The sequence below is a fragment of the Thrips palmi genome, unplaced genomic scaffold, assembly GCF_012932325.1.
Source record: "Thrips palmi isolate BJ-2018 unplaced genomic scaffold, TpBJ-2018v1 HiC_scaffold_8, whole genome shotgun sequence".
Classification (NCBI taxonomy): domain Eukaryota; kingdom Metazoa; phylum Arthropoda; class Insecta; order Thysanoptera; family Thripidae; genus Thrips; species Thrips palmi.
The window spans coordinates 4,416,015-4,484,027 of record NW_023144635.1 but is presented as its reverse complement, the minus strand read 5'-3'; the positions used below and the strand labels follow the sequence as shown (position 1 = coordinate 4,484,027).

Sequence of the window (68,013 nt, the reverse complement as noted above, 5' to 3'; positions counted from 1 at the left end):
TGGGACTACCTTGTGCCGGAGCACATGCGTGCGGGATTGTGGGTGTGTCGGGCACCGCAAAACAGCAGCTTTAGATAGTAATTTCGAATTAATAACAGCGTTAAACCGTCCGATCGGTTCGCACCGCATCCCCCAGAGCGACGCGCCCACCCGCCTGCTGGTCACGCACACCGATTCGGGCCTCCATGGAGGCGGCTGGACGGCGGCCTTTTTAATCCCTGAAGGTCGGATTTTAATAGCGAGAGCATTTTTCTGCCCAGAGGCCTTTTTTTCCGGCGGAGAGCGTTGTCGGTCCTCGTCGACCGGGCACTTACTTGTACCAGTTGGTGACGGGGGAGGGCGAGCCGTCCAGGTCGCACGAGAGGGTCACCTCGCCGCCGACGCGGGAGACCTGGCTGGCGGGCCGGCGCCCGAAGGCCGGCGTCGTCCTGGCCGGGGAGGCGCTCCACGCCCGGAGCGACTGCGGCCGGGCTCCGCGGTGGCCTGCACGGTGGCGGACAGGAAGATCATTTTGTACGTTCATTCCTTGAGCTCGAGGCTTGCGCTGCGACAGCGGGTAGAGTCCTCACCGATGACCTCGAGGCGGGCGGTGGCCTCGACGCGGCCGTAGTCGTTCTCTACGACCACGCGGTACAGGCCGGCGTCCTCCAGGGTGGCCTGCCGCACCTCCAGGGTGCGCACGTCGTCGCGCTCCGTGATGGACATCCTGGCCGTGGGCGCGCAGGCCTGGCCGTCCTTGTCCCAGCGCGCCCAGGGCTGCGGGTGGCCCGCCACGGCACACTGGAAGCGCACCGTCTCGCCCAGCTCCGCCACGCGGTTGTGCGGCACGGCGTAGAAGCGTGGCGCCGAGGGCCGCGTGCGGCGGGGCCGGTCCAGGCCGGGGCATGTCGGCGCCACCTCGCGCAGACCGCCTCCTGGGGTGTGGGCATGCACCGGAAGTCAGGCGCACCCCCAAAAAATTACCACCAGTTCAAAAAAATCTCATTCAAAGAACGTTAATGAAAGCAGATGATCCATCGCGTTTCACAACTGCTGTGATAGCCGAGAGGTTAGAGACGTGGGATCGAGTTACCGCAGGCGGGCGTTCGAATACCAGCGTCACAAAAGTTTTTTCGACTTGCTGTCCTACGGGTGGTGGTTCGAGGCCATCCGAGCGGAGCCGTGTGCAACAGACCCACATGCCGGAGGTTCGACTCCTAACAAATATTTCCATTTAATTTTGCTGCCTCACCCAGTGCGGTTGAAACCCGTGAACGTGAGCCCGCTCCGTGCATGGGACGTGGTGGTCCAGGGAGTAGAGGCGTCGGTTCCCAATGCTAGGGTCGGCGGTTCGACTCCCCCAACTTCTTGCGAAATTTTGACCGGGTCGGTCGAGTCCTCTTGCGTCAAGAACCCACCTCACGCCAGCACCCTCATCATGGGCCGTGGTGGCCGAGAGCGTAAAGTTGTGTGATCCCGATGGCGGGGTCCGGGGATCGAATCCCATCATTTCATTACATTTTTCGACCGCCTTCCTCCCAGTGCAACTCAAACCCGTCGTCCAACACGCTGCCAGACGTACAAGCGTGATAGCGTAGTGGTCAGAGTCACATTCACCTGGCCACTCCGCTGTGGGTGTCTAAAAAGCAATCCGCTTCGGCGGCTTGGCCTCGGCACTGGAGCGATGGAGTATTTGATCCATCAATCCAGACCATCCGGTGTGTGGTTGCGGGTGGTGCCTCCTTGACTCGTCGGGGAGGCGATGATAAGTCCTTTGAAGCTGGCCTAAAACGCTGTATGTTCGGTACGGGAGCGCCGGACAGTGGGGGTACCATGGGGTACACAACCAACCCTACGAAAACAAGAAGCTCCCACCAAACCTCTTCTCTGTCTGAGTCTCTCTCTGTCTCTCTGTCGTCTCACTCTACGTCCCGCCCCTCAAAGAGCTTCGTACTGGGTGCTCTCACCCAGCTGCCTGAGCTTTGGGGTCCTACTGGGTCCCCCGGCGAACGCTTAGAGTCGCTGACGGGATTAACCCCAGGTACCTGATAGCACCGGTTCCCATCCCGAACACCGAAGTAAAGCAGGAGGCCTCCCCATTAAGACTGGGGAGGGGGTGTAGAGTTCAAATTTTTTTCTTTTCCCTTTCAAATTTCTCAGTCAATACTCGTTCGGTTTCCTTATACGGGGTAGTATGCGGGCTCATTCCAAAGATAGTAATTAAAATTGTGTATGAAACAAAATATATAGACCCGAACGAGGTGGCCGGTGTTGGTACTTTGGTGCCGTGCCGACTGCACCGCCCGCCGCCGAGCCAGAGCTGGCCCGAGTGCCCCGGGCCGGGCCGAATCGGGAGGCATTGTTGCGCGATATTCCGCGCCGTGGCAGGCGGGGAGGGATTGTCAATGTTGCGCGCAGGCCGTGGCAGGCCGTTCGAGCGGTTGCCTCCTCGGCGGGCTTAGGTTGGCAACCCTTTGACATTGCTGCCTAGTGGGAGAGCTGCAAGAAGCGACACGTACTCGGTATGTAGGGCGACGCACTCCGGGATGGCGTGGACCTGGGCGTGGACCTCGGCGTGGACCTCGGCGTGGAGCCGGCCGACCGCAGGTTGTTGGGTCGGTCCAGCTGCCCGGACACGAGGTTCTCCTTCTCCTCGGGGACTGCGCCGACAACAACAGCAGGCGGGTGAGCGGCTGGCATGAGCCTTAAGGGCCGCACGTAGAGGGACTCACCATCGACGACGAGGCAGGCGGCCGTCGTGGCCCTGCCCAGGCTGTTGAAGGCCACGCAGCTGTACTGGCCCTCGTCCTCGGCCACCACGCGCTGGATGCGCAGGCGCGCGCGCCCGCCCTCCAGCAGCTCCGCCTGGTAGTTGTCGTTGAGGCGCACCAACTGGGAGGCAGACGCCGGGGGTCAGCATGTCGTTGTTTTTGTTTTTGTTTTTCATGAGCAGTGGAGCCGCGCGGTGTCCGCCCTCCGGCCGGGATACGCCCTGGCCCCGCTCACCGCGACGCCGCGACGTCGGGACGCCCAAGGCGGCGCCTCACCTGGCGGCGGCGTGGCGGCGCGGCCTAACCATCTGCCCACCACCTCACTTCCATGTGCGCGGCCTGCCTTTGCCTGCGTCGCCTTCATTGTGGCCATAACACAGCATGGCCATAACAAGAGGATGCCTTGCCTATCGGGCCGGGCGTCGCGACGCCATGCAAAGTAGCAGGCGGAGCTGTCAGGCCACGTGGGCGGCACCGAGCCGCCGCGACCAGCGAGGCACTAAACACCTCGTTGGACTCGGCGCGTGATCGCGGCATGTCACGCCAATTCACAGTCAATCCATCAAAAGCCGGACGCTAATCTAGTTCCGTCTCACCTTGCCGTCTTTCTTCCAGTGGACGTCGGGCTCGGGCGAGGCGTCGACGCGGCACTCGAGCGTCACGGCGTCGCCGTCGCAGCAGCGGAGGTCCTGCAGGGGCTGCACCACGGAGGGGAGGGTCTCCTCCTTGCTGCGGAACAACAGGCGTCCTTATGCACCGCCATTGTGACGCGGAGAGGGGGGGGGGTGCAGCCACTTACCCGCGCTTCACTGTCCTCCGCTTGGAGTCGTCCCCCATGCCTTGACCTGGAACGGCGGAACCGGAGCACGAGTCAATAAAAACGGACAATAAAGTCAAATTCGATCGCTCATTCGACCCCGATCCACACACTGACGCTGTGAGGACCACGCGCAGCGATATTCGATCCTGGTGGACCTCTTGGCCGCCATGCCAGCCTGGGACAGCGCAACGATGCGAGGACCGCGGTCCGAACACACACTTCAAACACACAACTCGGCTCGTAGCGAGGACCGATCTTAGTCCACCTCTTGGTCCGCATGGCAGCCTGGTGGAAAATACAACGAAGCGAGGACCACACAGTCCGAACACACAACACAACGAAGCGAGGACCAAGTCCGAACACACAAACCGATCTTAGTCCACCTCTTGGTCCGCATGGCAGCCTGGTGGAAAATACAACGAAGCGAGGACCGCTGTCCGAACACACACCGCGACGGACCACACAGACCGCACCGATGTCATTTTGAACTTAGTCCACCTCTTGGTCCGCATGGCAGCCCGGTGGAAAACACACAGATCACACAGACGTAGCGAGGACCGCCGGCGGCGCGGTGGGAGGCCCGCGGCCGCACCTGCACGTCGGAAACACTCGCACGCAAAGCGCGCGGTGAGCTAGAGCCGCACATTCATTAGAACTCGCTGGGCCGGGCGCTGTCCAAATGTCTGTATGAATACTTGGCGCAATCAAACTCGCGTGTGGCTTGTCGCTTGTCTGCGAGCCGGGTCGACACGCTTCCAGTCGGACTGGGGTTTGAGAGTGGCGGACCGCGGACTAACTTGACCCGTGGCGATGCCGGGGCATGCCGGGGCCCAGGGGCAGGCGGCCAGGGCACCGCTGCTGATGCAACAAGTCCTCCCACAAACTTGTAATGGCCCTAACTTGGAGCGCATCAGCGACGACCGGCATGAAAAGGGGGAGGGCACCAGGCTTACGCACTCCCTGGATTCACCCTTTCGAGTTTTCATCCCTTGGCCTGCAAGTTTTCTTCATCCGCTCTTGGTGCTGCGCCCTGCTGGCCCTGCGAAGCGCTACTCGGTCCCCACTACGGTCCGTACTCACCCTTGGCGAAGACCTGCAGCGATATTATGGCTTTGGCGTCCCCATGCTCGTTCCTGGCCAGGATGGCGTAGGTGCCGGTGAAGTCCAGGCGCACCTGGGGGATCTCGAGGCGGTACTCCGGGCCGGACCCCACCCGCACGAACTGGGGCGAGTGGTGGTAGTAGTCAGGCTGGAATGGAACACAAACACTGCGTGAGGCTGCTTGTTTTTCGGATGGGTTTTAGCGAGTGGGTGCGGTGGCAGGGGGCGTGGCGAGGCGGTGGCAGTCGACTGGGTGTTGAGCACGCCGATTTGCGCTGCAATTGCTACCCGGCCGGACCTTCCTCCAGGCCCTCGTGCCGCGCCAGCCCTGCCTGGCCGCCCCGCCCCGCCCAGCCGCCCGGACCGCGCTGGCAGCCCGTCATGACCGTCCTTGCCATATACGTCGCAGCGTAATAACCTGCTGCCTGGGCCGGACTTGGGCCCCCGGCGCGCCCCTCTCTCAGTCCGCCAGGCCGCCCTCACCTGGCGGGGCTCCGGTCGGCGGGGCGGGGCGGGGCGGGGCGGGGCGGGGCGGGGCGGGGCGGGGCGGGGCGGGGCGGGCGGGGCGGGGCGGCCAGGCACACCCCTGCCCCGCGGCGCGCATTCGATGTCACTGGCCGTCAGCCCGCAGCGCGTCCCGAAGGACTCCCTCCCGACAGCCCCGGCGCCAGGGCACGCCAGGGCACGCCAGGCCAGAGGTGGAGGTAGAGGTCGTCTGGCGGCACTCCGCGGTACTCCACTCCACTCGCAGCGCAGGCCGGGCTAATCTCTTCATTGCTCGCAGCCAGTGGAGTGCCGGTACGGCGGTAATCCCTGCCGCATTGCCGGGCCGCGGCAGACTGATTCCGCGAGTCACCCCGTCTCTCTCGCACTCACGGGGCGTCCCGTGTGGGTGCGAGAGAGACGGACCGATGAAGATCTCTCTGGACAGGCACGCGCCTTGGATCAGCGCCGAGTAAACACCTGCTGCGTGCCGCCGATTGTCTCCTCTCTCTCTGCCTCCCTCGCACGCGCGGGGCGCCCCGTGTTCCGCCAAGGCGCGAGAGAGACAGAGCGACGAGGCCGCGCGCCGCGCCCTGGGTGTCCTCACGGTCCTCACGCCGCGCCGCGTGTCAGCCAGGACATCGCAACAACAATTGCCCGGCCACACGGGAAAGTAATGCGATTACCTCGCAAGGGGGGTCCGGTCCGCCCCGGTCCGCCGGAAGGTAATGCAGTTTGAATGGCAGTCACGCTGTGACGCTGTGACGGTCGGGATGTCGCCCGGGCCAAACAGAGCAGCCAACAGCCAGGCCAACGACCAGCCGCGTTCTTAAAAATCTAGGTTAGGGGACTTGGCCGTTCCTCCGGGTTAAGGTGGCGCGTAAAGCCCGAAAGTGCCTCCGGCGTAAAGCGAAATAGGGTCGCAAAATGGAGCGAATTAAACAGAGAGTCGATGAGGAAGCCCAAGTCACCCGGGCACTGTATAACGTCAAGCGCGACGCGTAAACCGGGGGCCTTCTCACAACTTGCGGTCTCTTCGGCAGCGATTTCGTCGCTCTGTCTCCCTCCCACTCGCGGGCGTGGCGGGCCGCTCCGCAGTGCTCCGCAGGGGTGCGAGAGAGACGCGGCGACAGTGGATGTCGCGCGGCGTTCCCACGCGCCGGCTGGTCTGGCGACGCCGCGACGCCGCGACGCCACGGCGTGTCCGCTTTGGGGTTGTTTACGTGAGGCTGTCGCTGCTGCCGCGCGTCCGCGCGCAGCCTGCCAGGCGTACCAACCCATGCGTCACAGCGCAGGCTGGCTCGGCCGCCTCAGGCCGCCTCAGGCCTGCCAACCAGAGCCCGGACCGTATGCGTCGCGGCTGGAGGTGGAGCATGCAGGGGGCCTCCATCACCTTCCCCGCAGTGCTGCCACCTGCGTGCGGCGCCATCAGGCTCCGCAGTGTCGGCAGCTGTGCGCGGCCTGGCCCGTTGGCCAGCCTGCGGCAGCAGCGACAGTCCAGCAGCGCGCCGAAATTTGGAGCCGCCAAATGCCGGCCGTGTTGGCGAGCGTGGCGCGGCCGCGCCGCCACCGTCGCGATTCCGAGCGAAGCAGGCGAAGCTGGCGAAGCACAGCAGCTGGTTTCTCTCCTTATAAAGCAGGTCTTGGTGCCGTCTGGTGGGGCCGGGCTGGCCGGGCGTGGAGCGGCACGCGGCACGGCGCGAGGCCGGCGGTGTGGCGCGGTGTGGCGCTGCCGAGTCGCGGCGGGCGGGCCCTGTGTGTGTGTGTGTGCGGGTCTGTGTGTGAGACGGCCGAGACGGCGCACTGGGCCCTTGCAGCAGCATGCAGCAGCAGCGGGTGCACGGCGGGCTCCACAGCGACTGCAGCCAGTGCCTCAATGCCATGCCGACTGCAGTCCCTGCCCTGCCGGCCCTGCCCGCCGTGCCTCCCTGCCCTGACGTTCCCGGAACACCGCCGGTCGCCGCGGCGTCGGGGAGTGGCGTGGCTGTGAGCGCGTCTGCTGGCCGGGCCAGTGGCCGGGTCCCCGACGTCCCCGACGAACGAGGGCAAAAAGACTGACGTCCTCAGCGTGGCCGGAATGTTTGGTTAATGAATGATGGACCGCCCTGCTGCAGGACCTGCTGGCGCTGCCCTTCGCAAAGCCTGGCACACTGGCATTGGGACTTGGGACTGGACGCAGCAGCAGCGGCCGGCGGACACAGACGCCGACTGGTGCTAGGCCAGCGGTTCCCAACCTTGGGGTCGCGACCCCAAATGGGGTCGCGAAAAAATTTCAAGGGGTCGCGGCGAGGTGGCTGGGGTCGCCTGGGGTCGCGGTGGTTTCCCGGCTGGCCCACACGCCGAGCACTGGCTGCTTAAATGCCGCAAAGTTGATCAAAACGGTCACAAATGTGTGTAAAAGATCGTGTTTTGGGTCGACTTTAAGCATCCAGTGCTTCTGATCCGAGGCGGTAAATCACCCTCCCTCAACGGGCAATTGGTCTTTGGACCTTCCTTTTGCATGCCTTTGTTACGGAGTGCAATTATCTGACTCAGTTTGGAAGCAGTACTGCCGCAAAGTTGGTCTAAACAGTCACAAATGTCTGTCAAAAATCGTGTTTTGGGCCGACTTTAAGCATCCACTGCGTCTGATCCGAGGCGGTAAATCATCATCCCTCAACGGGTAATTGGTCTTTAGACCTTCCTTTAGCATGCCTTTGTTACGGAGTGCGATTATCTGCCTTAGTTTGGGAGCAGTTTTGCCGCAAAGTTGATCAAAACGGTCACAAATGTATGAAAAATCGTGTTTTGATCAACTTTGTGGCAAAACTACTCCCAAACTAAGGCAGATAATCGCACTCCGTAACAAAGGCATGCTAAAGGAAGGTCTAAAGACCAATTGCCCGTTGACGGAGGACGATTTACCGCCTCGGATCAGACGCAGTAAATGCTTAAAGTCGGCCCAAAACACGATTTTTCAGACATTTGTGACCGTTTTGATCAACTTTGCGGCAATACTGCTCCCAAACTAAGGCAGATAATCGCACTCCGTAACAAAGGCATGCTAAAGGAGGGGTCGCGTGGGGTCGCGAAATTTTTCCTGGGGGTCGCGGAAAGTTTTGGCTACAAATTTGGGGTCGCGAACCGAAAAAGGTTGGGAACCGCTGTGCTAGGCTAGGCCCCTTCTCTCTCTCTCTCTCTCTCTCTCTCTCTCTCTCTCTCTCTCTCTCTCTCTCTCTCTCTCTCTCTGGCGCGGTCTCATAATTGGAGTGGGCGCTGCCGCTCCGCTCGCTGCCTCTGAGTGACAATGTCCGCGAGCGCCCCGACGTCGTGACCCCCGCGAGGCCGGCCATGCACGGCCATGCGGAGCCGCGTCGCTGCAGGCAAATATTTTGACGGGCGGCCTGCGAGTGGGTGGGTGGGTGGAGCCGATGCGCTCTGTCTCTCTCGCGCCCCCACTGGCATGGCGCGCGAGAGAGACGGAGGCCCTTCGGGATGGCCCCGCCATCCTGTCCGGCCGTCCGGCACCCACTCGGATCACGTCCCCGCTGTAAAACACGCGGCGCGCCATTAGCCGTTCATTAAACGGCCAGTAAATTGGCCGGCCGGCGATCGGACAGGCAGACAGGCAGACAGACAGACCGACAGACGTGCTTTCCATTCATTAAGTCCGCAGGGGGGCACAGCTAGTGATCCGCCATGTCTGCGAGCCGCGCGACCGAGGGCTGCCAAGGGCCTCGTCACTCTGTCTCTCTCGCACCCCCACGGGACGCCCCATGCGTGCGAGAGAGACAGAGATCAGTCTTCGGAATCAGCGGCCTGCTGGCAGAGTCATTGAAAGGCCCTGATTGCGGCGTTAAATCAAAGAAAGGGCCGCCGAGCCACAGCCACGCCCCGCCAGTGGGACAACAATGCGCGCGTTGCGACACGCCGGCATCATAGTCGCCGTCGTCGCCGTCCTGATGACGTGGCGGGGATCACACTGTGAGGGCTTTGTCTCTGACCGCGGGGAGTGGTGGAACTATTTGCCGCCGAGTCGTGGACAGTGTTTCGGGACACGCATGACGCTGCCGACCTTTATCGAGGCCGGTGTTACGTGATAAGTGCATGGCGGTCTAGGCAGACCTGGGCACATGCCTAGGCAGGCCTTGCGGGACACACCTGGCCTCACTGCTAATCCTCTTTCTCTCTCTCCCTCGCGGTGCGGCAATGCAAAACGGTGGAGTGGTTGTACAAAGCGGTCGATTCATCGATTCGTCGATTCACCGGTTCGTTCCGCCGCGTGCCTGCAGGGCGGCAGCCTCGGCGGTTATCAGCTCAGCGGGCGCGGAGTGCGCAGAGCGCCTGCAGAGGCCAGGGTAGGCAGTCCTGTTGCGCAGGGGTGCGTCGCAGTGCCTCGATTGCCTACCCGCCAGGCGCGCTGCCGCAGCACTTCGTTTCACGTTAGACTTGCCCGGCGGCCGAGCGACGTCGTCGCAGCGTCGCGCACAACTCGAAATTAGATTTTAATGACGCCAAGAATGCAAAAGAGTCTCTTGATTCCGTTAACGAGTTTCTTGCGCGCCGTTGCCGCGTCCCTGCGGGCCGTCGCCCTGTCTCTCTCGTACTCTCGGTGCGTTCCGCAAGGGTGCGACAGAGACAGAGCGGGGGGAGTTCGGACTCAGCCTGCAGCTCCACTCGTCGCCTCGTCGCGCAAAGGCGATCTTAATAAACGCGATACCGCCCACGCTAGGCGGCCGAAAAGCGTGCACTGCCTTTCGCACTGGCAGACAGGCAGGGGGCGGGCCCCGCGCAGCGCATATGCGTTGGAACCCGCACACACACACACGCACGCACACACACACACACACACACACACACACACACACCACACACACACACACACTCGCGTGTGCCACTAGGGTGCTTGTTGTCCGCCGTAATGTAATGGGGGTCACGGCCGAGTCTGGGGCAGCAGTGTGGTGGCGGTGGTGGCGGTCACCACAACAACAATTGCAAGTCGTGGCGCCAGCCCCTCCCCCCTCCCCTCCCCTCCGGACGGCCCGGCCCGGCCACTCCGGCCGGCCGCGGCACGGCCAGGGGCACGCCGCCATATGCCGCATGGAGAGTTGGCCAATAATGATTCAGTGACAATGGCGTCCTCCTGGCGCGGCTGACGGCGCCAGCGCAGCCAGCGGCGGCAGTGAGAGGCATCCGCCGCGGTGCTTAGGCGGCCGGCCTTACGCCCTAAAGGAAGAACGTCATGGGAGCATCGGCCTCGCAAAGTTGGTCGAAAAGTGACGAAATCTATCTGACTTGAACTGTTCTCGAATGGTCTTCAATAGGACGTCGCTCCTATGAAAACAGGTCGAAGGTGCGTCAGGACGACGGGATGCGGTCGCCTCGGTTGCCTCCGTCCACCACTCCGTGAAGTGCTCTCCGGGTCTCGACCGCCGCCCGGCGCCCCCCACGCGCGCAGCTCGAGTCTCTCCTTCCCGCTCTCTCTCGCACGCCAAATAATATTGGCACGAACGTGTGTGGCTCGGCGCTGTGTGTATCGTCCCGCGTGCGATACGGGGAGCGGCGGCCCGGTGCCGTACGTGCGCGGCGCTGCGTCCGTGTGTGTGGCAGAGAGAGAGCGAGAGAGACAGAGAGGGGTCGTTCGTTTTACGCGATCTCTTCGGCCCCCCCTCTCGCTTCTTCTTTTGTCCTTTTTCCACGGCCGCCCCCGGCCCGGCAGGCAGCCCGGCAGCCCGCAGCCCACCCCAGCCTGCCGCCCAGCCGCGCGAAACGGCATGGCTATGGCCATTGAACGCGACTTGGATGAATATTAACCGTGAGGCGGGAGCCTGTGCGTGTGTGCGTGTGTGTACGTGCGCTTTGTCACTGGCCTCGTGGGTGGGGGGGGGCGGTTCGGGGACGTCCCAAAGTCTGCGAATACGCCCCCGGCCGCCCCCACGGAGCGGAGCCCAACGACGACTTTTGTTGTTGAAACGGTTTTTGTTGTTTTCGTATTCGCATTGAGAGTAGCCAGTCAAGCGAAATCAAAACACGGCGATTTTGCAGCGGCGGGGGGGGGGATATGAGTGGAGTGGGCCAGTTAAAAGATTGAGTCAGTAAGTCTGGCCGCCGAGCTGAGTCACTCATTATTGTGCACATGGTGGGGGGGGTGGTAGGGCCTGGACGTCAACTCATTGTGAGCGTCACAGGGAATCAAAAATAAAACGACTATCTGCTGAGCATGTGTGTGGTGCGGGCGTGTTTGTCTGTTTAAACATTCGCGCCCTTGTTGGCGGCCGGGGGCCTGCGGGGCATGATGCGCTCCCATCGTCGAAACACGCTCAAGCTCACGCTCACACACTCACTCGCCGCCTCAGGCCCCTTGGCGGCGTCTGCAGCATGCACAGGCGCTAACTGCTAAACGGCTCTGATTGGCTGGCGATTTCGCGGATCGGCGCGCTGCAATGCGTCGCGCAGCGATCAATGGCGGAGGCGCGTGAGGAAGCCAAGCCGTACGTCAACCTGGAGCCTCTCTCTCAGAGTCGCGCTGCCGGCCCGCCGGATTTCGGATCTTCATTCTAGATAGGAGAGGCAATCTCAGGGCGGCCGGTCGGTGATCGGAAAGCGTGCCGCTTCCTCTCTGTCCGCCTCTCTGTCCGCCTCTCTGTCCGCCTCTCTGTCCGCCTCTCTGTCCGCCTCTCTGTCCGTCTCTCTGTCCGCCTCTCTGTCCACCGCGCTGTCGGCGCGGGCCCTCTTTCATTAGCCTCGCGGAGGGTGACAGGAAGCCCGTTGCGAGCGACGGGCTCCCAGTCGATACAATATTCATTTTCGCCTCGGGGTGGTAAATAAATTAAGTGGTGGCCTGGGTTACCGGTGATTGGTAAATCCGGGCGTCCGAAACCGCCCCTACGTCGCTGGAGTGCTCGGGAGTGCTACCTGTCGTGCGGGGCGCCGGGAGCAGCGGGCCGTGGAGCTTATCCATTATGGCGGCCGCGATGGGGGCGGGCGAGGGCGGAGCGGGGGCGGGCCCGGCGGGGTGTCGGGTGTCCGGAGGCCGGCTGGCCGCCCCACTAGGCCGTGCTCTAGGCCGTGCTCTAGGCCGCGCTCCGTGCTGCCGGTGGCGGCGCTTAGGCTCGGTTTCAGCGGCCGCCGCCAGCCGTTGGCGACGCCGTTGGCGACGCCGGCCAGGGCTCCGCGACGGCGACGCCGGCGACGGGCTAAGCCGCGGCAAGGCGACACTCGGCGCCGAACTTGCGTATCCAAGCAGCGGGGTATCCTGGAGTGGCACTATCACTGCAACACGCACACACGCACGCACACACGCACGCGGCCGACACCGCTGCACTCGGCGACCACCGTCCGCGACTCGCGCGACGGGAGTGCGGCGCGCACGCCTGGCGGTCACGCGGTCACGCGGCCACGCCCACGCACTTGGCGGCGACCCGGCCGGCGGTCCGGCGGTCCCCTCCGCGAGGATCCTCCGATGCGCTCCGCGGTGCGCGACGCGGTGCGCGACGCAGAGGGAGAGGACACGAGGCGTCCGCGCGTCCGGCCGAGAAACTGAAACTGAACCGAAGGAGTGATCCGCGCTGCGCCGCCTGCCCTGCCGCCTGCCCTGCCGCCCGCCTGCCTGCCTGCGGGTACCGCCGTCACCACGCCACGCCACGCCGCGCCACTAGCCGCCGCGACACGGCCGACACGGCTTGCACTGCCCCCACCCCCGGCATGGTGGGCCCCGGCCAGCCCCGGCCAGCCCCGGCGGCCTTCTCACCTTCACCGTCCCTGGCTGCCGGCCGGTGCGATAATCCACCTTAGTTTCGAAGCAGTATTGTCTCAAAGTTGATCAAACCAATCACAAATGTCTTTGAAAAATCGTGTTTTGGACCGACTTTAAGCAGCCACGGCGTCTGATCCGAGGCGGGTTTGCGTCCTCCCTCAACGGGCAATTGGTCTTTGGCCCTTCCTCTAGCATGCCTTTTTTACGGAGTGCGATTATCTCCCTTAGTTTGGGAGCAGTATTGCCGCAAAGTCAATCAAAACTGACTTTAAAGGCATTTTTGACCGTTTTGATCAACTTTGCGGCAATACTGTACCCAAACTAAGGCAGATAATCGCACTCCGTAACAAAGGCATGCTAAAGGAAGGTCCAAAGATCAATTGCCCGTTGAGGGAGGACGAGATACCACCTCGGATCAGACGCAGTGGCTGCTTAAAGTAGGCCCAAAACACGATTTTTTACAGACATTTGTGACCGTTTTGACCAACTTTGCGGCAATACTGTTCCCAAACTAAGGCAGATAATCGCACTCCGTAACAAAGGCATGCTAAAGGAAGGTCCAAAGACCAATTGCCCGTTGAGGGAGGACGACATACCGCCTCGGATCAGACGCAGTGCCTGCTTAAAGTCGGACCAAAGCACGATTTTTCAAAGACATGTGCTCCCAAACTAAGGCGTTGAACGTCTGTTTGATGTTTCGGCACCACCAGCCGCCTTTATGGACACTGTCCACTGGGCAGCTGTTGGTTGGTTCCGAACGGTGCCTCGCTCCTCTGTCTCTCTCCCTCCCTGGGGACGGCCCTGGAGTGCGAGAGAGACAGGGCGACGAGGGCAGCGCTCGGCGATTCGCAATCGACCCGAAGATCGGTCCGAGGTCGCGGCGGGCGGCACACTTTTTGGGCATTTGGCATTGGCTGGGGCTGTATAAACACTGACCCACAAATTCGAATAAAATGGCGCGCTGGCCTTTTCCCGTTCCGTTTGTGTGCTCCCCGCTGTTTGTCGCGACAGTGAAGCGGGAGAGGGGGGGGGGGGGGGGGCTTTTCATCCTTGCCCCAGAAATCGGAGCCGATTCGTCCAACCGGACGGACGACCGCGGCGCCCAGCCGCTATCTGCATCCGCCAACCGGACAGAAAATTAAGTTGGCACAGGTGTTTTTCATTTGCAACAGCAGCATGACGTTCTTGATCGATTGCTTTTACGAACGTCCACTTAACGTGACACACACTTTCTGACTAGAACGGAACGGATGAATGGACCTACAGCTGCTCCAGTTCAACATCCTCGCCTGCTGCAGACTGATTGTGAGAGTCGTTTTATCGCTCTGTCTCTCTCTGTCTCCGCGCTGAGGTGGGATGCGGCTACACTGAGATTCCAAACGCTATGAGTATAGCACGTATGGTGCAATGCGCTGTGATATTGCACCATACGTGCAATGCCACAGCCATATTGCACCTTTGGTGCAATGCTTCCCGAAAAGGCCCTATGCTAATGCATGGGAAATGGGAGGCATTGCACTTCATGTGCAATGCTTTTGCATTGCACCAATTGACGCTATACTCATAGCGTTTGGATTCTCAGTGTAGGATCGGTGTGGCCGTGTGGGTGACGAAGGATGTGTCCGTGGGTCCCGCGCGCTGTCCAAGCTGCCCAAGCTGGCCAAGCTAAACTACCCACGCCTCGGTCTACGACTCTCGAAATCAGTCTGCAGCGACGACTGCCGGACGACTTCCGAAGAGCCTCCTCCCACTCAGCGATCAATGGCACCGCGCTGAAGGGAGTCGGTGAGGCTGAGGAGACGTTTGGCGCGTTGGGCTGGAACCGCATTGCAGACTGAGGGTTCGATAAATCGAATCGAATGTATCGAATCGATTGCACATGTTTTGTGGCGATTCAATCGTTTGAACAAAAGTATGAAGTCGCTAATTAGGTCGGGGTCTCTCCAACCCACCCCCGCAATGCCAACATTGGGTTCGGCTGCTCGGGCTGTGGGTTCGTGCTGCTTTTCACTCGGCGGGGTTTTGCTGCGTGTGTGCGGCAGCGGCGAGCAGCAGCCTCGCCAGCCTGCCGTCTCGATTTGCAGAAACACACGCGGTGCTTCCAGACGAACGTGTTCTCAGCACGGAGCTTGTACCTGCCGTGAGGGACTTGGTGGCATACGTTGCGGCCTGCCTGTCCGTGTGCGTGCGTGTGCGTGCGGGGAGCACTTGATCACGTGTGAGAGCGAGCCGCGAGGTAACGACACGAAAACACACTGACTAACGCGCCATACGTGAACAAGGCGTTGCGTTACTTTTAGTGGCACAAAAAGAGACAGACCTCCACATATCAAACACGTCAGGCGCACCGGACCGTGTGCAGAGCGAAGCGGAGCCTGACTGCTGCCGCGCGGTGGACGCGAGGACGTCGCGAGGACGTCGCGAGGACGTCGCGAGGACGTCGCGAGGACGTCGCGAGGACGTCGCGAGGACGTCGCGAGGACGTCGCGAGGACGTCGCGAGGACGTCGTGCGCGGGTCAGTGACTGTCAGTGACGCGGCCCGGCCGCGTGGCTAGGGCACGGCCCTCAAATAAGTCGGTGCCCGACTCCTCTGCCCGTCTTGTCTCAAACGCGACAGCAGCTCCGCGGGCAGACGAGTGGTTTGCGAGGTTAGGTTAGGCTCCCGAGAGAATCAGTGAATGCACTCGTGTTTGGCGACCACTGCCCAGCGACAAGACAGCGCCAGCAGCCCGTCCGCGTGCCGTGCCGCGCCGCGCCACGCGCCGCCCCCATATTAGGATCAGATGACGGGGCCTTCGAGTGCAGCGTGCATGGCGGCGCATGGAGGCGCATGGCGGCCGCAGCTAATCACGGGAATATTTTCACGCCAACTTTATGGCGCTGGCTCTGCAGACTCCGCAGACTCGGCGCGTGGCTGGGGTGCGGTCGTCGGCACGGCGACAGACCGACACGGAACGAGGCAAATGTGCCGCGCCGCGCCCGGAATGGAAGTCGGCGACGTTTATGCTGCGCCAGTATTTCTGCCAGGCTGGTTGCGATAAAAATTGGCGGCATGATTAGCGCGGTGTGCCGCTAAGCCGCCACGCCGCCTCGCCGCTACACTGGTTGGCCCATCGCCGGCAGGTATTTTGGCAGGCCTTCAACGCTTGGCCATATTTGGGTGCACAGACAGCGCAGCTGCGCGCCCCGCCACCGCGGCGCTGTACCGCACCGCCGCGCCGCCGAAGTTCTCCGCTGAGTTATCGCTCCGCGGTGGTGACCTCCTCGCAGTTCATGAATCGTCGGCGCCCCTTCCCCCTCCACCGCCACCGCGGCCTGGCCGGCCTGGCGGACAGGTCCTCGTTGCACCGTGACGCCAGCGCGCCCTGCTGGCGGACACTGCTCTGGTGACCGGGGCAGGACGACAGGGCCTTGTCGTTCAGGAGTTGTGGCGCCCCAAAGTTGATCCAGTGCCTGTCTCCAGTGCCCTGCCTCCCGGACCCTGCTCCAGGACTGCGCCAGGGCGTCGCAAAAGGAAAGCGCTGCCTACCGCCGGGCGTCGCGACGCCACCTCTTTAAGGCGTGATAATGATGGCGCTCTTTTCGGAGGAGGAGGAAACGCCAACTCCCTCGCGGCTAACCATCGCACACGGCCCACTTGGTCTGCTCGCGGGATCGCCGCAATTTTTGTCTCCCAGTGTGGGCGTTGGCGAGCTCGGCGATTTCAGCGGTGACGTCCGCCGCGTCCGCCGCCGGCGGTGTGGGAGACTTGGACGCCGGCGAGGCCGCGACACATGCACGCCGTCCTGCCGCCGTCCGCGGCGCGGCGACCCGGAGCGGCCTGACAAGGGTTTCCGGCCCGTTGAGCAAACGGCCGCCGCCCCGCCCCGCCCCGTCCGTCGGACGTATAAGGCCATTTGTTTATTGTAATGCGCCTCTCCGTATTGACGCTGCCGCCACCGTGAGCAGGGTGTAAGGTGAGGACGCCCCAGAGAGCGATGATCTCGGACGCAGCTCATCACTCTGCCTCTCTCGCACGCATGGGGCGTGCCGTCTGGGTGCGAGAGAGACAGAGCGAAGAATCGTGAGTCCGCCTGGGCCCGTAATGAAAACAGAGATGAGCGATGATCGGTGCGAAGGCAAGCAAAGCACTCGGCTGTCAGTTCGGAGACGAGGACGACGGCGACGGCCTCAGCCCCGGGGGACGCAGCCCGCGGTGCGCGTGAAGCAAGGCCCGGATCGTCCAGTACCAGACAGCACACCCAAAAACGCGCGCCTCGCCTCTACCTCAACTTCCCTGGCGGCCTGGCGGGTTGCGCGACTACGTGCCTCCAGTCGCATGCCTCGCCTCACGCGGTTGAACGACGCGGTGCCTTACCTTGAGCCAGTCGCGCAGCCAGGACACCTCCGGCTTGGGGTCGCCGACGACCTCGCACACGATGACCACGTTGTCGCCCTCCTCCACGTCGAAGGAGCGCGGCTTGCGGATGAAGGCGGGCTCCTTGGAGTACCTGAGGAAGCACAACAGTAGAACTGTCACGGCGAAGTCAAGAGTATCGAGTCGGCCGCCGAACCGACGTGTTATTTCCCCTCGACGGACGCGGAAAAAAGGGGAAAGGAATTATCGATGCGGGGCAGGCTCGGCGTGTAACAATGTAGCTGATGGCGCCAGGCTTCGCCTCGTCAGGCCTCGCGCTGCCCGCGCTTCGCGGACTTGGCCCAATAACACGTCGCCAGCGTGCCCTCCACTTCGCGCTTCGCGCTTCGCGCCGTCCGCGCCGTCCGCGCCACCTGCCCGCCCATACAAAGTGCCTCATCTCGGCGGCGCTCTCCGGAGGCGGCCGTTCCCACCAAGGCGGAGATAGAAATCTGCCCCCTGCTGCAGACTGATTCCGAGAGTCACTCTGTCTCTTTCGCACTCGTGGGCGCACCCTACAGGTGCGAGAGAGACAGAGCGACGAAAACGACTCCCGGAATCAGACTGGCTGGATGTCGCCGTCACAGCTGGAGCCCGGCGCTTGTCCCGGCGCGCGCGACAAAAGCCGGAATTGTTTGGAATTGCCATTTTGCTGTCTCGCACACTGCTCGCTTTCGTTACGACAGCATTTACAAAACATTTCAATATTCTGTTTAACGTTTCTTCCTTTTGGAAAAAGTTTATGTCGCTGGTTGGCTGCCTGCAGTAAACAACGCCGAGGGGCGGAGCGGTGGGCGAAAATATGAAGCGCGAGTAACCGCTCTGGAGGGCGCCGGCCAGGTCGGCCCGCAGTCGTTTGGCGCGCATTTGGCACCGGCGCGGCCTTTGTCACGACGACAGGCCTCTTCGCCTGCTTCGCCACGCCTCGCCGTCCCTGGAAGCGGGAGAGGGGGGCGACTGTGCGTCCGTCGGCCTCGTCTTGCGGTGTGCAGTTACGCCCCTCGGGCCTCGGGCTGGCTTGGGCGGGCGCCGCACCGACCGGCCGCGCCATGTGTGAGGCTCGCCGCCGCGCCGGGCTCGCCCCGAACGCAGCGCGGCGCAGCGCCCGTAAAAAAGCTGCGGCCTGGAGTGCACAGTGGCGTGGTTGCGCTGGAAGGCCTGGCCGTGCCGCCTCGTCTGCTCGCCGTCAAGAGTCTCTGCTTTCCTGGGTGTCGCCGATCGGGGTCACTCGCGGCGACGCTTGGCGCAGGGTACTCACGGCAAGTCTGCTGGCGCGGGCGAGGCCGCGGCGTCGTCGACGTCGTCCTTGAGCACGGGGGTGGCCTTGGGGGCGCCCCTGGCCGCCGCCACGACGCGCACCCTGGAGGCGCTGCTGGCGCGGCCCACCTCGTTGGAGGCCGTGCACGTGTACACCCCCGCGTCGTGGCTCGTCACGTGGCGGATGCACAGCTCGACGCGGCCGTCGCGGTCCAGGGTGGCCGTCGTGTGCTGCGACTGGCGGAGGCGGACGGCGTCGCGGTGCCTGCGGATGCAGCGGATGGACAGGTTGTGCGTTACGTGCTTCGTGGACGCCACGTTTGGCGGCGGCGTGGCTGCGTTTCGAAACCTCGCCGCGGGTACTCACCACACGACACCGACGCTCGGGTACGCCTCCACCATGGCGAACAGGTAGAGGTCCTCGCCCTCGCACACCTCGACCTCGTCGCTGGGGCCGACCTCGGCCACGAACTCGGGCGCCAGGTAGGCGCGGATGCCCTTGTCGACGACCAGGGTGCAGCGGCAGGTGACCGCGCCCAGGGGCGAGCTCGCCGTGGCAGAGTATTCGCCGGCGTCCTCCAACAGTGCGCCCGTCAGCTCCAGGGTGTGGAAGCCGTCGTCGGATCGGTGGAACGAGTACCTCTCTGCACCGTCCAGGGAAAAAGGATTTGAAATCGTGGTCGCAAACTGGTACACCTCTATGGGAACGGCAGTGTGCCTGCCAGCCGCCCGCTTAGGCAACCCAACGCACACGCGAGCTCCGAGGTGCGGTGGGTTGCCTGCCTGTCGGGCGCTGCCGGGCGGCCGCCGCTGCCCCCTCAGCCTACTCACCGTCGTGCTGCTGGCCGGGCTGGCCCTGCAGGGGCTGGCCGTCCTTCTCCCAGACGACGCGCGGCTCCGGGCAGCCCACCGCCTGGCACGTGAGCCGCACGGGGAACGTCTGCTGCACGCGCCGGTCGCGCAGCCGCATGGTGAACTGCGGCGGGAAGTCGCCGTCGGGGAGCGTCGCCTCCCTGCGGCCAGGACGTCGTATGTTTCACCACGTTCTTTGCGTCACAAATGCGTTCTCGGAATTCCAATAATTTATTTAGATTTTTGTGGGTCTGAGAAGGTGTGTTGTACTTGATTAATGAGAATCATTAATGCCGGGAAAACGAAACTTGTGTTTACCTATTGCCACATGCATTATGTACATTGGCTTGTAATACATGCAAAGTCAATATTATCTCAGTAATCTGGAATCGATTATAATTTTTTTCTGATAAACTACAAAGCGTGTTGTTTGTTGGACGAATTTTTTTTTAAAAAGGGGGAAGCATTGGGTGAAACGCAACTGCTGAGGGGATTAAAGGTGTGGATCAAAAGAAAGACAATGAGGATTGTTTTGAAGAAGTTTATTCGAACAAAAAATTCACACAGGTATAAGGTGGACGTGCCTAATCTATTTCGTCCAAGCGACGGGTTCGGAAACATCTATAAAAAATACGATTTCAAGAAATCCTAGGAGTCACGAAGTCAATTTGATTATTGTGTAAGAGTGTGGAGAAAGAAAAGAAGTGGTGTTGTGAAGTTGTGGCTCAGGGGACTACCAATGGCAGTGGTACCAATGTGGTCGATGTGCCATCCGTCGAAATTTAAACTTGACAATAAATAGAAATCAAAATGCTGGTAAATTCAAAAAATTCCAATGCTAATGTATTCCGCAGTGTTCTGACAATGGAACATCTTTGAAGTCCATCATGGTTAAAATGTTCTTAGCAGAAAGAAGTCAGTAAATTAATTTTCTCGGGTTGGCAACTATTTTCTCGGCGTCTGCGCCCTTGCGAAAATCGCGAAGCTGAAAGCGCCAGCAGTCGCGCATTAAAACTGCCCCTCCATTGTTGTGGACGTTGAATTGTTTGGCTTGTTTCAAAAGGCTATGGTTCTCTAGTCATGTTTTCTTCAATTCTGTGTAATAGTTCTCCCTTACAACGTATCAACACCACGACGGTTGGTTTGACAAACTTCATAAACTCGGGAGGGATGGTTTCGAAACGCGGGTGAGTCTTGTTCGAGGAACATGAGCACTGCAAGTCGCGAGGTGGAGCGAAGTGGTCCTAGTGCTAACTGAATCACAACAACAACACTGCGCATGTCCAAAAACACTCCAATCAAGAAGTATTATTGGATAGTTCTACCCGAAAAACTGCGTTCGAACCGGCACCAATTCTATTGTTGCATCTTGTCTACCTGCAGTCAAAGAAATTTTTCATTTCGAACGTTGCTTTTTCAGCTTTTGGAGTAAGCTGTACAGACCCAAAAAGAAGCTCCGCTATTGGTCCGCCCCGGCTCGGCTCCCCCCACTCCCTTTTTTTTCCTTTGACGAGTCGAGTTTTGCCATGGAAACGGCGATTTTGACAGCAAATTTCTCAAAATTGGCCACCAAATTTTTGACCAGATTTCAACATCAGAATCAGCGTTCAAAGTTCTACTAGTCTGCAAAATCTCATTAAAATCGTATAGAAAACTTCCGAAATGCATAAAGGGCCACACAAATCAAATCTCGAGCCGGCTGAGTCCTGGGTATACTATAAGGCTACTTCGTGCCTAAAAACAAAACAGCTTGGCCAACCAATGGCCGTCCTCCCTCGTCTCGAAGCGGAGAGGGTTTACTTCCCTGCGTCCCTCTCTACTGCACGCGGGCCGTGGTGGGGCGAGGCGGGGCGTGGCGGGGCGTGGCGGGGCGGGGCAGGGTGATGTCCATGGGAGGGGGATTTCAAATTGAGGCCCTGTAGCGGCCCTCACGTGATCTCAGCGCCCTTGAAATCCCTGGACAGAGAGACGGCGAAATGTCATGTCTGCCTTTTGATCCACTTGTAAGCGAGCCATGTCGTGTCATGGCCTTGTGGCGCGGCCCGGAGGCCTGTCTGCATGCATGGCGAGGAAGCGGGGCCACTCGAAGCGTTATTCGTCATTCACAGCGAGAGAAGGCGTGGACTACTTGGTTCAAACCCGGGCGATGACCGTGAGCAACCTGCAGCCCCACCGACAGGGCCTTCTCCGCGCGGACTGCCGGCCCAGCATGGCGCCGGGTGGGCAGACAGTCCCGCATGCGGCCCTGTCAACGGCACTGCCTGGCTGCCGGGCGTTCTGCACCAAGTTGCCCACCCTTCAGCCTGCACCGCAAAGCAACGCGTCGCGGCGCACCCACCTCCGGAGCTTGGTGTCGGCGTGCAGCAGCTGCGGGTCGGTGACCACGGTGAGGCGCACGAAGGTGGACACGCGGCCGGCCGCGTTGGAGGCCTCGCAGCAGTAGCGGCCCGCGTCCTCGTCGCGCACCCCGCGGATCGACAGTCGGCACAGCCCCGCCTCGCGGGTCGTGGACACGCGGCCGTCGGCGCCGTCAGCCAGCGGGTCCGAGTCCAGCGACCACCGCGTCTGCGGGCTGGGGTCACCCCGCACCTGCAACCAAGACGACGTCAGGGAAAGGTCGAAAAGCAGAGAGCGCACAGGAGCCGAAGGCCGAGGCCGTACCTGGCAGTCGACGGTGATGTCCTGGCCGCGGAGAGCCTTGATCTGGCCGGGCAGCGGGCGGGTGAACTCGGGCAGCAGGGGCGCGGCCAGCTGGACGTGCAGCGGCGCCGACACCAGCGGCTCGCCCCAGCCGTGCCGGTTGCGCGGCGTGATGCGCAGCCGGTAGTCCTTGCCCGCCACCAGCCCGAACGCGTCGTACGCGTTGGTGGGCGAGATGCCGAGCTGCAGCAGGGATAACGAGTTGCCACAACAATCTCTCTGGGACGCCGCACACCGGCAGGGCGCGTTAATTTTAAACGTTTGGCAGCGAGAAGAATGGGAAGCCAAACCGCCGCCCCACTGGGCCAAGGGGGCCGCACGGACCGCGGCACACTCACCTCGCGCCACCTGGCGCCGCCCTCGGAGCCCAGGCGCCAGGCCTCGATGCGGTAGGCCAGCACGGGGGCGTCCCCCGAGTGCAGGGGCTTCGGCCAGGACAGCGTCACGCAGTTGCGCCCGCAGTCGGTGATCTCCGGCTCCCCTGCGATCGGGCCCGGCACCTCTGCAACACCAAAGGGGGACGGGGTTCAGCTGCTTGCAGTCTCGGCGTGGGGCTCCGCGCCCGCAATGCCTGCGTGTTAGTGTCGGGCCGGGCCAGGTGGCCGGAGAAACGAGCGGGCTGCTTCGCGAAACGACGGCGCTATTGTGCGAGTGTGTGTGTGTGTCTTGGACTTGGCAGGCGTAAGCGGCGGGCACGCGTGCCAAAGCTGCTTGTCTTGACTTTGAAACCTTAATCGAAGAAATAAATCGCTAGTTATTACAAGGCGCTGCGCCGTTGGTGCTGCGATGCCGCGGGGTGGCTGCACCAGTGCACCACCGCCACCCTACGAGCCCCACGACCGCGAACGACGGCCGCCTTTTTCGAGTGTTGCGTCACGGGGTGAGTCAAGCGTCGCGCTGAAAGTGCTGAAATAGATTTACGGTGCACGTGACTCCGCGAGGTGGCGCGGCCCGGTGGGGTAAACACGCGCGCGCCGCGGCGTGCCGCCAGGGCGCCGGCCCGGCTTGGGACCTGGAGTCCGGAGCGCACGCGTGCCACGCGTCCAACGTGTGGAGCTTACCGTGGTCGGCCGCCAGGTACAGCAGAAAGTCCGCCGCGAGCCCTCCGCTCTTGGCCCACGTGTCCTTGAGGTCGTGCATGACGGACTGGCACAGGCCGCCGCTCATCTCCGCGATGGTCATGTCGATCCGCGTCGCTCTGATCGCCGCCCTCTGGCTACAGTTCGCGCACCGGGCTCGGCGCGGACGGGGAAGTCGTGCACGTTAGGGAAAGGCGCGCGGGCCAGGCGGGTTCCGTCGGCGTGCTTCAGGGCCCGGACGGCGAGGACGGCGAGGACGGTGCTCCGTGAGGGAGGCCCGGGGTGTCGAGACGGCGGCTGCGGCGAGACTACTAGGCCAGCGGGGCAGGACGGTGCCACCACACCAGGACGGCCAAGTGCTGCCCCCGTGTCGCGGCGAAGCGCTAGGCGAGGAAACGGGCCGCTCGGTCTTCGCGCTTCGCAAAATAACTGTCAGGGTCGCCCCCTCCCCCTCCCCTCCCCGCCGGCGCCCCGTCTGCGCCCCACTCCGCCCCTGACGCCCACATCGCCCCCTCGTTCTCACGGGGGTCCTCTTACATCACGCGAAATGCAACTCCTGTCCGCGGTCGCCACTCGGAGAGCCTCCCCCGCCCCCTTGTTGTCCTTGTTGGCGTGCGAGAGAGCGACGCGCAGTGCAGCTGGCCCGCTGTAAACCCTGCCGAGGGGCTGTCAGCATGCGTTGCAACAAAACGATGCTATTTTGATGCAATTAACCGAGGCTCATTGAGTTTTCAGAGCCTCATCCGGCCTCTAAATTTTTTGCCAAATTTTGGCGGTTGTAAGGGAAGGCCTGGTACCTGTCCAGTGCCAAGACCGCCAAGACGCTGACTGCACTCGCTACCGCTGCGGGGGTGCGGCGCACCGCCAACGAGGTGCGTTCTCTGGCCCGTATTTTTAGAGCTCGTCAAGGCGGTGAGACTGTACTTGAGGTGCTGTTCCGTAATCTGGCGCCAACCCGGCTACTCACCTCGTCGAGTCTTTGATCTCTCGTGAATGTCGCGAAGTATCTGGCTGGTGTCGTCCAGGTGGCTGGAGCTGCAGGCAGACCAGTCACCTCCGTGCTCCCAGGAATCGTCCCCCAGGCTGTCCCGGCGGTGGCGCACTGGTGTCAGGGAGCGCGCCCGCTGTCGGAACTGTGGGGGCAAACGAGTTCGTGAGCCGAGTGCGCTTCCAGGTGCCCCGTGGACCCCACCGAATTCCATAGTTGCAGCCTCCGGCTAGCAGCAGGTCGACAGATTTACATGCACCGCCATGACGGGCGTACATAACTATGGAACCTTGCAGAGTCCGAAGGCCACGGTGCCCTTTTTCAAAGCAAGTCGTTAAAGTGAGTTCCTTCAAAAGTAAAATGTTGATGCCTCCAACTGGTGTACCTTGACGGCGTCCTCACGGGCTCGCTTCACCCGCGGCTCTGGGTGCGGCCCGGGAAAGCGATTTGGGAGCTTCTTTGGGGACTTCAGCAATAGTAGCCCTCGAACATAAGCCGAGGGGGAACTTCAGCGGGGGTCTGAAGCTGTGGGTACAACAAGGAAGGTGAAAGACAGCCCAAAAGCGGCACATTCAAAAGCATCAAAGTTGCCTAAAAGTTCGTGCAGACTGAGAAAGCGCGCGTGTAGCCGTTCGAAGCATCAGAAGCCCCGGAGTCGAGAGCAGGAGGAATAGGAGAAGCTCGTAGTGAAAAAATGAATTGATTCGATTGAACGCAGGCTGGGCCACGTACTTGGACTGTGAAGAAGGCGCGGTCCGTGCCGAAGATGTTCTTGGCCACGATGAAGTATGTGCCGGCATCGGACAGGATGGCCCTCTTGAGGGTGAGGCGCACGTAGTCGCCCACCGTTTCTCGCATGGCACGCCCGCTGTTGGTGATGTCGCGTGTGCCTTTCATCCAAGTCACTGCAGTCAAACGGAAGGAGAAGTTACTTTCTGCGTGACTTGCGGAGAGGGACGCACGCGCAGATACCCCGCGCCGCACACGCGGTAGCGAAGCAAGGGGTATGGCCGCACCTTTGGGCTTGGGGTCGCCGCCCAGGCGGAAGGAAACGGTGATGTCCTCGCCGTGCGCCACCGTGATGAGGGTCTCGGGCCGGGACAGGAACATGGCGGGGTCACCGTGTGCACCCGCACCGCCGTGGGCCACCACGTCGACGCGCGCCGACGTGTCCGTGGCGCCGTGCGGGTTGACGGCGCGCACAGTGTACTGGCCGGCGTCCTTGGCCGTGGCGCCCGACACGAGCAGCGTGTGCACCGTGCCGTCCTCCAGAAGCCGGTAGCGCGACGACGTCCTCAGCAGCGGCTCGGACCCCAGCAGCCACTCCAGGCGCGGCCGCGGGTACCCTGGGTAAGTGCAAACATTTGGTCAAGCGCAGCGGTTGACAAGTTTATTTTGTTCTGGCGGTTGCCTGGACGTACCCGTGACCTGGACCTGCAGGGCCAGGGTCCCCCCGTAGGGCACCTGGCTGTCCACCAAGGAGCTGGAGAAGCGAGGCTGTCTGGTCTCCCTCGTCTCGCGGATGGACGACGAGTGTGAGGGGACTGGGGACTTGCCGCGACTCTCGTAGTTGTCTCGTCCTGCGGCAAGAAAAATATAGAAAAACGGCAAAAATAAATTGTTTGCCTCTATAGTGTGCACCCACCTGTGAATTGCACCGTGTGGGCGACGTGGTCCGTGGAGACCAGGTTGGCGGCCCTGCACGTGTAGCGGCCGCTGTCGGACGCGGGGTCCGGGCCGCGCACGATGAGTCTGCAGGTGCCGTCCGAGAGCTGCTGCTGCTCGTAGCGGTCCGAGACGCGCAGCGGGGACCCGTTGAGCAGCCACGTGACGCGCGGCATGGGGTGCGCGCTCACCCGCGTCTCCAGCGTCAGCTCGTCCACGGACGGCCGGTACCATTCTGCGGCAAGTGGCAACCCGCTTTAGTAAGAAAGGCCAGCACGTTGGCGTCCGTTTTCCTGCACATCGAGGCTCACCTTGAACTGGCCGGAGGAAAATCGGTGGCCTCGGCGCAGGGCTGGCGTCACCGAACACGGTCAGGGTGCAGCTCGTCGTTGCCTCGCCGTTTCTGTCCCTGGCGGCGCACGAGTACACCCCCGTGTCCGACACCTCGGCAGAGGGGATCTCCAGCGTGCAGAGGCCATCCACCTCCTTCGTGACCACACTGCAATGGTAAGTTAGAGCAATGAAACATGTTCTCACATCAAATTGAAGCGAAAAGGAGATTGCTTTGCAACACCAACCCTGGTTGAGAGAAGAGAGGAAAGCCGTCCTTGCACCACGTCACGCGCAGATCCGGAGTTCCGAGTACGCTGCAAGCCAGGCGCACGCGGCAGCCCTTGGAGACGGCTCGGTCGGACAGGCGTGCACAGAACGTGGGCCGCAGTCTCCGCTCCTGTAGAACGAATACGAAAACGTTACATCTCTGCCCGAAGAGTAAAAACGTCTAGTTACTATTAAGTCGACATACCATCGCCCTGGATCGCCGCTCGATGTTGAATCCATCCGAGCCGCGCAGATCATCGAAGCTTAGCCTGGAGTAGCGGCTGACGGAGGACGCGCCGACCGACCTGCCCCGCATGGGCGAGGGCGTCACGGAGCGCGCCAGCTTGCGGCCCTCTTCGTAGAGGTGCGCGGTGCCCAGGCGCAGGTCCTCCAGGGCACGCTCACTGCTCCTGCCGCGTCGGTCGAGCGCCGACGTGGAGGACCACGTTGACTTCCTGAGCCCCTCGTAGGACGGGCTGAGATCGGGGCGGCGCAGCGGCGTGTACGGGGAAGTGTGGGTGTAGTAGTCGGGAGTCCTGCTGCGGCCCTTTCCGTACAGCGAATCCTCACCCGGCGTGCGGAACACGTGCGACGACCGGCTGCGGCCGCGGCCCACGTCGCGCTCGTAAGAGGAGTGCGAGTAGCTTGAACTGAAAGTGGAGGTGTACCGCGATGGCGCGGCAGGCGCCCGAGCGTCCTCGCTGATGCCCCACGCGTTGCGGCTTCGGCGGTCGGCTTCTTCCCGCATGAGGCGGCTCGAAAGCTCCTCTACGCGCTGCCTGTCTTCCTGGATGCGCTTTTGACGCTCCTCCAGAACATCCATGTCGCGCTGAAACTTTTCGGCATCTTCCTGGCGCTGTTTTCGGCGCCGTGCCGCGTCGTCCTCGTGCCTAGCGGCCGTCCTGCGTTCGCTTTCGTCCTCAAGGCGTTTCCGGTCTCGGTCCACCGCGTCACGCGTATAAAATCCAGCAGATGTGCCCTTGTTGTAACGTTCCTCTGGCAAAACAGCAGTTTGTTTTTCGTATCTTCTCTCTGCTTGTAAGTTTTCTTCAATATTGTCCTTTGCCTCCACCCTACCCTTGAAAAGCTCAGCATTTGACACTTGTTTTGATATTTCTGTTTCGTCACTTGATTTTGAGATAGCCTTCTCCGCGGATTTTTTCCATCATCCCTCGTTGGCTCTCCCACCTTCCTAGATTTGGGATCAGACAAGACCTTCGTCTTTTCTTCCGCTTGCATGTTTTCTTTAGCTTCTTTCCTCGTTTTTTCTTCGGCTTCAAACTTTAGCCTTTCATCAGCTTCTTTCTTTAATTTTGATTCAGCCTCTTGCTTAGCATTTTCTTCAGCCACTTTCTTGGCCTTTCCTCCGGCCTCCTTCTTTGCTGTTTCTTCAGCCCCCTTCTTGGCCCTTTCATCAACTTTCTTCTTGGCCTTTTCATCAGCCTCCCTCTTGGCCTTTTCATCAGCCTCCTTCTTGGCCTTTTCATCAGCATCCTTTTTAGCCTTTTCTTCAGCCTCTATCTTGGCCTTTTCTTCAGCCTCCTTCTTGGTCTTTTCTTCAGCTTCCCTCTTTGCCTTTTGTTCAGCCTCATTCCGCAGTTTTTCTTCAGCCTCCAATTTTGCCTTTTCTTCAGCTTCTTTCTTTAATTTAGCTTCACTTTCTTTCTTAGACTTTTCTTCGGCTTCCTTCTTGGCCTTTTCTTCAGCCTCTATCTTAGCCTTCTCATCAGCCTCTCTCTTGGCATTTTCTTCTGCCTCCCTCTGTGCTTTTTGTTCAGCCTCTTTCCGAAGTTTCTCTTCAGCCTCCAATTTTGCCTTTTCTTCAGTTTCTTTCTTTAATTTCGCTTCAGCTTCGTTCTTGGTCTTCTCGTCGGCCTCCTTCTTGGCCTTTTCTTCAGCCTCCTTCTTGGCCTTTTCTTCAGCCTCCTTTTTGGCCTTTTCTTCAGCCTCCTTCCTGGCCTTTGCTTCGGCCTCCTTCTTGGCCTTTTCTTCAGCCTCCTTCTTGGCCTTTTCTTCAGCCTCCTTCTTGGCCTTTTCTTCAGCCTCCTTCCTGGCCTTTGCTTCGGCCTCCTTCTTAGCCTTTTCTTCAGCCTCCTTCTTGGCCTTTTCTTCAGCCTCCTTCTTAGCTTTTTCTTCAGCCTCCTTCTTGGCCTTTTCTTCAGCCTCCTTCTTGGCCTTTTCTTCAGCCTCCTTCTTGGCCTTTTCTTCAGCCTGCTTCTTGGCTTTTTCTTCAGCCTCCTTCTTGGCCTTTTCTTCAGCCTCCTTCTTGGCCTTTTCTTCAGCCTCCTTCTTGGCCATTTCTTCAGCCTCCTTCTTGGTCTTTTCTTCAGCCGCAATCTTTGCTTTTTGTTCAGCCTCTTTTTTGGCCTTTTGTTCAGCCTCTTTCCGCAGTTTTTCTTCAGCCTCCAATTTTGCCTTTTCTTCAGCTTGTTTCTTTAATTTTGCTTCACTTTCTTTCTTAGACTTTTCTTCGGCTTCCTTCTTGGCCTTATCTTCAGCTTCTTTCTTCGCCTTCTCTTCAGCCTCTCTCTTGGCACTTTCTTCAGCCTCCTTCTTGGCCTTTTCTTCGGCTTCTTTCTTTGCCTTTTGTTCAGCCTCTTTCTTGGCCTTTTGTTCAGCCTCTTTCCGCAGTTTGTCTTCAGCCTCCAATTTTGCCTTTTCTTCAGCTTCTCTCTTTAATTTTGCTTCACTCTCTTGCTTAGACTTTTCTTCGGCTTCCTTCTTGGCCTTTTCTTCAGCCTCTTTCTTCGCCTTTTCTTCAGCCTCTTTCTTCGCCTTCTCTTCAGCCTCTTTCTTCGCCTTCTCTTCAGCCTCTCTCTTGGCACTTTCTTTAGCCTCCTTCTTTGCCTTTTCTTCAGCTTCTTTCTTCGCCTTCTCTTCAGCCTCTCTCTTGGCACTTTCTTCAGCCTCCTTCTTGGCCTTTTCTTCGGCTTCTTTCTTTGCCTTTTGTTCAGCCTCTTTCTTGGCCTTTTGTTCAGCCTCTTTCCGCAGTTTGTCTTCAGCCTCCAATTTTGCCTTTTCTTCTGCTTCTCTCTTTAATTTTGCTTCACTCTCTTGCTTAGACTTTTCTTCGGCTTCCTTCTTGGCCTTTTCTTCAGCCTCTTTCTTCGCCTTCTCTTCAGCCTCTCTCTTGGCACTTTCTTCAGCCTCCTTCTTTGCCTTTTCTTCAGCTTCTTTCTTTGCCTTTTGTTCAGCCTCTTTCTTGGCCTTTTGTTCAGCCTCTTTCCGCAGTTTGTCTTCAGCCTCCAATTTTGCCTTTTCTTCTGCTTCTCTCTTTAATTTTGCTTCACTCTCTTGCTTAGACTTTTCTTCGGCTTCCTTCTTGGCCTTTTCTTCAGCCTCTTTCTTCGCCTTCTCTTCAGCCTCTCTCTTGGCACTTTCTTCAGCCTCCTTCTTGGCCTTTGCTTCGGCTTCACTCTTTGCCTTTTGTTCAGCCTCTTTCTTGGCCGTTTGTTCAGCCTCTTTCCGCAGTTTATCTTCAGCCTCTAATTTCACCTTTTCTTCAGCTTCCTTCCTTAATTTCGCGTCAGCCTCTTTCTTAGACCGTTCTTCGGCTTCCTGCTTGGCCTGTTCTTCAGCCTCCTTCCTCGCCTTCTCTTCAGCCTCTCTCTTGGCATTTTCTTCAGCCTCCTTCTTGGTCTTTCCTTCAGTCTCTATTCGCTCTTTTTCTTCAGTCTCCTTCTTGGCTTTTTCCTCAGCATCCTTTTTGGCCTTGGCTTCAGCCTCTGTCTTGACATTTTCTTCAGCTTCTTTCCGCGCTTTTTCTTCGGTCTCTAGTTTGGCCTTTTCGTCTACTTCTTTTTTCAACTTTGCTGCGGTCTCCTTGGCTTTCTCTTCAGCCTCTGTTCGTGCTTTTCCTTCAGCCTCCTTCTTTGCTACCTCCACAGCCTCCTTTTTGGCCACCTCTTCAGCTTCCTTCTTGGCTTCCGCTTCAGTCTCTAACTTGGCCTTCACTTCAGCCTCACTCTTAGCTTTCTCGTCCGCCTCTTTCTTCGCCTTTTCCTCGGCCTCCTTCTTTGCTTTCTCTTCAGCTGCTTTCTGGGCCTTTTCTTCAGCCTCCTTACGTGCCATTTCTTCGGCCTGTAATTTTTCCTTTTCTTCAGCTTCTTTCTTTAATTTTGCGTCAGCCTCCAGCTTTAATTTTTCTGCAGCCTCCTTTTTAGCTGTTTCTTCAGCCTCCTTCTTGGCCTTCTCTTCAGCCTCACTCTTAGCTTTTTCCTCCGCTTCTTTCTTGGCCTTTTCCTCGGCATCCTTCTTTGCTTTCTCTTCAGCTGCTTTCCGGGTTTTTTCTTCAGCGTCCTTACGCGCCTTTTCTTCAGCCTCTAATTTCGCCTTTTCTTCAGCTTCTTTCTTTAATTTTGCTTCAGCCTCCTGCTTGGCTTTTTCCGCAGCCTCCTTCTTGGCATTTTCTTCAGCCTCCTTTTGGGCCTTTTCTGCTTCATCTTTCCCTTTCTTTTCTTCAGCCTCCGCTTTGACCTTTTCTTCATCTTCTCTCTTCAATTTCTTTTCGACATCCTCTTTAGCCTTCTTTGCAGCTTCTGCCCGTGAATTTTCTTCCACTTCGGCGTTGGCCCTATCTTTATCATCTTTTTGTGACATGTCTTGAGCCTCTTCGTCCATTTTGGCTTTTACTTCGGTAACTGTTGCCTTTGCCGTCACCTCCGGTTCACTGCATTCGTCGTCAGTAGGTCTAGGTGTTTCTGGTTTGGACATTTCTGGTATGCTTTCTATATCTGATAAGGTTTCAGGTTCATCGTGCATTTCGGAAGATGACTCATCGCGTCTCGATGACATTAGGACGCCGGAATCGGCATACACAGCCATGCCAAGGGAATCCGATGCGTTCTTCGCATCTATTTGGTCGTGTTGCTTTTTGGATCTTAGCTTAAGTGATGCCTCTGCCTCCACAGTATCTTGAACCTCTATGACGCCAACCGCTCGAAGTGACGTTTCTGTTTCTTGTGCTTGTTGCGGCTCAACGCTGCTGGAATTATCTAAAGATCCACCGTCTGCCTCAAGAAGTACCTGCTTGTGTATAATTGCTTGTTCCCCTTGTGTTGTAACTTCTACAACACTTACTACAGTTGAGTGCTTAGAAATATCTGTACCAGACTCTGAACAAATATTGGCTTCCATTACTTGTTGATGTTCAATAACGGCAATTTTGTGACCTAAAACTTGTAGTGGCTCCGCTAAAGCTTTCAGTAATGCTGTGTTGATACCACCTTCTAGCTGCTGTGTTTCTAGTTCTTCTTCATTGTCAACTGTTTGAATTGCAACCTGTAAAACCACATTTATAATTAGTTTCCCTCCTTAAAACGCATGAGACACAAAACAAAACTTAAATCTAATGTTCTAGCTTCAGTTTTATTTAAAGTACTGACCTGTATTTCCTGAATGGGCTTTGCCAACTTTAGAAGTTGTTCCAGTTGTGATTTCTGCATTGCTATTGTGGTTTCTGAATCTTGAGCTTTCGCCACAAGTTCTAGTCCTGACTTCAACTCTTGTATAGGATTTGCAAGAGCGTATAATACTTGTTGGTCTTGGCTCACAGGCAAAGAATCCAAATGTTCGTGAACGATAGACTCTTCTACCACAGCTAGACATTCGGAAAGTTCTTTTACCGGCTGAGAAACTGTGCTGAAATCAAATGTAGCTTCATTTTCAGCTACGGATTCCCTTGGTAGTTGGTAAACCTGGTTGTCTTCGAATAATGCAACACAGGTATTTAGTTGCTCTATGGGGCGAATGATAGCTTGAAGCATAGATAAATTTACGGCACCTTCTTTTATTTGTTCAAGCACAACTTCTTGTTCTATCTCTTCTAGACCTTCGTGTAGGTCGCGAATTCTTGACGCAATATCCTTTACTTGATCCTCAGTGACAGTTTCGTTGCAAGCCAGCATTTCAGCCACTTTGCTTATAGTCGCACTAAGCTCCTTTGCAGGTTCTTGAAGTGTTTCAAGAACTGCTTGTCTGGTTTTTTCTGGCATTTCTGAAGTTTGGTCAATGACAACGTTAACTTCTATCCTAGCGAGTTCCTTTGTTAGATCGTCTGTAGCACTCACTAAATGAGCAACGGCACCTTCTGGCAGTATACTTAAAAAGCTTTCTGATTCCAGGGTAGGAACGTCTTCTACAGAACATGACTGTTGATGCAACGCAGGTGCCAGATTTTCAATGCATTTAACAAACATTTTAAGGGCATTTTGGACATTCTCCATCACGCAATCTTCAATATTCCATGGCTTCTCCCCACCTTTCGACATTTTTGTGACATCATTATTTACTTGTGATAGTGAATTGGAAAGCTTAGCTACATGCTCCGTCAGCAATTCTTTATCTTCTGTCAAAGAAGTGATGTCATTTAATATTTTCACAGCATCCTTTACTGGTTTCGCTAGCTGCTTAGGGTCTCGAGGCTCCGATGCAGTACTTTGCAGAATATCTTCTTTTATTTTTGTTGCACCATCGCGCATAGTTTTTAAAGGTAGATTGACTTTACGTAAGTCTTCCCCTTTGTCCAAATTTTCAACTGTTTCTGTAAAAGTGTCAATTGTGTTGATGAGAGACGTCGCCAAATCACACTTTGATCGAATCTTACTTTGCAGTTTGCCCTTTACTTTGTTTATTTTGCTCTTAAATTCAGCCAAGGGCTCTAGAATTGATTTTAAAATTGTGTTTTCAATAACAACAGGATTTTCGCCAATCTCGCGCTTTAACAAAGCATTTTCTTCAATGAAAGTAACGCTCCAAGACAGTTGAGAAAGGGGAACTAAAAGGTCATCTATGAGTAGCCGGTCCTCCTGCGGTTTTGAGTCTATGTCGTCTTTCAAGTCATTGACTAATGAAAGAAGATTTTGTAGTGGTGTGAGTAATGCTTCCACACGATTTCGATCTCTATCAACCTCCTTCATTACTGAGACAGCTCTGTCCAGTTCCTTCATTGGCAATGATAGTTCAGTGAGAACTGAAGCTTCGATGAAATGAGCCTTGAGGTCTCTTGATGGATTGAGAATGTCGGCCATATCATTATTGACCTCTTTAATTGATTTCAGAGCGCAGTCCACAAGTGAGGCGTGTTCTAGATCTGTAGTTTTAAGAGCTTCTGCAAGTACTGCATTGTCTTCTGCCTTCTTAAGGTCAGTTACTAATTTCGAAAACTCTAAGAAGGGCCCTGCAAATTTAATTATAATTTCTTTACTTTCCTTTGTGCTAAGCTTGTCACCCTTTTCTTTCAAAATTGACTTTATAGAAGTTTGTAAATCATGCAACGGAACAACCAAGGATGCTAGGTCACCCAGAGATTCAATAGTTTGGTCCATCAAAAATTGTTCCCTTGCAGCTAAACTTTCACGAAGATTAGACAAAGAAACGGTCAACTTATCATCATGTAAAGTTGTTTCATCAGAAACGTCAGATATTTCTTGAAGGCTTTTAACTGCAGCCCCGAGTTGCACCAAACACTGGTTCAATGGCTGTATTACAGTGGCACGAAGGCCAAGCTCTGCTGGTGCCTCTGCGATGCTTCCGTTTGCTATGTTTGCGAGTTCGTCTACTGCAAGCAAAGTAGACTCAGCCATTGCCAATGCAGCTTGGTTTTGCAATTCTTGAGTTGTGGTTCTTATAGAGGAGGCAAACTGCGTCAATACACCTGCTATATTCTCTAGCTCAATGAGAGTGTTGCTCTTAGACAGTTTATTCAGAGACGAAAGTAGTGAATCAGAAGCAGCTGTAATGGCTGGAGTAAAAGCACTTAGCTCAGGAGGGGCTTCTTTAGCCTCTGATTCTGCTATCGCTAATGCCTGCTGAAGGTTTTTTAAGGTACTTGCAAGTGTCTCGTGCTGCGGGCTTTCTGTAATTAATTGGGGCCTTTGTTCAACGCTTTGAAGCAATTCTGTAAGATTTTTAAATGGCACTTGCAACGCGGAAAAACATTGGATGTAACGTACGCCCTTCACTTGCAAGGGGCCGTCTGTGATAAGAGGAATTGAGTCTTTGCATCCCGAGGAAATGCATGAAATTGCATTTTTCAAGACGTTTAAAGCTTCTTCATAAAGACTTTGCTCTTCTTTTTCTCTTACTTGTTTTATTTCCGCGGTGAAAGTACAAAGACTTTCTGCCAAATTCTCAAAAACTTCTCCTTTTAATATTTCCTCTGACGCATTGTTTGACTGAAGAGATGTTTCTGCCGTAGTAATTCCGTCCTGAAGCTTCTCAACTACTTCCAGCAGTGTCACGTTCTCACATTGTAAAAGGCTATTATTCTGGACAACCATCTGGTGCGCCGAGGCAAGCACGTTTTCTAAAGGTTTTAGGGCTTGTGCAATTTCCAGTAAAGGCTCAAGTTCCAATTCATCAGTTGCCTGAACGTGAGCAACTCCTTTCTGAACGATTGCTTGTAAGTTTGAGAGAGGATTTGCAATCGTAGACAATACAGAAGAAGCAGTTACAGGTTTATTGACAGATGAAACGTCATCTTGTGACAATTCAGATAAATTCAGGTTTGCCTCATTTTTTATTTCCTGGATGGTTGCAGTTACAACATTCAGAGCACGGACTTTGTCTTCTTGGGCCTCTTTCAAAACGACTGAAGACATTAAATCGGTGAGTGAGGCAATGGGACCTACAATTTCTTCAATTACTTGTGCAATGGAGCCATCTGTGCCCTTCAACTGCAATTGGTCACCAATGTCACTTAACCTGTTTCTAACGGCTGCTGACTTCTCTTGAACGGATTCTTGGTCTTTACAATCTAGTATGGTTTTATGCGATTGATCAAGGCCATCGACTAAACTTTGCAAAGACAACTTCAAATCTTGTGCTGTTACATGCTGCCCTGGCGTCTCTTCTTGCAGTTCCGTTTTCGCTTGTTCGACAAGAAGTTGAATGGCTTTTAGGGGTTTCAAAAGATTTTCAATAACAATGTGGGACGTTTTGGTCGCGTTCTGAGCAGCAAATATATGATCAGATGGATAAATTTTGATCGGCAAAGAAAGAAGCGTGTTGACTTCCTCTGTTATTTTTGTCGCATTTCTAAGGGTTGCTTCATTCACTTTAGCTAATTCTACTTGTGCTGCTTCCCTCGCAGATTTTATTTCGGTGACCTCTTTACAGTATTCTTGTAAGGGCATGGAAAGTTCGTTGATTACTATAGAGTGCATCACAGTGGGGTCTTCTAGAGTTGCAGCCTCTTGAACTACCTTTAAAACAGCCTTTTGCAATGCCGCGGATGCTTCAAGTAGATCTGCACATTTTTCATTATCTGAAACAGATTCAGACTGAAGAAATGACTCAGCTTCTTTTAAGGATAGCTGAAGGGATTGTAATGGCTTTGACACGTCATCTATCGTCAGCTTCTGTGGTGTATCGACTTGTACACGTAGAACATTTTCTTTCAGCTCATTGACGTAGCTGAAAAGATCGTTCAGTGGACCTTGAAGAATTGTCAGTTCTTTGGCATCTGTTGTGTCTAGTGGTTGGCCTGTTTCAACTGCTTCCATTGCCATACACAGATCTTTTTCTAAATTTTGAATGCTGTTAGTCGCGTTTTCGACAAAACACAGTACATTTTCCTTTGCAATCTTAACATTTATTTCTGTCTTAACTTTTTTTAGCTCTTCTTTGAATTCTTGAAGAGGGGCTGTCACCAAATTCAAGCTAGCTGTTTCAATACTAGCTTTTGAAGTAGTTTTTAATGGGCCTTCGATGATAGACTGAACACCAGCTTCGAGAGTTTGTAAAGGAACAGCAATCAAACTTATTGATTCTTCTGGCGCAAATTCTTTTATTTCGGCATGGACTTGCTTGATACCACGTTGCACTGTGTTCATCGAATCAGCAAGAGTTTCGACAATAAGTTTCAAAGGTTTGGAAGCGGACTCATTTTGTATTGTTTGTTTCACTAATATCAGACTTTGTTCGAAATCTTGTATTGGTTGAAGAAGGGGTGCCAGCACGGCTTTCAGGTAATCTTCTTCAGAAACATCACACAAGGAACCCACTTCAAATTGCAGCTCTTTTATAATGTCCACTGTTTCATCTACAAATAACAAGGCACTGGATACAGCAAGTTTTCCTTCTTCAGATGGTATGTGAGGTTCACTTTGCTTTGAAGAAAGTTTTGAAAACGCAATAGCTATTTTTTCTGTTAAATTCTCAACTGGATTTGAAAGTTCGTTCAAAGTACTAAGCTGCAGTGCACACTTTTCTCCAACCTCATGAATTTTTTCTGCAACGGAGGCAGTTGTTTGCTCAAGAACATCTAAAGACGAGGCTATGTACGGTAAAAGTATACACTCAGGATTTTCTTCTTGACTCAGTTTTGCCTGCACCTCTATAACAGTCGAGTGGAGAACTTCAATGGAGCTCTTTAATGTACTGTGCTCTTCAGTGCTTCCTTGAACAATGGACGCATATGCCTTTTGCATATCGGAGCTCAATTGCATGAATGGTTGCACGAACGGCTCCAACGTTTGCTGCATGAGTGACACAGCTGATTCCTGCACAGGTGATACACATTCTAGGGGCAAATTGCTTATTTCTTCTAGTAGTCCCTGGATTGCAATGCATGTGACTTCAGGATGAGACTCTGTGCGTTGATCACCAGATTTAAGTCTTTCACTGTCTGTTTCTTTGATTGAAGCAGACTGTCTTAAGATGAGTTTTTGGTCGTCTTCTGTTATTTGATGAGGTTTATTTTCAACGGCTTCCACCATTTTTTTGTTTACTTGCACCACAGCTTGTTCAAGATCTTGAAGGGGCTTTCCGAGTGAATCAAGAACAGTGTCCTGGATAACCAGTGGCTGCTCACCAGTAGCAACAGCGTTTTTGGCTGCCTCTTCAGTGATAAATACAGCTGTATGCAAATCGTTGATTGGCTTTTTTAGCACAGATACTAAGCATGCCTCCTCTTGTGGAATTGATGCCATAAGTGACTGTGCAACGGCCACAGCCTTACTGAGCTCGTGTAATGGTCTAACAACCTTTTGCACGGCCTCATCCTTAGGTCCTTTGTGGTCTTCTACTTCGGTTATAGCGTTCACCAAACTTTGTAGTGGAAGTTCAAGAGTTTGCATCGTATGCACAGCCGTTTTCACATCAGGCTTGTCTATGTTTTGAGAAACATTCGCTGCTTGATTTATTTGTGCTCTTATGTTCTCGACATGATCTGAAATTTCCTGTACGAGTGGTGCGTGTGATTCAGCCGTCACCTTCAGAGCTTCCATCTTCTTTGCCCTTCCTATCGATGCTTGGAAAAGATCAAGCGGATGACACAAAGCCTTGATTATTGTTTCTTTAATCCTTTCTGAAGAATCTCCTCTGTTTTCCTTTCTCATGTAGTCCTCTTCAATAGTTTGCAAACTCAATTCGAAATCTTGCAGTGGTTTTAAAAACTCTTTTGCAATGTCAATTCCAGTTTCTTTTAAGGCAGATACATGCCCTTTGGCCAACGAAACTGTCTTTTTGAGTTCCTTTACAGATGCACAAATGTTTTCAAGTGGTGGGAGATCATGAACAGTAGTAGGAGAAGTTGCCACTGAGAGTTCATTTGCCAAATAAGCAATAGGTTTCAAAAGAGTCTGCATTTCAAAAATGCACTTTGATGTGTTTTCACGACGAACATCTGTGAGGTTCAAGCATACCCTTAATAAGTCCAACGAAGTTCTTAGAGAGGTCACTGTAGAATTAACGTTGGTAGCTGTTGGTGATTTGCTAGAAATCAATTCATTTATGCTTTCTTGCACTGTTTGAACCAAACTGAGGATGTTATCAGTTTGTTGTGTTCCATGGGGCAGAGGGGCAATAGCGTCTTTGATGGACTGCACGCATAGCAAAATATTATTAGTTTCCTCTGAAGTTACTTCATCCTGCCCTTTCTTTAAACTTGCTACTAATGTCACCAATTTTTCAGCGAGCATTTGCACGGAACTGATGTTGGTTTCTGATGTAAGACCAAGGCACATGCTTAGTAAACTATCCATTGAAGCTTGCACGAACATTTCTGGCGTCTTGCCAGAAAACGCTTCAGCTTCTACCGCCGCAGTTTGTGCATCTTGAGCCGAGTCAGTATTTTGCAAACTACAAAGAACTAGCTTAGTTTCGTCTCGGAGCCAGTGCAAGGATTCGGCAACCACAGATAACACTTGCACATCGGTTGTTTCCTTTGCCTGTTCACATGCCGACTGTAGTTCAAAAACCAAATCTTGGATCTTTTCTATTGGTTGCAGTAAAATTTTCTCCTCACCTTTCGATGGAATTTGGCTTTTTACTGCAATAATCTTTTGTGATAGTTCCTGCAATGCAGGCACGAGCAAAGGCGACGCATCTGTAGAGGTGCTAGAAGGTTGCGTTACTTTTTGGACAGCAAGTGTCAGTTCTTTTTGTATGGTATTTAACGGGGCCTCTAATCCTTCTAAGGCTGACACTACCAGTTTTTGGGCTGAGACATGGTCAGACACAAGTGACATCTTTGCTGTTGTAACTTCAGATTGAATGTCTTGAACACATTTACTTATGTCTTGCGCAATATCATTAACGCTTGCAGTGGTTTGAAGATGAGCTACATTTTGCCTAAGTTCTTTAAGAGGAGTTGCAATGGCCTCTAAAATTAAAGAACTTTCACCTGATGGTGACGATTGGGCACATTCCTCAATTTTGACAACAGCCGTTTCAATAGTTTCAATTGAGGGTTCAAGCATTTTAGCTGCATCTGGACACTGGTCAGAATGACGCAACTGTTGTGCCATTGCCAGCAATGTGTCTTTTAGTAAGAAAACCGGTTCAAGAAGAACATTTGGCTCAACGTTAGGAATTGCCTCTTGCGTTGCTTGTTTTATCTGTTGCACTCCGCTCCATAATGCCTCTAAAGGAGATGAAAGCAATTGTACAACAGAACTGATACTTTGACTGTCATCATCGGAGACTGATTTTACCGGTACCTTTTCTGTAACCGTTTTTCTCATTGCGTCAATTGATTCAGAGACACTTTCTAGGATTGCGTGTGTTTCGCCTTCAAGTTGCTGGAACTTTTCGTGTTTTATTAAAGAACCTTTGACTGGTAATTTGATTAATTGATCAGAAAATTCATGGAGTGACTCGGATATTGTCTTAAGAACAAATTCTTCTTTAGCCGCTGACATTGACGAATGCGTTGATACAGAGGCTATTTCTTCGTGAATTAATTTTAAACTCCACTCAAGCTGCTTGACCGCATTTTTCAGTGTGTTATCTGTACTATCCGTTCCAGACAGTACATTTTTCTCTGTGTCACAAAGAATTTCCGTCAGCTTTTCAAGTGCAGTAGAACATATGGGAGGGCTTAGCCCCGGCCTTTCTTGCTGGCCGGGGAGCGATAAGCTTTTTACTAAGTCTTTTAGTCCGTTGCTGATTTCTTTAAAGGCAAACGCTGATTTCTCGTCAAGAGTCGGCAATACTTTGGACACCTGATTTTGTGCCGCCTCAGAAGCGCGCGAGACGTGCTGAACTGCAGCTTGATAATTTTTCTGTAAGAAAGCATCTGTTTGCATTTTATTTGCATCTTCGAACAATACACATATCTTTTCCTGTAATGTTTTTGTAGGAAGAGCCAGCATTCCGAGTTGAATAACAGCGTCTTCTGCACTCAGATCATTGTTTACCTTGCATTTTGCAAGCTGATTGTGGGCGATTTCAACATTTTTCTGAAATTGTTTCAGTTCGCCGAGGACGTTCTGAACGGATGCAAAGTCTTTCTCACCACAATATTGTCCTACTTGAGCAGTTGCCTTTAGCAAGGCCTGCGACACGTCTTCTAAAGGTTTCTCAAGGACTTCTACAGCGTCCTGGGTAACCTTATTTGGCGATTGAGTTTGCTGAAGGAGAGAAGTCGTCCAATAGCACAAACCTTTTAAGGGTTCTAGTACATCAGAACTCAGGACATTGCACGCAGCGTACAAAGCCGGGGATAGATTAGATTTATCCCACGGAGTTTCTTCTGATGCGATGATCGCCTTTTCAAGATTATGCAGCGCACTTGAACATACTTTTAAGCTGGGAACTGGACCTACAAGCTCTTGTTTTGGTACTCCACTGTCCTTAATGAGATCTGCCTGAAATTTCAACACTTCTTTTTTCATGGCCTGTATGGGTTGAGACAGAGTGTCCAGAATTGACACACCGTCTTTTAAGGTTAGGGAGTCATCAGTATACAAAAATATTTCTTCTTCAATCAATGCAATTCCTCTTTGTAGGTCTTGAATTGGCCGTTGAAACACTGCGATATTTTCATGAACTGCATTCTCTGAAATTTCTCTTCCAATATTGAGTAAGACTTGTTTCATACTTGACAATGGTTCTACAAGACTCTTTGGGGCGGTAGATTTAGCAAGTGGGACCATATCATTTTCCGAAATTATATCGTTTTCAAAATGTGAGAGACTTTGTAAAAAATCAGAAACTGGGTTGATTATTTTTTCCAATAGCACTGCCGATTCTTTTGAGGACACTGGTGCGTTTTCTAGGTGTATCGTTGCTATCGATACCGCATTTGTTGCTTCTGTTTGAAGTTCTTTGACTGTTTGCTGAAGGTTTTGAAGAAGCGGTAGACTACCTTTATTTGATATTTGTATTGGTTCACACATTTTGGCAACTTCACTTTGAACAGCACCTGCCAACTGTCTAAACTCTCGCACGCACTGGGTTAAACCATTAAGGGTGGCCACCTGAGCTTCGCCGTCACTATGAGCCCCGCTTGAAATGGCAGTGTGCATGTTTTTAATCTTGGCTTTAAATCCTTCAACCGGGAGTGTAATTTGCGACTTCTTTATATCTCTGTCCGTTTCTGGTACGTACGAATCAACAATGTGTGTTAACCGTTCTGTTTCGTACTCTAGAGCAGAAATCATTTCTTCCAAAGGCTGAGCTATTGAAGCTTGAAGGAGTAAAATAGATGCTGTAGGCTTTTTACCAGTGGCCTCACACACATGAGATAAGCCGTTATTTAACTGCTGCAGTGGTTCAGAAAGCGTCTCAAATATAATCTGACTGCCTGGAGTTTTGACATCATCTGAAGGAACAAGGGACTTAAAGGAATCGAGCGCAACCTGGAGTTCACAAACAGAATCTTGTAAGTTTTGAAGTTGAGGTACAGACATAGAACTTTGATCCATTGCAACACCCATTGTTGATACTTGTTCAATTCCATTAGTGAACTCTAGAAGAGGGCTTAATAGTGTGCAGAGGTATGATGCTTCAGAGGAACTTAATACCATATCACTTTCAAATTTAGTATTGATTACGTTTTGTAATGTTGCAATGTGATTCTTTAGATCATTTGCAGTGAACAAAAGCTTTTCAGCAGTTCCTAATTGTGGCACGTGCCCCTGAGCAGATATTATTTGCAAAGATAGTTTTCCAAGTTGTTCCTGAGTTTCTCTTAAATTTTCTGCTAGGTTAATCGTTAATGTCCGGTCTATTACTGGTTGCCCTTCTGGCACATTCTCTAGTTTTGATCGAATTGTACTTAAAATATTTTTAAGGGCAGTAAAATGCGGTTTTAACGAGTGTATTGAGCCAAATATTGAGTTCCAATCAGCAAACGGAGACCGAGAACTAGATTGATGCTTGGGCAACTCTTCTATTTTTTGAAGTGCTTTGCTTAAACAGCTGTCCATTTCAACGGCGTGGGACACAACAATTTCTTTTGATTTGGCTGATGCCACAATCTCAAAACTTTGGAGATTAGATTTCAGATCTCTAAGTGAGTCATTAATTTCGACAAACTTCTGAGGTGTTAGAGAATTTCCAAGATCTTCTTCCCCAGATTCCATAGCAATTTGAACCTGCGTAGCACGAACTGCTCTCTGGACGTCACAAAATGAAGATAGAATTGTGTGAACGATTTCAGGCTGCGTTGAGCCTGAGTCAATTAATTTTTCTTCAAGCTCATTTGTCGTTGAGTTTATCTCATTGGAAAGCACTGACATTGCTTTAGATATTTGAGTAAGGGAATTGTGAAGACTAGTTGGATTGATGTCTGTCTCTAGGTCACTAGAGAGCTTCTGCACAAGAAACTCAACTCCTGCCAATGGCTGGATAAGATTGAGACAAGCATCCTTTAGTTTCTTCGATTGAAGTCCTTCAAATCCTGGTTCAGGTAGCAATGAAATTTGTTCAAACAGAGAACGAAGAGTAATTGACGTTTGTTTCATCGCATCAACGTAGATTTCACTTGCCACACCTGCAGGACCAGATATTTCCGTATATGCTCCTTCTAACTTTAATAAGGCTGCTGTCAGTTTCTGCATTGGAGGCACCAGTTTTTGCAATAATGGGTAGTTTGTTGAATTTGCAGCTGTTTTTGTGACATCTGATTTTGTTTTAACAACTTCTGCAATTAATTGTGTGATTGGCTCGTTTAAGTCCTTTAAATTTAGAAAATGCTTCCCTGGAGTCGCATTTACATCCTGTAGAGCAGCAAACAGCTGTACGTCATTCAATGCTTCACACATTGTATCAAACTGTGGGAACAATGTTTGAAGATCTACGTCAAGTGGCTTCACAAACAGCGTAAGATCTCCCGGTTGCAAAAGAAGCCCTTGTTGTTTTTCAATCAGCTTCGTGCCCAATTCGTGGAAGGGCTCCTTAAGTGAACCCAGGACCAGGGCTCCCGTTTTGTCCTGGGGTACTTTCTTCATGGCCAGTCGGCGTATTTGTGATACTGAGTTTTCAACTTCATAAGCACATTTAAACAGAGATTGCAGTGTTTCCAAACTTTCCGCAAGAGATATTTCATCTGTTTCTTTTGGTCTACGTAGCTGAGTAAGGAGACTTCCTAAGTAGTTCTCAAGATTTTGAACAGCTGGAACTAAAGTTAGAAGAGCAGGAGTTGTTTCTGGGTTTAGTTCTTCGTCTGTAGACTGGTCGACGCACACCTCTCTACCAGCTTTGGCCAGAGCCTCTTGTAATGCCTTCAAAGGACTTTGTACTAGTTCCGCAACCGATTTCTGTTCAGTAGTAGATTTTCGCACATTTCCCGGGAAAAACCGTTCTTCAACATGAAGAAGGCCCTTATTTAACTCGTTCAATGGCGATGTTATACAATCAAGCGATGCAATTGAAGGCTTTGATGAACTGTCTGTGCTTTCTGTTAAGATGCTTTCGCTTGCTCTGGTGATAGCGTGCGACAAGTTGTCAAGAGGTTCGAAAAGAGTACAGACTTCGAATAAGTGAAATACTTCTTCAGATTGCTGGGCGGCACATTTCTTTTGAAGTGCAGATAAAACTCTTTTTAAGTTGTGTAAAGATATTTCTAAACCTTGCAACACAGATATGTCGTAACTTTGAGGTATCGACTCAAGACTCGCCTCAAGCGACACTTGCTGTTGGATTTGATTCAGTCCCCTTTTTAATCTTCGAATTGGTTTTTCAAGGTTTTCCAAAACAGAAACAGAACAGAACTCTTGGCCTGCGTCCAAGACTGCTCGTTGTTCAACTAGTGCTATTCCTCTACGAAGCTCATCCATCGGTTGTGACACAGCTTCGAGAATTGAGAGGCTTTTTCCTTGGATCAGACTAGCATCAGCTTCCGTTATTGCCTGTTGCTCGATTAGCTCAATTTCCGTCTTTAGCACCTTCATCGGATATAGTAGTTTCTCCAATGATGCGAATTTGGGTTTGTCAGATAAAATATCTCCTCCGTCAACTTTGACTACATCTGACTGGAACTTTTCAAGGGCGTTGAGTAATTCGGTCACGGGTTCGGCTAAAGTCTGGAGAGATAGAGATGCCTTCATTTTGGCTTCAGATTCATCCACAGTCGTTCGTTTCGGGCCAATGGCTTCAACTTCTTCAGCGCTGCTGCGACCTGATGGAACACATAAAATTTGAAGTCGTTCTGTAACGAAATCTTCACCCATTCCTAGTGCTGCTCGCTGATGTATTAAGCCCATTTCCCTTTGGAACTCTTGCATTGGTTGAGACACGGACTCCATTATTGAATGGGTTGTCCTTTCCAGTAATGTCTCTTCGGTCCCCCCGAGGACAGACTGTTGCTCAACTAATGCAAGTTTTTGTTGAAATTCCTGCAGTGGTTGTGCCAAAGTTTCAAGGATAGACATTTCTGTTTGACCCGGAGGTACAACAGATTCTTCATCTATGTGCTGTTCAATTAAGCTAAGACCCCTTTGTATATCCTGTAAAGATTGCGACAAATCATCAAGAATTTCAAAGCTTTCTTTGGCTGATTTGTTATCTATAGATTGAGAAGCAACTTGATTTTCAACCAGCATTAAACCATTCTGAATACTCTGCAAGGAATGTGATAGAGAGTCTAGAACAGATATCTGACCTGTCTGATATTCTGGAACAAGCGCGTCGATACATGCAAGTTGTGGCTTTTTTGGAATGTTATCTTCATATATGGTGTCGTCCTCAGTGACACTGTTAGATTCTACAGAAGTCGTTCTGCCCCGTTTACCCAGTTTCGATAAACCTTTTTGAGGAGTTTTGCTTTCTGTCTTACAACTTGTATCTTTACCTTCTGCTGACTTCTGAAGTTGGCCAGTCTCGGATTTTCTTAATTTGCTGCTTGACTCGTCGCTTGCTGATGATTTTCTTTTGGAAGCCTTACCAGACATGTTTTCATCAGTCAAATTCTCCATGTTCTCGTTTGCGCTCTTATAACTTGTGTCCATTTCCAGCGAATGCCCCTTTGCATCAGAGTAGGAATCGCTCTTTTCCTCAATTGATCGGGACTCTTTACTTCCAGATTTTGAGTCTGTGAGATCTTTTCTTGTCTTTCTAGGCGGCCGCTTTGGAGGAATTTCTTCGTTTGACAAGCCTGACCTTGCTAGTGGCTCTAACGCTCTATCAAATATTTCTTCTGAATCAAGCCGCTCAGACTTATCTTCGTCTTCGTTAGGAGTATGCAGCGTCATTGCTTCGTCACTTATGGAAAACTCATCCATATCCGCATCAGTTCGTAAGTCTTCTTCTCCTGCTGGCCCAAAGTAGTCGGGAGACACGTCTACTAAAACAGCTTCCATCAGGAGGTTTCCAGACGTGGACGATTCTTTCATAAATCGTAATGGTGGCAGCTCCACGATATTGTGTTCTAAAAAATAACAAAGATTGTCATTGAAAATGTTAATATCGGCTTAGTTGTTTACTGTCTACAGTATATTGCAAAACTCACCTGATATGTGTTCGCTAAGCTCGTCTGCGTACATTTCAACCACTTGGAGTGCTTCTTCTTCTGTAAGATCTGGTGTTTCATACAGTGAAACAGATACTTCCTTGCCATCAAAGGAGAAGCTAACCTCTCCCCTTTCGTCTAGAGAAAGTGACTGCTCGGCGTCGTGCATTTGAGAGGTGCGCTCTTCGTGAATCGTGGACAAAGACGGGTCTCGGACTATGGGTTGGGGCGCCCGTGCTGCACCACTCTTGGGAGATCCTCGCTCTAGAAAAGATAAGGAAGAAATGTAATAGTTTACGTTATTAAGGATCAAACTAACATGCTAAATATTGCTTGTATAACGAAGGCAAAATTTCTGCAATTTGTAGCTGGCATTCACAGAAAACTGGAGGTGAATGTAGAAATACTCCAATTTATGGACTAACTTACCCTCGAATCCTACAAGGGAAGCTGAGCTTGACACAGTGCCCATGCAGTTGGTTGCCTCACACGTGTAGGTGCCTAGGCAGCATGTTCCGTCTTGTCCCGAAATGATTCGATGAATGTCGCCCGGCTTCAATTCCTCTCCATCCTTGTACCATTTAAGCACAGGCTGGGGAACGCCTATGACCTAAAATAAAATGCGTCCATAAATAAGTAAGTTTACGCAAATTTCAAACGGACTCCAAAATAATGATTTACCTACCTTACACTCTAAATTCACAGCCCCTTCTTCGGAGAGCACAGCGCGTAAGCATTCAAGGAAGCGAGGCTTCTTGAAGTGCTTTGGAATGGTTAATTTCAAGAAACAAGAAGTAACGCTGTGCCCAAAATCGTTCGTTGCTACGCATTTCCACTCCGCCTATAGAAAAAATACAAAATTAAAGTAAGCAATTAGCAATTTAAAAAAGAAAGGCTTTTATTGGCAGGAGCGTTTGTTTTTGTTACCTGATCGTTAACGTCGATAGGTCGAATGTCGAGATGGCAGGTGCCCAGGTTTTCGCGGGTTACTCGGAATTTGTCCCCCTCCACCACCGGGTCATCGTCACGGAACCACTCCAGCTTTGGTTCTGGCGCTACGCTTACTGTAAGCATAAGTGAACACGAGTGATACAGACAGGCCCCTTCCATCGGCTGCCTTAAATCACCATAGTTTGACAGACGTACCCTGTACAGTAAACCGGAAGTTATCGCCTACTCTAGCTTCTTGCGATCGCAAGCCGCGGACAAAGTGAGGAACGCTGTCGCTTGAAAATAGGGACAATCGCTCCTCCTCGCTCAGCTGGCTTTGGATGTCCTCGACAGTGAGCTCTGCAGTGCTGCTGGCCTCGCCCATACAGTTTCGAGCGATGCAGCAGTACGACCCTAGAAGCCATTTGAAAGGAACATGAGTGAAAAGAATCCCTCAGTTCACATGGACATTTTTCCATATCCAACCGACCTAAGGAATTGGTTCCGGTGAGTTGATAAACATCGCCCGGTCTTAGCTCCTGTCCGTCTTTAAACCAGCGTAGTTGTGGCGTTGGGAACCCAACCACTTTACACTCAAACGAAACAAGGCCTTCTTCGGTGAGAATAGCACGCAAGCTTTCTAAAAATCTTGGCTTTCTGTAGTTCTTTGGATCTGTAAAAATCATAACGCTCAGTTCCCAACTAAGTGGAAAATTAAACTTCTCAAAGAGAAGAATGCAAAATTAAGCGTAACCGTAATCCTGCGTTTGTTCAACTCTAAATCTTACAAGTCATGGTGACAACGGCCGTCGAGATGCCTCGGACGCCCTCGAACGACGTGGCGACGCACTTCCACTCGCCGTCATCGCAGGCCTCGAGGGCCGAGATCTCGACTGAGTAGCCGCCGAGGCCATCTTCCAGGATACGGTAACGTTCGCCAGTCTCAACGCGGCCTTCGCTGTTGTACCATTGGATGCTCTTCGGCCAGGGAGGCACTTGAACTGGAAACAAGATAAACAAACCAACCCATTATGAAATTGCATCTGTTGGCAAGTGCATGTGCAATACTGTCCGCCGCCCGCGGGAACTGTTTTCAGCCGCGGGGTATTGACTGCTGCTTTTTTAAAACCTTACCGTGGCAAGATAGAGTCAGTGAGTCGCCGATCCGGGCTTTCTCGTGGCTGATTTCTTCGTCAAATGTAGGCGGCGGCCCAGTTGGAAGCAAACTGTGGGAACAAGTAGCATTAGGCACCTTGCAGTGTCTCACGTGGCGGCTGCCGGTCGGACGCGTAGACCTACCAGTCTGCCGGCTTGAGCGAGCCCTCCCTGCTGCCGCGACCCACGACGTGCACCCGGGACGACGAGTACGCCCTGCCCATGCAGTTGACGGCCTCGCAGGTGTAGGTGCCGAGGGAGGTGGGGTCCGACGCGTCGGCCGTGAGCGCGAACACGTCCCCGGCGCGGATCTCCTTGGCGTCCTTGTACCAGCGCAAGGCGGGGGTGGGCACGCCGACCACCTTGCACTCGAGGGACACGGTGCCCTGCTCCGTCAGCAGCGCGCGGAGCTCCTCCAAAAACTCGGGGCCCTTGTACGCCTTGGGCACTGCGAGGGAGAGAAACGACAGGGGTCATTCCACCGCGATCACTGTTCCAACACTGACTTTGTTTTCCGGTGGGAAAAGTCAAAGTACCCAGGACGCTGAGCTGGCAGGCGCAGGCTGAGCGGCCGGCGTCGTTCTCCGCCACGCACGTCCAGCGGCCGTGGTCCTCCACCATGACGGGGCCCACGTCCACGCACCAGAAGTTGCCTTCGTTCAGGAACTGGAAGCGGTCGGTCTCCTTGACCGGCCTGTCGTTTCGCAGCCATGTTACCTGGAACAGATGCAAGGTGGAGGTGTCTGGCAAATGACACCACAACGACACCCACGGGCTGGAATCAGAGCAGCGTGGCAGGTACCTTGAGGTCGGAAGGGCTGCGTATCTCGACGAGGAACCTGGTGCGGGTGCCGACCTTGACGGCGAGGTCGGCGAGGGAGCGGAGGAAGTGCGGTGCGTCGTCGTGCGTGGGCACGCTCAGTGAGTCCGACATGGACATCCTGGAGTCGACGCGCAGGTCGTAGCCGGCGCGCGACTCGCCCGACGAGTTGGAGGCCGTGAGCGTGTAGCGGCCCGAGTCGTCACGCGACACGCGCGTCAGCGACAGCTGCACAGCGTGCCCGTCTTTGCGTGCCACGTGGAAGCGGTCCCCCAGGAGCCGGCGGTCGTTGCGGGACCTGCAAGGACAATCGCTGAGTCATTGTTGTCCGTGGGTCGGCCGTGGGTCGCGCGGCCTGCACCAAGGCGTGCACCAAGACGTGCACCATGGCGTGCACCGAGGCGTGCCGGCGGCGCTGCGTGTCACAGCGGCAGGGCAAGGCGAGGGTGCTGGCGCGGCGCCAGGGCCGCGGGGGCTGGCCACCCTGGCCGCCGCCCCGGCGTCCCTGTCGGTGCCCGGCGCGCGGCACTCGAAGCCACGCTGAGGGAAGGACGCCGCGACGCCCAGACGGCCGCCGCCCCGTCGGCCCTGTCAGCCCTGTCCCCCGCAACCTGCCGGGCTGTGCGACGCGCGACGCGCCCCCTGACCCGGCCGAGTCGGCGCGCGTCCGCTGCCAAGCTCGACGAGCGGCGCGACGCATTTTCGCGCGCATTTCCACCGAAACGGCGCGCCTGGCCGGCCGGTGACGCTCTGCGGCCCACGCATCCGCCGCGGCGCCGCTGGGTCGCTTTTGGGGGCACATTGTTATGTAACGGCGGGGCGCCGGGCGGGGCGGGGCCGGGACCGTGCCAGGGCGGCGTCAGGTTGGGAGACAGATGGCTCTCTTATCATTCATCGGAACACCCCGGGGGCACTCAATGGGCGCGGGCACACGCCACAGGTGGAAAACTAAGCACGTCAGTGATTATTCAGTAGCCAGTGTGCGCACGGCAGGGCTGCTGAAATTGAGCGACGCGGGGAGGGGCGAGTGTGTCAGCAGCGCACCGCCTGGTCGCGGAGTGGCCTTCCCCTGGACCTCCTGGGTCGCACTCCACCGGGTCAGCAGCATAACGGCAACCGCGAAGGTGGCGCGGAAGAAAAACAAAAACACGGAACAAACGCCATTGCTCGGTGCGGGGCTAGTTCGCCAAATGTATAAATCAGTCATCTAAAAATATCGGCTGAAACATTGGCAGGTGGCTTGTGGTGTGGCCCCCTCGGCCTGGGCGTGTGTATGCGGGAGAGAGGGGGGGGAGGCAGACATGCAGCGAAATGACGTGCCGACAGCAGTCGAAATGCTCGCCCCGCTTCGGCCGGAGCTGGGTAAACTGTTGATTTAAGGCGAAGTGCGTGCCGACGTGTCAAAATCGACGGCGGCGGAAAGGGAAAGGGGGGGAGCAGCCTTCCTCCTGCCAGCCGTTCCGTTTGTGTTCACCTATTTTCGCAAGACTCGTGTGTTTCGATACCGCGCGCGGAAAAGACGTCATTAAGAAAAGGATAAGGTCACATCATTCTTGTTTGATGGCACGCTCAAGCTAGTCACTAGCTTTGGTGTGTGTGTGTGTGTGTGTGTGTGTGTGTGTGTGTGTGTGTGTGTGTGTGAGAGAGAGAGAGAGAGAGAGAGAGAGAGAGAGAGAGAGAGGGAGAGAGAGAGAGAGCACGACAGTGCATGCCGGCGAGTGTGCCAGTGTAGGTGAGTGATGCACTGGGTGGCGTCGGGCTGACAAGGATGCGTGCTGCAACTCGGCTTGCGACCTCGAACGTGATGTGTGCATAGAATGGCACGGAAGGGGACGGCCGACGGCGTGGTGTCGCCGGCCCAGGACGCCGACGACGGCGTGCCTGGCTGGCGTGGCTACCGTGACCGGGTTCCTTTGCCGCTGGCCGTGCCCACCCTCGGCTATTCCCGACTGGCTCGGCCAAGGTTGGGCCGCGCCTCGGTCGCCTCGGCTTCGCGAGGAATGGCGGAGTGTCACCGCATTCACGCGTACCGGTACAGCCTTATTGCTTTTCAGCGCCGACGGAGAACGGCGACGTCACCGCCATCCTTTCGCCGAGTGTCGCTGCCAGTGGCTTGTTTCCGGGCGCTTCGGCCGCCCCAAGCTGCGCCGGGTTCGGCGTTGGCTCCGGGCCGGCCTGCCGGAGGCGGCAGGGCAGGGCAGGGCTGCGCGCACAAGAGCCGAGGGCGGACAAGGCTCGAAATAGGGGCGGCGAGGCCAGGCGAGGCCTTCGCAGTGCCCTGCTGTGTTTGTGCCAACATGCGTGGCGTGCCCCGGCCTGCCCCGGCCTGCCCGAATCAAGGCGACGGCTCTGTTATTCCCCTACCCTCTACCCGCTTCCATTCCCCTGGCTTCGGAGAGGCCGGAAGAGGCGCGTCCCCAAACGCACGCCACTGCCGTCTCGGGGAATAAGTTGAAAGTACAGTGGAGGTGGGCCTCGTTCACGACGGCGCCTGGGATCGAACCGCGAACTCACTCACCCTTTGGAGGAGGCCGAGGAGCTGGCGGAACCCTTGCCCGCCTTGCCGTTCGCACACTTGCACTTGCAGCACTGGCTGCCCATGCCGCCGCAGCGTCAGCCAGGCGTCAGCAGCCACGGCCGTGGCTCAGGTGCGGCCCGCCCCCGCGGCCTGCGTGGCCTGCCTGGCCAGCACGGCCTGCATGGCCCGGCGGGGCTGGCGGAGGCGAAGGGGCGTACAGCGGCACACACTGGGTAGGGCTCCCCGTCGCACTGGGCGACGCACTACGGCCCGGGCCGACACATGATCACTGCCTGGACGTCGCCGTCGAGTTCGTCGCGGTGTGTGTCTGTGTGTGTGTGCGTGTGTGATGACTGCGAGTAGGTGTGAGTGTGTGAGTTACCCGCGGGGAGCGGCGTGCGCGTTTCCACCAGCTCCCAGGGCGGAGCGGAGTGAACTGACAAGTTCTCGCGCCCTGGCGCGGCGGGCGCGGCGGGCAGGCGGCGTCCTGGGGTGCTGCTGGGTGCTGCTGGGCCGTCTTGGGGGCGCTGGGCGCGTGCGGCTGTCTCGCTCTGCTCGCCTTTTCCACTCTTACTTCTCTTTCTTGTCCCCCGCACGCCTCCCACACTGTGGCGCGGGATATTTTTGTCGGTGAGAGAGACGTGCGGGGAAGCCGCCGATTAAAACACACACTGCTGGCGGCGCCGTGGCCCCTGCCTGCCGGCCTGCCTGCCTGTCTGCCCGCCTGCCTGCCTGCCTGCCTGCCCGCCTGCCTGCCTGCCCGCCTGCCTGCCTGCCTGCCCGCCCCCGTGCACCTTGTCACCGCCCCTGACTTCCCCACGCTGCGCCGCCGTGGATGCGTCGCGGAGCCTCACGGTCGAGGTGACGACCCTGCTGTGCGTCTCCATTCAACCCGGCGACGCGACAAGCGGGGGTCGCCGCGGGGGGCGGAGTGTTTTCTTTTGAGCCTCCGCCTTCGCTCAGACGACGACAAAGCGGGTGCACTGTTGGCGTGCGACACGCCACTATCTGCTGTCTTTGGATGAGAAATCGGGCTCCTACCGGAAACGGGGTGCCGACGACTGAGGGTGCGCAGTGCGGCGCGGCGTGCCGGCGTGCCGCGGCTATGGCCCGCTTTGGTCTGCTTTGCCCGCCTAGCGCCTGTCAATGCCGGCATAGGCCATCCCGCTGCACAGCCCTGCGCCACGGGCCAGTCTACCTCGCAGGCGCTCCATCCACGCACTTTCAGACGATCGGCCTCTGCACTCCGTCTTGGCCTGGACCTTGGCACCCTTGGCCTTGAGATGCTCACTCACACTCACGCCAGCGACGTCACCTGCGGGGTCAGGCGGTGTGTCGAGGTGTCTGGGCCATAAAAATGCCGGCGCCGCGTTTGAGGTTGCCGCCGGCGGGACGCCACGCCGCGTCCAACGACCGCCGCGGCCAGAGGCCAAGACGCCGGGCCGGACTCGACACGGACGCGGCGCGTCGCGGCCGACCGGACGCCGGCGCTGATTGGCGGGGCTGCGCGACGCGGCGACGGCCGGAAGGAACGAATAAGCGCGAGGCGTCGCGGCGCCGAGGTGCGGGGCGGACTGCGGCCCGCCACGGTCCCTGAGAACGACACCCCGCCCCGCCCATCCCACCCCGCCCCGCCCGCCCCGCCACTTGGCTGCCAGCCTCAACTATCAATAGCGGATTAATTGCGCGATCTCATGGGCCTAACAGCGTCCAGACGCAGCTGCCGCCGCGACGCACGCCTGGGAACCGTTTCGCGAACGTTCCACATTTTAACGCAGTTTGCGTGACGGAATTTACGAGAAAAATTTACGAAGGCGAAATGAAACGGAAGAATTGCGGCTGTTAACAGGATCACCAGGGTTGTCACAGACGGGCAAAAAAATGTGTGAGAACGCGTGGGGTTCGGCATGACAGTGTCGGATGGGTTTGTTGCCGTGGCCGGTCGGCGGGCTGGGCCTGGCACGGGGCAGCGCCTGGTTCTGGCTGGCGAGAAAAACTGGGCCACCGGGACCAAGAGCGCGCACCGCACCGCCTGCCACCCCAACGAGGCATCCCTTCGTTCGGGTTGCCGAAAGCTCAACGAAGCGGTGACGGGTGTCAAACCGGGAGCGTGCCTCGGAAGCGCGTGCGGAAGCATGATTATTTTTATGGCCATCTGCACAATTTTTCTGGGAGGAGGTAAACAACGTTGGAGCTGCAACATGCATGCAGGCAGGGCGGAAACTGCCGGAGTGGGGAAGCCCGCACGCCAGTCCCAGGGAAGGACCTCATCTTTTCTCGCCCTGCCACGCCCCCCACCCCCACCCCCACCCCCACCCCCACCCCCCCCCCACCCCCACTCTCGCCCCGCAGCGGGCATTGCGTTCCACGCGTTGCTGGCGTGGGCCGCTTGTTTACTAGGCATCGCGAAAACGTTTTGGCGGCTCTTTTAAAACAGACACAAAAAAAGTCGGGAGGAAGAGGGTGCGTGTGTTGGAAGTTGTTTACAAACGGTGACCGCGGAGCCGCGCGCCTTGCTCGGCCGAAGGCAGATCATGACGGGGCTGCGGCTCTTCGCGTCACGCTGTGACGGTCACGTCTCGACTCGTCACGTGGGCGTCACGCTCGTCACGGCTCGTCACACGGGCGTGACACCGCGGCTCGCAGGTGTAAATGGGGCGGTAGCGGCACTCACCAGTAGACGTCGGTTGGCTCCCCGCCGGCGACGAGCAGCGTGAGTGTGACGTCATCGCCCTCCTGGACGGCGACGCTCTCCTGGTCGCGCGGGGGCGGCACGACCTCCGGAGGGGGCGGTGACGGTTCCGGGGGCGGGGGCGGGGGTGCGGCGTTCTCCTGGCTGTCCCCTGCAACAAGGCGAGGCGTCAGAGGCATTCGGGCAGGGCGGCTGCTGTCTCGGGGGTTGCCGATGTCGTTCCAGGCTCAATTCATGAAGGCAGTGTGTACACGAAAGTTGGCACAGGGGTTGTATTTCGGTTAAGCTTTTGAAAGACACAGAACGTAATGCACGTGGCGCTGGCTGGCTCGCGGCGTGGAGTCCTCTCCGTTACCCGCTTCTCTGGCGCCACCGCCGTCCTCGCGGCCGCCGTCGTCGTCCTGGCTGCCGGGCGCGGCTGTGGCGGCCGGCGCGGCGGCGCTGGCGGCCGAGCACGTGGCCAGCAGCATGAGGACGCGCGTCTCCAGCGCGCGGAGCCGCGTCCAGCACTCGGCGCGCCGCGACGCTCGGGCCGCGGCCGCGCGGACGCTCTCAGCCATTCCTGGAGCAGGACGAGGAGAGTGAGGAGGCGCCCAGAGTCAGTAGTGCATTCCCGTTGCTGTCACGGTATTACCCTGCCATGTCAGAGCGGTGGCCGGGCTGACCCCGGGTTTGCGCAGGGCGGGTCCATTCTGATTGCCGATCGGCGCTGCGGACAGGGAATACAGAATTCAGGCAACAAAATGGAACCATCGGTTCAGAAAGAAAGAAGAGCATTTTTCGCGTTTTACCTGATCGGGATGGCAGTGGCAAAGGTGTACTGGCGGGCTTCCTGGCGAGTCTGGTGACTGGCTGCGCGAGACCTGGCAGGGCCCTGCGGATGCCTCCTGGAACACAACCCCGACTTCAGCCAACATTTCGCATTCTGATGGTGGAATGTGTGCTACAAAAGAATAGGTCGACGGTATTCTGTTAAGTAGGGGCAACTGTTACGGTATCGTGCATTGATGGAGTATCGTGTCTTTTTATTTTCTTCGACTTGGAATTTTGGTGCTGTTTGTCGAGTCATGTCCACCCAGGATGGCGCGTCCTACGTAAGCAGCCGTTAGTTTGGGGCCTGGAAACAGGCAGGAAAAGTGCAAGGGTCGGGTCCAGGGTGCAGGACGAAGTCTCGCGTGTGGCGGCAGAGAGCGGTTTGAGGGTTGCCTGCCAGTGGGCCAGAGCCAGTGGGGGTGGGGGCATTGCCGGGGCATTGGGTGGGAGGCTTAGTCTAGTCGCCCTGCTGGTCGTAAATCCCTTGGTATGCCGAGTGGTTCGACTGACGCGCTCGCGAGGGGAGGCACAAGGGATGAGGAGAAGTGCCTGCAGAGCGATTGCACACATCGCCGTCGGCGCTTCCGTCTCTCTCGCACTCCTTCCGGTAAATGCGAGAGAGACGGAGACAGAGCGACGGATAGCGCAGTGCGCGGAACCAGCCTACAAGCGGGCGGAGGCGGAAGCAAGTGGCAGCAGCAAATCAGTCGGGGAAAGTAGTTAGAGACTCACCCAGGGCGCAGGGCGGGTGCCTCTCTTCTGGTCTCCAACACGGTGCGGCGCACGCGGCTTAGGCGAGCACTTGCAGTGGCGTTCGCTCGCGTTCGCTCCGGTCCACGCGGGGAACGGAGAACACAACGAGCGGCGCGGGCAGCGCGGAGCAGTGTGCCAAAGAGAATAGCACTGCTCTAATCCGCGTGGCAGGAACACGGCAAAACAAAACGCCCAAGAAGAGAGTGCATTCGGAAAGTGGCGTAGCTCCGCTGCCCCTGCTGTCTGCGGCGCCTCGTTGTGAGCTGCAGAGTCGTTTTCGTCGCTCTGTCTCTCTCGCACCTGCACGGCACGCCCCGTGAGTGCGAGAGAGACAGCGCGACGAAAGCGACTCTCGGAATCAGTCTGCTGCTAAGCTTTTGTGCTCGGTGGAGAGCTGCGGAGCGAAGAGGGAAGCAGCCACAGGGAATCGTCAAGAATTAAAACGCGCGGCGCAGTCGGCGAAGCGAGTGATTATGCAGTGTTCTCCGTCGCCCTGCCTCTCTCGCACTCGTGGGGCGTCCCGCGGGGGCGCGAGAGAGACGGCATGGTTCGCGGAATCGGCCTGGTGCAGTCCGGCCCGTCCGTCAGCCGTCAGGCCCGTCAGGCACTGGAGCTGTGCGTTCGCAAACGAGGCGCTTAACGCGGGCGGGCACAGAGCACGCACAGTGTGCAGGCACACAGTGCGGCCGCAGCGGCGAGCCGAAAGGCCGGTCATTTTCATTGCAGTTCTAGTAGACGCCGCCGGGCCGTAGCGAGCCGCCCCGCCGCCGTTTCGCCCTCCGCAACCTTTTGGTGGCCCCGAAATAGACCTAGGCGGCACGCCGCGGCACGCCGCTGAAAACGTTGCTGCTATTCCTGCGTCCTGCGGCCAGGGATGGCGGCCCTGGTCCTGGTGGCCCTGGCCAGGACAGGCCAGGCGCGTCGCACAGGCACGCTGTAGGATTGTTGTTTTAGCCGGAGTTCTCCGAGTTAGCTGCCTAACCGAGCCGGCAGTTGGACTTCCAATGGAAGGCGTCGGTTGTGTCCCCGCCGGACTCGGTCAACAGCAGCCAGTGCTGTCCACCGCTTGACCCGCAGGCCGCTGGCCGTAGTCCCCGCGTCCGAAGGGCGAGGGCGGATCGGGTTGATCCCATTCCCCGGTGAACTAATGACCTATTAATACCGGGGCAGGTGATGCGGCGGGACGCGGCCGGGCTGGGAACACGGGCCGGTACACTGGCGACAAGCGCGCGGCCGCACCGCGCCATCTAGCGGCCGGCGCCGGCACCAGGGCGCCGCGCTGGCCGAGCGTCTGGCGCGCGGAGTATCGCCGCGGCCCACCCGCTGCCGGGAATGCCCACTGCACTGCCGCCGTGCCGCCCGCACGCGGTATTCCCTCGACCAGGAGAGTATCGCGGCGACACAGAGTGCTGGTGGAGGCCGATGAAACTGCCGACGCGTTTTGAGCTCCAGAGTCGTCCAACAGGACTCGAACCGAACGTGTGATCCTACCATTGGATTCCTCGTTCGGAGAGCAGTCCATTGGTGGGGTTAAACGTTCGGTTCAAGTCCAGTTTAGTGACTCTGGAGCTCTTAAACGCGTCCGTGTTTTTGACCGCCCCCACCGGTGTTCTGGCCCACCGTGCGGCACAGGGTGGAGGAATAGAACACGTGGACGGGCGGCCCGCTGACCGGGACACACCGGCACAGGGAATGCAGTCGCTGCTGGACGGATGCCACTTTCCTAGTTTTGATGCGATATCGGAACGACGAAACAGTGCCACCAGAAGAGACTTACATCTTCTGTCGAGCGCGCAGCTCAGGACGCTGAGCATCGCGGTACACCACTGCACTGCACCCCACGACGCCCCTCGGCACTGTGTCCCCCGCCCCGCCCCGCCCCGCCCCGCCCCGGCCGGCACGCCCCGACCTGCCCCACCACGGCCTGTCACGTGGCGAGCATGCATGCCAGGCCGCGGGCACCTCACCCCCGTGCCCCGGCCGGCCCGGCCGGCCTGCACCACACCGCGCGTCGCTATTCGTATCGACTTTTGTTTTTCGAGCGGGGCGGATACTTTTACTGGAAGCCCGCCTTGACAACAAGACAGCATTGTCCCTACCCTAGGCAATATTGAAGGTCCAAACGACCACACGGCCAACGAGGAAATGCAGGTGGCTTGTGACCTCTCCCATTGCACTTGGACATGTGTTTCCCTGCCTTGAGGTTCATGCCCACACTGGCTGTCGTACGCCGAAGCAACTAAAGCAGCTAACGTTGCTAAAGCAGCCAAAGCGCCCCTCCCTAGCTCGCTACTCGCCAAGATTTACACCCCTGCCTCGTGCTTCGGCGTGCTTCGGCGTGCTTCGGCGTGCTTCGGCGTGCTTCGCGCCTCGCATTAGGCGTCGCGTTTATGAGTAGACTTAATGAGCCCCGCGAGCGCCGCGCGAAAACGGCGCGACGCAGCGACGAGGCTCCCCTCTATCCAATTTTACGAGCATTTATTTTAAGACGTCAGAGATCGAAACCTTATGATAGAACGACTAAGGAAAATCTCTCGTGTGACTACAGCATAATTTGCATTTATGGGAGTCATTTCCAGTGGGGACGACGACGCGCGCTGCAGACCGAATGCAGGCCTCGCGTCACAGGTCGCGTTCATGTGGAGCCACCCTCTCCCTCCGCGAGTGCGGCGTCTTCCTCGACGCGGGTTCGAAGCTCGCCGGGACGCTCCATGTGTTGCCATCGCCTCGCGGGGCTTGAAGCACCTGAGCCGGCCGGCATTCCCAATGAAATCGGAACGAGCCCACCGCGTCGCCGTGTCGGCGGGGCCGGTGCCGGCACCCCCGCCCTACACGAGGTGATCCAGCGCCCAGTGCCCCGGCAAGCCTCACCTGTTGTGATTGTCATATCCTCGGGGTTGCCGGCATACTCCTGGACGGCGTGTTCCCGCTGACGCCGCGTCGACGCCTGCCTGGAGCGCGCGGGGGTTGGACCCGCAGCGCCGGGTGTGCCGCCACCCGGGGTGGGCACGCGCACTCACACACACGCACGCACACACACGCACGCGCCACCACGCGCGCGGCCGAACGATTCACTAAATTGGGGGAAATTCGCGGTCCCGTCGGAACTAAGTTCGACGCCGCACTGCCGCCCCGGTCGCGGCGTGCTGTGGCTCTGCGCCCCGCCGGCCCCCCCGCCGCCCCGCCGCGCCGCTTTGACGTGGTCCTGGGAGGCTGGGGGTACCGCCCCTCCGCGCCCGCCCCGCCCCGCCCCGCCCCGCCCGGCGTGCAGCGCGCCCTCTCCCTGTGCCGCCCGGCTGCGGCCCGGCTCGGCGCGGACACGGTGAGCGCCGTCGTTTCGTAGGGACGTTATCACTCTCCTTTTTCTTTGGCCGCGTCGTGCGCCGCGTCTATGAGGGCTGCGTGCGCGGCGACGCGGCGAGGAGGGTGGCCGCCTCCTTCCCACGGCCCGCAGCCCGCGGCCGGCAGCGACGAGGACGGCGTGCTTTGGCGCATGGCGGACCGCCGCGGACGCTCCTCACCCCGAAACGCCGGCGCGGTCGAGCTGCGATCTAAATGCGTCCTTCGCGGCGGGGTGGGGCGTCGCGGGACGTGGCGGGGCGCGTCCTCCTGTCCGTGCCCCGAACAGCCCCGAACAGCCCCGCGCGTCGCCCCGCGGCCGTTTTCGTAAAACGGTTTTCGGTGGGCGCCGTGACGTCACCCTGCATCAACATTGGCCCCCGCTGCCTGCGCGGCGCCAAGCGCGGTCAGCGGTGCCGTGCTGAGCTCGTGACGGCCGTGGTTTTGGCAGAGGGGTTGCAACACGTAACGCTGCCGCCGACCACCGCCAGCGTGACCACTCCCGCCCCACCGCGGCGACGTAAGCGCAGCCCAGTGCGACGTGTTTTGCTGTGGGGCATTCCTGCATGCGGTTCATTTGGACCATGTGTCCGCAGGTGCACGAATATTGCTAAGTTGGTCGCGTGGTGTCCGAGGGGCCTAGGTAGAGTCGTCGAGCGACATGCCGCGGGCCGTGCACCGCGTCCTGCCCACCCCTCGCAGTGCGTGCCCGTGACCCCGTCCGAGGTGGAACACAGGTGGACGCGGTGGGGCTCCGCCAGGCAGGCTCCGCGCCGCAGCCGCCATCTTGCGGCGGGCCCGGCCGGTGCTTGCCGGTGGCGCTGCGGCGCGGCGGCCGCGGCAAGCAGCGTGTAGCAGACGACGCCCGACGGTAGGCCCTAGGCCCCACATGTCCCGGGTGTCCGGCTCGGCTCGGCCCCGGGCGGCCGGCCTCGGCCGGGCTCGGCTGGCGGGCTGGCGGCTCGACTCGCACCGCCCGGGCCTTCCTCGGCGTGGCCGCAGAGTGGCGGTGCCGCGGTGTGTCGGCTGGCCAGCAAGCCCGGCCCGCCAGCGCGCCAGGCCAGGGCCTTAGTAGTGCCCCTAGCCGCGCTGCGCCTGGTCGCTGCGCCTGGTCGCGCCGCGTCACGTCACGCGCAGTCCGCGGTACTGCACGCGGTCCGGCACGCGGTACGGTACGCGGTTCGCGGTACGCTACGGTACGCACGCCGTGCTCACAGCGCCCTGCCCGCTCCGAGGCGCCCCGCCGCCGCCCCGCCCGCCCCGGCGAAAGGGCAAACGTTGTGTCTGATCGCGAGTGACGTGACGCAGGGTCTCGCCGTGGCGCCATGACCGAGCGCGAAGACATCCTGCCCCTGCCTCTGTCACCTGTCTCGGTGGAGTCCACGCTCAAGTCGTTTCTCGAGCAACAGTCCCTGCTCCTGCCGATCATTGGTGAGTGGCCAGGGGAAGGATTCCCCCCCCCCCCCCCCCCGCCCTCGGCCCTCGGCACGCCCCCGCCGCAGGGCTGCTTTTGGCACGGTGGCTCGGCGGTGGCGCCCCGGGAGCCATCGGCCACCTCGGGACTTCCCTCTGCCCTGCTGGGTGGACGGCCCGGCCCGGGACCGGCGGGCCCAGCAGGGTGTCACCGCATCGCCGCGGCGCCGCGTCGCGAGACCTTTCACCCGCGAGCTCGCCGAGGAGAGGGAGGCCAGGGAAGCAGAGCGGAGCCGCCCGGTGCACGACGCGCTGCCCGAGTTGTCCGTCGTCCCGGCCGTACTCATCCCCCGCCGCGCGGAGGCAAGCCGGCAAGCCCCGCGACGAGCTTTCGCTTTCCCAGAGCCTCTCGGCCGGCACCCTCGGCATTCGGGCGAGCTCCAGGAGGAGGGTCTTGGCGTCCTGGCGACGCACCGCCGCCAAGCTATCGGCGCCGCGGTCCAGCAAGCGCACCTAGCTGGTGTTTCGTGTGGCCGCCGGGCGCGGCGACGACGGGGTGGGTGCGGACGTGCGGACCGCGGGCGGGGAGCGCCCGAAGATTCGGTCAGGGGGCGGGGCGGGGCGGGGCGATCTGTGCTGACAAACACAAGTCGGAGAGTGTCATGCTCGTCAACATTGGAAACTCCCTCGAACGGGCACGCCGGCCTCGTGCATCATCGCGAGGCGGAAGCTGTTTTTCGTTTTCATTTTGGCGACGGCGAAGAAAGTGCTTCGTCGGTCAAACGGGAGGGGACCACCGTTCAACGAGAGGTCGAAGTGGATTATTGTTCAAAAAAGAAGAAGAATAAGAATCAGAGCAGAAGAAGAAGAAGAAGAGGAAGAAGAAGTCCGAAGAAGAGGCGGGGGGAGCAGAAGGAGATGAAGAGGAAGAAGAAAAAGACGAAGGAGAGGCAGAAGAAGTCTAAAAAGAAGAAAGATGCTGCTCTCTGGGATGGGCTAGTGTCTCGGCTGGTGCCGGCTACGCGTGTGTCCGTAGCTAGCCGAAGAGGCGGGGCGGCGGGGCGGCGGGCGATGGCGGGGGCCTAGGCTGCTTAGGCTGGGATGGGAGGCTGGCCCGGGCCGGCCGCTGGACTACGCGATGTTGTCGTTCGTGCGAGGCGGTCGTCCACATTCGGCCACTAGAACCGGTCGGGAAAAAACAATGTGGGTTTAGCGGCGTATGTGTGGAACTCGAAATAGATAGTCCACTGATGAGCCCTGGAGGCTCGGCCGGCCGCCGCCCAGGTCGCTGCGTCGTCCTGTCTCTGTCGCACTCGCGGGGCGCACGGGGTGCCGGCCCGCATCGCATTGTCTGCATGCATCGCCAGCGCGATGAGCCTTGCCTGCCTGTCCGTCTGCGGTGCTTTGCGGTGCAGGCGAGTCCATCGGCTGTCACGCGAAAATTGGCTCCCTCGCATGATTTGCTGCGTTCTGTTCGGTTTGTTTGTTCGGCCGGCTGCTGGCCTCTGCATCCCGTATGCGGCGCGTGCCGCGTGCCGGCAGGGGAGGCGGGGTGTCGAAGGTAGGCAACCCCTGGGCAGGCAGCATGCAAAGCAGCCCGTCTGAAGGACTCGGCGTAATGTGCGCATGCCGTCGGCTAATTCATTTTGCGCGTTCGATGTCGGCGATGTCGGTTGCCTCCGCATTTCATGCCGCTGCCGCCTTGCCGCCGCGCTGACGGGTGCATGAATGTGTGAGCAGACGCACACGTCTTACCCGCTTCAGTCAGAAAATGAGCACTTCTCTGCGACGGTAGTTTCTACACAACTTGGAGGCGTCCGCGTCTCTCCTCGGGGGCGTTTCCCCTCCTTGTGAACGAAAGCGCGTCTGCCCGGCCGTGCCTGGCCGTGCCTGCCTGGTATCTCGGTGGCCGAGAGCCGAGTCCACCCGTTTTTGATACGGGAGTGACAACCTCTTTATCACGGCGATGTGTCTCGGCCCTGCGTCGACGCGACGCCACGCCGCGGCCAGGATTAGTCTTGGAGAGCGCCTGCCCGCCATGCCTTCCCGCCCACTCACTGGCAATCGTGGGTTCGAATCCCGGCTGGGCGTTGGCGACTTTACATCACAGTGCCACTTTTTTTTTCGCCTCCCGCAGCCAATAGATCTACGCAAACAACTTTTTTTACCACTATTTTTTTACGGGACCGGTTTTTCCTTTTTTCTCTCTCTCGCTCTTCACTATTTAGCCAATCTTGATTTCAACTCACGTGTTTTTAGCTTCATCTTCGTTTTGTTGTTTTTTTTTTTATACTGAGCTATCATCGAGCTTCGATGCGACATAAATAATTTCGAATGAGCTTTCGGTTTCAACAGGTACGGCAAACAAGACCTTCCAAGTGTCTCGCAGTGTCTTCACAAATCTAGTTTATACTCGCTAACCGTGGTTAATTTCGCACTATTCTGCTGTTTTTTAACGAACGACCGCCAAACCGGTTAAACACAGGGAAAACCACCCGGCCACCCCCTCCCCGCGTCTGGCGGTGGCGTCCGCCGGACGAATAATTTGAGATAAGTCCCCCAACAACTAAAACACGTTCTTTGGCCTTCTTACTTTTGATACTTTTTAGTTTGCGCGGTGCGTCTACATTGTATCACAAAGTGGACTCTGGTCCAGCACGAGACGCCACCGCCCCAGCAGACTGAGTCGTTTTCGTCTCTCTGCCTCTCTCGCGCTCATGCGGCGTGCCGTACAGGTGCGAGAGAGACAGAGCGACGAAAACGACTCTGAGAATCAGTCTGTAGGTCGCCGTGGAGCCGATCCCGGCATCCCGGTCTACCCCGGTCGGCCTCCTCGTCGCCCTTGGCAACGCGACGCGCGACGCGAAGGGAGTCTGGCGTTTTGGCTTTGCGTTGCCATGGGCATCCCGAGGGCATTGTGCGGGACTCGCGGTACCCGCGTAATCTGGCACGACGGGGTGCTCCGCTCTGCTCCGCGGCCACGGCGCCGTCCTCGGCGGCCTGCCTGGCGCGCGTCTCCTCGTCGCCGAGCCTCCGCTGTTGTCTCGGCCTGCATGAGGGGGCCCACGAGGGGCACGCCGTCGGGCACGCCGTCGGGCAGGTGGGCGGGGCGGCGTGGCCGTGGAGAGCCTCTCCTCGCCGGCGGGCCTAGGCGGGGGCAGCCCCCTGGCCCCTAGCCTAGCCCCTGGCCCCAGCCCCAGCCCCCGGCCGAGCCAGCACCGCTGACGGGCTCCCCGATCAAGGCGTGGCGAGAGCTTGACAGGGCATCCGAGGCGCTCAGCGTGTTTCTCTCTGTCTGTCTCTCTCGCCGCACAATGGAGGAATAATGAATCACGCGAATGAAGCGGGCCGGCTGCTTATCGCGCGGTGCGTTTCGCGGAGGCGCTGGCGTTGTTGACCCGGCGCCTCCCTGCAGTGTCACTCCGTCCCGCGAGGTGCCAGAGAGGCCTCGCGACGAGGGCACTCTGCGAGTCTTCGGAATGGAGACGGCCACTGCCTCAGCCACCACCGCCGCGCGATTGAACGAGTGAATGAACAGCGATAACTCGGACGGTGAGGTGCCGTGCCGCCACTGTCTATTTGCCTCAGAAGACGTGCCAACTGCCGCGCCAAAGCCGGAATGCAGTCGCGGCGCAGCGCAGCAGTAACGCCGCGCTCAATGCTACTGCCCACATCCCGCGCGTGCGGCGGCCAGCGCGCAGCGCTCAGCACGCAGTCGCCAGGCGAAAGTCCTCCCCTGGCTGGGACTCGAACCTCGAACCGGTGGGCCGTCGGGACGGCATCGGCCCTTGAAGGCCGCGGCCGGCCCTCGCCTCGGCCCTCGCCTCGGCCCTCGCCTCGGCCCTGCACGCACGTGGCAGCGCGGCGCGGCGGGCCGCAAGGACGACGAGGAGAGTCCCGGCGACGCGAGGCCGCGTGGACCGCGTGGACCACGTGGACCCCTCCGAGGCCTCGCGCCCCGCGCAGGGACGGCCGCGGCTGAGGACCTCCACCCGGGCGGGGTGGCGCGCCGCCGGCCTGTGCTCCGACGCGGCTCCAGGCCGGCCGGCCGGCCCGACTTGAATTTCGGGAATGACAAGCCCTTGCCGGCCTTTGCCGGCCAGCCCGAGCCTCCCAAGCCCAGCCCGGTCCAGTCCCTGGAGAAAGGCAAGGACGGCTGGGAAAGGCAGAGGCAGCGCCGGGGCAGCGCTGCGCAAGGCGGCGAGGCGCTCGCACCGACACGGCCACGGCGCTCTCGCCGCCGGTGCTGCTGGCGTTGAAGGCGCGGATTTCGACCAGGGTCATGTTGTCCATGTCGGACAGCCGTTCGCACAGCCCGAACCGCCAACACGGGCACCGTCACGCCGTTCAGGTGGGGCGGACGATGGCGATGACGGTGACGACGGCAACGGAGGTGACGACGGCGATGAAGGGGACGACGGCAAGAACGGTAAGAACGGCAAGTACGGCGACGGCGACGACGACGGCAACGACGGCATCCGCGACGGCGGTGCAGTGCGGTGGTACACAGCTGGTTTTGCGCAGCGCTCGCGGCCGCGGGGCGTGGCGGCGTGTCGTGGCGGGGAAGGTGGGGAGAGGTGGGATGGTCCGCGTCGTCTGCTTCAATTGCTGGTGCCAGCCGCGGCCTGCCCCGCCCGCCCCGCCCCCGACCCCGCCCCCGCCCCCCGTCCCTCGGCCGGGCCAATGTCAATGTCGCAGTGTGCCCGTCGGCCCGTCCGCCCGCCGGCGGCGGACTCCCCAATCTGAAAGTGGACGACCACGCGGTGTTATCTCCCTGGCCGGCAACTCAATGGAGTGCACGGTGTGTGTGTACACAGCAGGGGCACCGCTCTGCGACTATGCACCGAGAGTGCATGCATTTCGTGTTCGCGTGAGTGCGCGGCTGCAGCGCTGCACAAAAGTAAAGTGGAGGCGCCGAATGCCGAATCGAGCCGCTGCATCGCCTGCAGCGCGCCGTCCTTGGTAGTGACACACTGGGAGTCGCTGCGGTGGCTGCAGTCGCTGCAGCCGCACACACGAGGTCCCTCCCATTCACAACAGTGGCAGCGGTGGCGCGGACGCAGTACTTAAAGATCAGCGAGAATGGATGAGATCTAATTGGCCCAGTTTCTGCGCAAAGACGCGCGGGCTGGACGCGGACGGCGGGGCGGGGCGGGCGGACGGCAGCGAGCCAAGTGCAGCCCAGGCAGGGCTTGCTCGGAGCGGAAAGGTTTTCAGGCATTCAGAAGTCAAGCCGCCGTGCCAGTAAACGAAATGCGCGTGTAAAGTCTCCCGGCCCACGAGATAACCCTGAGTTAGGCTGGGCGCGCACCAGTGTAGCCGACTGTACTTTATCGGAGAAGGAAACGTACGTACTACGTACCGGCGTTACTCGGTTCACCCGACGTTCAGGTATTTTATTTTCTCGGCTCCATTTTTGTTGCGTGCTGCGGTAAATACTCTAGGCCGGCATGTCAGTCTGCTTGTCTATCCTGACGGCCGGGACGGCTGGGACGGGCCATCTTAGGCCGGGGCGATGCAGCGCCGGGCAGTGCCGGGCAGGGCGTGGCAGGGCGGGGCGGGGCGGGGCGGGGTGTCCGGCGTGGGGAGCAAAGAGCTGAGGTTTCCGTGACGGCCAGCCTAGCCACTCACACTGCGGGAAAACTTCGGCCTTAAATTCCAATAGGCTTGTTACTGAAAGAAAGGCTGTACTTTTAACAGGAAAACGGGGCGTACCGTACTCCGCGGTGTGCTGTAAACCCTGGCACCCAAAAAAGGATCGTAGATTGTAGTACGGTGCAACCAGGTAGTTTGTTTACCATCTTTTTACTTACCGTTTCCTTTTAATTCTTTTGACGATGAGTGAGTTCTGGGTGCGTTTTTCGATTCATCTCATGCACGCGATAGGGGTGGTTGACCAGACTCACACTGAAGTGGCCGTTTTGGAACTGCACTGCCTGGAGTCGGCCATAGCGGCAGTTCCATTGGCGGAGCAGCGCGCACTCCAGGGGCGGAACCCGGCGGAACCACTCAGCACGGGATTGAATAAAGCGCCTGGAGGCCTGGACGGCGCCGCACTATTCGTTTCGCAACAACATGCTCTCGCCTGCTCGCGCTGACTTGCGCGACAATGTGACAAAGCGGCATGCTCCCCCGGCTCCACCACGCCCCGCCACGCCCCGCCACGCCCCGCCACGCCCCGCTACGCCCCGCCACGCCCGGCCTGCAACACTCGCGTCCGATTAGAATACCAGCCGACTCATCGACGCACCGAAGATGCACCGAAGACGCTTCCCGATCCGAAACGCGCCAGAAAGACAACAGCCTCCCGGCGGACGTCCGCCCGCCGGTGGCCCGATAACGCGCTGCCGTCCTGCAGACTTACTCCGTGAGTCTTTTTCGTGGCTCTGTCTCTCTCGCACCCATACGGGACGCCCCGTGAGAGCGAGAGAAACTCTCGGAATGAGCCTGCTGATAAGGTCGGCCCTGCAACGAACCGACGGCCGGCCGCAAATACGGTGACGATGACGACGACGTCGCCCCAGAGCCAAGCCTATTCATAGGCCTCTGCGGCAATCTCGCAAAAAACAAGGCGGTGGTGCGTCGTGACGGGGTCTTTTTTGTTTTTGTTTGTCAGCGCTGGAACGGTGGAGCTAGCAGCAAAGCTGTCCGAAGCTCACTCCTGGACCAGCCATGCATCAGGCCGGCGCAGGCCACCACACACACACACACGCACGTCAGAGTACATGTGTGTGTGTACGCATGCACGCACAGCCTGCCAGGGTTGCAGATCGTGTGACGAGGTGTCACTTTTCAGGCCATTCGTGGGTGGCCGCGTTGCGCCGCAATGCACCGCAACGCGGCGTGTCCAGCGAAGTTCGTCCGGCAGCCTCGGTGCAGCGCGCGCCGCTCGCGCAGTTCGCGCAGCTAGGGGACGGAGTCGTACGCCCACCGCCTCCAGACCCACTCGGCGAGCAGCGAGAGCAGCCCGGTGGGCTTTCTAGTCGAAGGTTTCGTCCATTTTCGAGATTTCGCGTTAGAGTTTACGGTTTACCCGTGGGTCGGCTCCAGGGGGCGGTGACCGAGGGCCTCTGGATATCTTCCAGCGGGCTAGGCTAGTGTAGGCAGGCCGAGCCGAGGGCGACCCCGGCGAGAGGAAGCAGAGCCAAACGACCTTTGGCGTCCATCCGCAGGGCGGGGCGGCGGGGCGGGGCGCGGCGGGGCGGAGAGGCCACCGGTCGGCGGCTACCCAGCTGGCCGCGCTGGCGACGCGCTGCGCGCGATTTCGGGTGGACCGCTGTGGTGGACCGCAGTGCGGGGCGCGGCGGGCTGCGTATTTTTACCTTGGCGTGCACAGCGCTGCTCTGGGATGGCACTACCTTTATTACGAAGGGCCCACGGCAAGGCCCACGGCCTAGGCTTGCGGTGTCACCACGACAGCAACCCTCTGGCGACGCAAAACCAGACTTACGTGCAGCACTGAGTCATCGGCGTCACACCGCAATGGGGCCCCGTCGGGGAGGTGCTGAACACGTGACCATTTTGCTTTCCGATGGAGGGAGGCAACTTTTTCAGCTAAACTAGCAAGGGGTAGCCAACTCAAGATTTACATGTACACTGATTATCTTTAGAATATGATTACATGTGATTTCTTTTGATTATTTTATTATTTATCACTGATTATAGGAGGTTATAATAATGTTGATTATTGGGAAATATTGGGGATTATTTGAGCGCCGACCTCAATATTAGTGACTTTGGGCAGCCACTGCGTCAAATTTAGTTGCGGTCATAGGCCTCCCTCGACGCCTTACTATTCTGAAGACCCTACTCTTTCATGCCCCGCCTCGGGAAGGCTGTGACCGCTGATAGTTTGGGAGCAGTGGTCTCGTAAAAATGGTCAAAAAGTGAATGAATTTCAGAAAATCACCGTTTTTGCTGACTTTGAGCGGTCACTGCATCCAATTTAGTTGCGGTCAAAGGCCTCCCTCGACGCCCTA

At 57.1% G+C, this 68,013-nt stretch overlaps 3 protein-coding genes and 1 long non-coding RNA gene across 6 annotated transcripts in view; all 4 read right to left on the bottom strand.

Moving 5' to 3' along the window:
• The window catches only part of LOC117653475 (myosin light chain kinase, smooth muscle-like), a gene marked incomplete at its 3' end in the record, with an annotated part of 21,228 nt that extends 1,680 nt beyond the window's left edge, over positions 1-19,548 (bottom strand). Inside the window, exons 1-11 of the mRNA XM_034399162.1 lie at positions 19,375-19,548; positions 18,911-19,187; positions 18,545-18,808; positions 17,248-17,380; positions 4,651-4,819; positions 3,550-3,595; positions 3,347-3,479; positions 2,712-2,871; positions 2,499-2,639; positions 570-914; positions 315-483 (exon numbers count right to left, since the gene is read on the bottom strand). Of these exons, the coding sequence (XP_034255053.1) occupies positions 315-483; positions 570-914; positions 2,499-2,639; positions 2,712-2,871; positions 3,347-3,479; positions 3,550-3,595; positions 4,651-4,819; positions 17,248-17,380; positions 18,545-18,808; positions 18,911-19,187; positions 19,375-19,513 (1,976 nt within the window). The remainder of the gene's footprint in view (positions 1-314; positions 484-569; positions 915-2,498; positions 2,640-2,711; positions 2,872-3,346; positions 3,480-3,549; positions 3,596-4,650; positions 4,820-17,247; positions 17,381-18,544; positions 18,809-18,910; positions 19,188-19,374) is intronic.
• A 1,471-nt stretch (positions 19,549-21,019) lies between these two features.
• On the bottom strand, positions 21,020-23,519 carry LOC117653476 (myosin light chain kinase, smooth muscle-like). Its single transcript, XM_034399163.1, has 5 exons — positions 23,157-23,519; positions 22,434-22,597; positions 22,057-22,278; positions 21,734-21,984; positions 21,020-21,351 (listed from the first exon to the last, which is right to left on the bottom strand). The coding sequence occupies exons 1-5, from the start codon at positions 23,275-23,277 to the stop codon at positions 21,324-21,326; spliced, it is 786 nt and encodes a 261-aa protein (XP_034255054.1). The 5' UTR covers positions 23,278-23,519; the 3' UTR covers positions 21,020-21,323.
• Positions 23,520-27,043: 3,524 nt separating this feature from the next.
• Positions 27,044-57,099, bottom strand: LOC117653472 (titin homolog). 3 transcript variants are annotated; one of them, XM_034399160.1, is made up of 16 exons: positions 57,060-57,099; positions 53,699-53,867; positions 48,489-48,804; positions 48,223-48,403; positions 47,831-48,134; positions 47,666-47,757; positions 47,320-47,532; positions 47,022-47,204; positions 46,748-46,945; positions 46,529-46,665; positions 46,287-46,442; positions 46,031-46,211; positions 45,602-45,865; positions 44,945-45,520; positions 31,812-44,272; positions 27,044-31,707 (listed from the first exon to the last, which is right to left on the bottom strand). In XM_034399160.1, the coding sequence occupies exons 1-16, from the start codon at positions 57,094-57,096 to the stop codon at positions 27,196-27,198; spliced, it is 19,980 nt and encodes a 6,659-aa protein (XP_034255051.1). In that variant the 5' UTR covers positions 57,097-57,099; the 3' UTR covers positions 27,044-27,195. The 3 variants fall into 3 exon arrangements, with proteins under 3 accessions (XP_034255051.1, XP_034255049.1, XP_034255050.1); XM_034399158.1 differs by having other exon boundaries at positions 31,812-45,520; XM_034399159.1 differs by lacking the exons at positions 53,699-53,867; positions 57,060-57,099 and adding an exon at positions 51,025-51,146 and having other exon boundaries at positions 31,812-45,520.
• On the bottom strand, positions 54,310-55,622 carry LOC117653477. Its single transcript, XR_004588236.1, has 3 exons — positions 55,262-55,622; positions 54,508-54,603; positions 54,310-54,425 (listed from the first exon to the last, which is right to left on the bottom strand). It is a non-coding gene; the product is annotated as an uncharacterized LOC117653477 (long non-coding RNA).
• Positions 57,100-68,013: the final 10,914 nt, after the last annotated feature.

Bases quoted from the DNA above. Each gene is read 5' to 3' on its own strand.
- LOC117653476 (XM_034399163.1), bottom strand. From the start codon at position 23,277: ATGACCATCGCGGAGATGAGCGGCGGCCTGTGCCAGTCCGTCATGCAC. The intron at 22,279-22,433 runs GTGAGTGTGCCG...TCCCTGCTGCAG, and splicing joins GCGGCGCCAGGTGGCGCGAG to CTCGGCATCTCGCCCACCAA. The intron at 21,352-21,733 runs GTGGGTGCGCCG...CTCTCTGTCCAG, and splicing joins GCCGACACCAAGCTCCGGAG to GGATTTCAAGGGCGCTGAGA.
- LOC117653472 (XM_034399158.1), bottom strand. From the start codon at position 57,096: ATGCTCAGCGTCCTGAGCTGCGCGCTCGACAGAAGAT. The intron at 48,404-48,488 runs GTACCTGCCACG...CATCTGTTCCAG, and splicing joins GCAGCCCTTCCGACCTCAAG to GTAACATGGCTGCGAAACGA. The intron at 46,946-47,021 runs GTCGGTTGGATA...AATGGCTTCTAG, and splicing joins CACCGGAACCAATTCCTTAG to GGTCGTACTGCTGCATCGCT.